Source organism: Hemitrygon akajei, chromosome 10 (assembly GCF_048418815.1).
Source record: "Hemitrygon akajei chromosome 10, sHemAka1.3, whole genome shotgun sequence".
NCBI classification, from domain to species: Eukaryota; Metazoa; Chordata; class Chondrichthyes; order Myliobatiformes; family Dasyatidae; genus Hemitrygon; species Hemitrygon akajei.
Window position 1 is genome coordinate 117504997 of NC_133133.1, and position 66729 is coordinate 117571725.

At 42.8% G+C, this 66729-nt stretch overlaps 1 protein-coding gene across 1 annotated transcript; it reads left to right on the plus strand.

The window, feature by feature from the left end:
• The first annotated feature begins 16199 nt into the window (after positions 1-16199).
• Positions 16200-59038, plus strand: LOC140734606 (nuclear transcription factor Y subunit beta-like). The gene is made up of 7 exons (XM_073058812.1): positions 16200-16319; positions 37592-37685; positions 41668-41801; positions 48399-48596; positions 48685-48769; positions 53849-53928; positions 58508-59038. Exons 2-7 carry the CDS (start codon positions 37592-37594, stop codon positions 58538-58540), a joined length of 624 nt encoding a protein of 207 aa, XP_072914913.1. The 5' UTR covers positions 16200-16319; the 3' UTR covers positions 58541-59038.
• Positions 59039-66729: the final 7691 nt, after the last annotated feature.

The window sequence follows — 66729 nt, forward strand, 5'->3', positions numbered from 1 at the left end:
GGTGTTTCAAGGACTTTGTTTCTTTGTGTAGTCATGCTCAGAGATAGGACCACTCCAGCCTGTTTGTGTATGAGGCCATTATACCTGTTCTGTAATTTGTCTCAGCAATAGATAAGCCTGACTCCAGCTTAGTATGTGTGGGGGTATCTGAACGACTATATCCATTTTGTAAGGCGAATTGTGAGTTAGTTGGCAGACTGGGCAGGAACAGTCACAGACTGTTCTTATTTGAATGACTAAGTAAGCCCCGGATGCTTTGAATGAAGAGTTTGCACTTATACGGTCGCTGAGTGACTTTATCCAGATTCAACTTCCACACGTGAAGAGGGTCCACTAAGGATGGTATTGAGAGCCTGGAGTCCATGCATCAGGAGCCCACAGAAGCCTACATAAGTGAGCCGAAGCAGGTCACCACCTCACAAACTTTCCACAACATGAAGTCTGACACCACCAGGTTCAAGACCAGCTACTTCCCTTTAGCCAGTCGCTTCCTGACACCTGGCAAAACCCTAATCACCACATTTTAGCAACACTATACTTTGATCACTTTGCACTACAATGTATGTTGTGGGTTTTCTTTGTTCTAATTGTTTTTTTCTTGTAAAACTGGTGTAAAATTGATGTTTTTTCTGTGAATACTGTGATGCGGCTGTGATGCTTCATCAAGATTGTTCACTGCACCTGTGTAGACATCTGCACATGACAATAAACTCAAATTTGACATTGAATATTGTCTAGATGTTGTTCCAAGCACCATTGTTGACTATAAATGCAGCCCCTCGGTCCTTAGGCTTTGGAGTTCCCTTACTGAACTGGTCCACCTCACACCTCATTTTCCTTCTTTAAGATGCACCTTAAAATACAACTCTTTGACAAATTGCTTAATTGTTTGCCCCAATGGTGTTGTTTTAAAAAACAGAAACCTAGAAAAACCTACAGCACAATACAGGCCCTTCAGCCCACAAAGCTCTGCCGAACATGCCCTTACCTTAGAAATTACCTAGCGTTACCCATAACCCTCTATTTTTCTGAGCTCCATGTACCTGTCCAGGAGTCTCTTAAAAGACCCTGTCATATCCACCTCCACCACCGTTGCCAGCAGCCCATTCCACACACTCACCACTCTGCATAAAAAACTTACCCCTGACATCTCCTCTGTATCTACTTCCAAGCACCTTAAAACTAAGTCCTCTTGTGCTAGCCATTTCAGCCCTGGGAAAAAGCCTCTGACTATCCACACGATCAAAGCCTCTTATTATCTTATACACCTCTATCAGGTCACCTGATATCTATCATCCTCCATCACTCCAAGGGAAAAAGGCCAAGTTTACATAACCCATTCTCATAAGGCGTGCTCCCCAATCTAGGCAACATCCTTGTAAATCTCCTCTGCACCCTTTCTATGGTTTCCACATACTTCCTATAGTGAGGTGACCAGAACTGAGCACAGTACTCCAAGAGGGGTCTGACCAAGGTCCTATATAGCTGCAACATTACCTCTCAGCTCCTAAACTCAATCCCATGATTGATGAAGGCCAATGCATCATATGCTTTCTTAAACACAGAGTCAATCTGCGCAGCAACTTTGAGTGTCCTATGGACTCGGAACCCAAGATCCCTCTGATCCTCCACACTGCCAAGAGTCTTACCATTAATACTATATTCTGTCATCATATTTGACCTACCAAAATAAACCACCTCACACTTATCTGGGTTAAACTCCATCTGCCACTTCTCAGCCCAGTTTTGCATCCTATCAATGTCCCACTGTAACCGCTGACAGCCCTCCACACTATCCACAACACCTCTAACCTTTGTGTCATCAGCAAATTTACTAACCCATCCCTCCACTTCTTCATCCAGGTCATTTATAAAAATCACGAAGAGTAGGGATCCCAAAACAGATCACCGAGGCACACCACTGATCACCAGCCTCCATGCAGAATATGATCAGACTACAACCACTCTTTGCCTTCTGTGGGCAAGCCAGTTCTGGATCCACAAAGCAATGTCGCCTTGGATCCCATGCCTCCTTACTTTCTCAATAAGCCTTGCAAGGGGTAACTTGTCAAACGCCTTGCTGAAATCCATATACACTACATCTACGTGTTTAGTCACATCCTCAAAAAATTCAATCAGGCTCGTAAGGCATAACCTGCCTCTAACAAAGCTATACTGACTATTCCTAATCATATTATGCCTCTCCAAACGTTCATCAATCCTGCCTCTCAGGATCTTTTCCATCAACTTACCAACCACTGAAGTAAGACTCACTGGTCTATAATTTCCTGAGCTATCTCTACTCTCTTTCTTGAATAATGGAACATCGACAACCCTCCAATCCTCCAGAACCTCTTCCACCCCCATTGATGATGCAAAGATCATCACCAGAGGCTCAGCAATCTCCTCCTTTGCTTCCCACGATAGCTTAGGGTACATCTTGTCTAGTCCCGGTGACTTATCCAACGATGCTTTCCAAAAGCTCCAGCAAATCCTCTTTCTTAATATCTACATGCTCAAGCTTTTCAGTCTGCTGTAAGTTATCCCTGCAATCACCAAGATCTGTAGTGAATACTGAAACAAAGTATACATTAAGTATCTCTGCTATTTCCTCCTGTTCCATACACACTTTTCCACTGTCACCATTGATTGGTCCTATTCTCTCACGTCTTATCCTCTTGCTCTTCACATACTTGTAGAATGCCTTGGGGTTTTTCTTAATCCTGTCCACCAAGGCCTTCTCATGGCCCCTTCTGGCTCTCCTAATTTCTTTCTTAAGCTCCTTCCTGCTAGCCTTATAATCTTCTAGATCTCTATCATTACCTAGTTTTTGAACCTTTCGTAAGCTCTTCTTTTCTTCTTGACTAGATTTACAACAGTCTTTGTACACCATGGTTCCTGTACCCTACCACCCTTTCTCTGTCTCATTGAAACGCACCTATGCAGAACTCCACACAAATAACCCCTGAACATTTGCCACTTTTCTTCTGTATATTTCCCTGAGAACATCTGTTCCCAATTTATGCTTCCAAGTTCCTGCCTGATAGCTTCATTTTCCCCCTTACTCCAATTAACCGCTTTCCTAACTTGTCTGTTCCTATCCCTCTCTAAAGGAGATAGAATTGTGATCACTACCTCCAAAATGCTCTCTCACTGAGAGATCTGACACCTGACCAGGTTCATTTCCCAATACCAGATCAAGTACAGCCTCTCCTCTTGTAGGCTTATCTACATATTGTGTCAAGAAACCTTCTTGAACACACCTAACAAACTCCACCCCATCTAAACCCCTCACTCTAGGGACATGCCAATCGATATTTGGGAAATTAAAATCTCCCACCACAACAACCCTGTTATTATTACACCTTTCTTGAATCTGTCTCCCTATCTGCTCCTCGATATCCCTGTTACCATTGGGTGGTCTATAAAAAACACCCAGCAGAGTTATTAACCCCTTCCTGTTCCTAACCTCCACCCACAGAGACTCCGTAGACAATCCCTCCATGTCTTCCTCCTTTTCAGCAGCCATGACACTATCTCTGATCAAAAGTGCCATGCCCCCACCTCTTTTGCCTCCCTCCCTGTCCTTTCTGAAACATCTAAAGTCTGGCACTCGAAGTAACCATCCCTGCCCCTGAGCCATTCAAGTCTCTGTAATAGCCACAAAATCATAGCACCAAGTACTGATCCATGCTCTAAGCTCATCCGCTTTGTTCATAATACTCCTTACATTAAAATAGACACATCTCAAACCATCAGTCTGTGCACATCCCTTGTCTATTAACTGCCTATCCTCCCTCTCGCAATGTCTCCAAGCTTTCTCTGTTTGTGAGCCAACCGCCTCTTCAGTTTGGTTCCCACCCCCCAGTAATCATAGTTTAAACTCTCCCCAATAGCCTTAGCAAACCTCCCTGCCAGGATATTGGTCCCCTTGAGATTCAAGTGCAACCCGTCCTTTTTGTACAGGTCACCTCTGCCCCAAAAGAGGACCCAACGATCCAGAAATATGAAACCCTGCCCTCTGCTCCAATCCCTTAGCCATGCACTTATCCTCCACCTCATTCTATTCCTATACTCACTGCTGCATGGTACAGGCAGTAATTCCAAGATGACTACCTTTGTGGTCCTGCTTCTCAACTTCCTTCCTAACTCCCTGTAGTCTGCTTTCAGGACCTCCTCCCTTTTCCTACCTATGTCATTGGTATCAATATGTACCACAACCTCTGGCTGTTTTCCTTCCCATTTCAGGATATCATGGACGTGCTCAGAAACATCCCAGACCCTGGCACCTGGGAGGCAAACTACCATCCGTGCTTCTTTCCTGCGTCCACAGAATTGCCTGTCTGACCCCCTAACTATAGAGACCCCTATCACTGCTGCCATCCTCTTCCTTTCCCTACCCTTCTGAGCCACAGGGCCAGAGTCTGTGCCAGAGGCCCAGCCACTGTTGCTTTCCCCAGGTAGGCTGTCCCCCCCCCCCAACAGTACTCAAACAGGAGTACTTATTGTCAATGGGTACAGCCACAGGGATGCTCTCTAGCCTCTGATTCCTGCCCTTCCCTCTCCTGACTGTTACCCACTTATCTGTCTCCCCAGGCCCCTGTGTGACTACCTACCTATAACTCCTATCTATCATCTCCTCACTCGCCCTGGCCAGACGAAGGTCATTAAACTGCATCTCCAGTTCCCTAAACACGGTCCCTAAGAAGCTGCAGCTTGACACACCTGGCACAGATGCGGTCGTGCAGGAAGCTGGGAATCTTCCGGACTTCCCACATCTGACACCAAGCACAGAATACCGGCCTCACACATATTCTTCCTGTCTGTATTGTTTTCTTTAAAGGGCCTTGGGATATTTTACTCAGTTTTTTGGTTAAGTATGACTGAACAGGTTGGCAATGCTAATTCTCCCAGTAACCTTGCCCCTTTGCCCAGTTAGTCACTCCTCCTCATTCACCTTTTACCTTTCAACTGGTGACCCTTGTTGGGCACGCTTATCCACTCCTGATAGTGAGGGGTGACAGACAGTGGCAGTGGTGGTGGTCTTTTATTCACCTGGAAAAAAACAAATGCTGCCCAAAAGTTGTGAAGGAAAAAATATTTACAAATAGACAAATGAAAACAAATATGCACGTACAAAAATTTACAGAGGCTTTCTCCACGACACACTTTGTCTTTACCTTTCCAATAAACATTTACCAACCACCAACTCCAACTTCCACACTTCTCTAGCAAAGCCAAACTGAGGGTTTAAATCTGCCTCTGCCTAGACTAGAGGGACCAGGAAATTCTACTGTTGGTCTGGGGTGGGGAGGGGGGGGGGGGTAGAATAATCATGTGACAAGACACAGAATTATTTCAGATGCAGAATTAGTACATTTTAAACAGGGATTCTAACATCCTACCATTTTATTCCACAACAAATGCCTTAGTTAAACCCATAGATCAGTGTCCATGTGCTCAGATGAATATAAAAGAATAATGCCTCCTCACCAGTGGTGTTGCCTGCGTAGGGTGTGGTGCGCCTGATCCTACTAACCCAGGCATTATTTTAGGACGCCCCAAACTGTCCCTCATGTCTTTTGGGGCCATTTTGCTTTCTACAAACCGATATAACAGTGTTAGTGAATAAATGAAACTGTTTGGAATCCTTACTTTTATGAGTTATAAAGCAGTAAAGCACGTTAACTGAAGGGATTGTTTTGATCAGCCAAGCTAGTGATTGTTTTACTGTTGGGGTGTGTAAATGGTGAACTCCCAAAAAGATGGGACAGCCAGGTGTGTGAACTACTGGGGAAACTAGACCAGGGACAGAACAAGGAGTGACTAACTGGGCAAAGTTAGTGGGACATTTAGCATTGCAAACTTGTTCCGTCAGTTAGTTCATTATTACCAAGATACTGTGAAAAGCTTATCTTGTATATGGATTGAAATCATTACACGGTGCATTGAGGTAGATCAAGGTAAATCAATAACAATGTAGAATAAAGTGTAACAGCTACAGAGAAGGTGCAGTGCAGGTGAACAATAAAGTGCAAGCTCATAACGAGGTAGCAAATCATTAACATAAGAGATTCTGCAGACGCTGGAAATCTTGAGCAATGCACACAAAATGCTGGAGGAACTCAGCATATCCATCTGGGTAGCCTCCAACCTGATGGCATAAATATCAATTTCTCCAATTTCCCCTCTCTCCTGTTTTTCATTACCCATTCTGGTTCTCCTCTCACCCCTTCTCTTCTCCTCACCTGCCCATTACCTTCCTCTAGTTCCCCTCTTCCTTCCCATAGCCCACTCTTCTCCCATTATTCCTTTTTCTTCAGCCCAATTCCACCAATCACCTCCTAGTTTCTTATTCTTCCTTCTTTCCCCCACCCACCTGCCTTCCCCCTCAACTGGCTTCACCTATCGCCTGCTAGCTTGTACTCTTTCCCCCCTTCGTATTCTGGCTTCTGCCCCCTTCCTTTCCAGTCCAAATCATTGACTGTTTATTCCCCCTATAGAGGTTATCTGAATTGCTGAGTTCCTCCAGTATTTTGTGTATGTTGTATAGCAAATTTGGCTGAGTGGTATAATAATAACAACCTCGCACTCAATGTCAATATGACTAAGGAACTGATTGTAGACTTCAGGAGAAGGAAACCAGAGGTCCATGAGCCAGTCCTCATTGGAGGATCAGTAACTTGAAATTCCAGGGTGTCTCTATCTCAGAGGACCTGCCCTGGACCCATCATATAAATGTAATTGCAAAGAAAGCACAACAGTGCCTCTACTTCCTCAAGTCTGCAGAGATTTGGCATGTAATCAAAAACCTTGGCAAGCTTCTCTAGATGTGTGGTGGAGTGTGTGCTGACTGGCTGCATTACGGCCTGGTATGGAAACACCAATGCCTTTGAGCAGAAAATCTTACAGAAAGGCAGTGGATTCAGCCCAATACATCATGGGCAAATCCCTCCCAAACATTGAGCAGATCTACATGAAACATTACCATAGAGAAGGAGCATCCATCATCAAAGATCCTCACTCTTTTCTCACTGCTGCCATCAGGTAGAAGGCACAGGTGCCTCAGGACTTGCACTGCTGGGTTCAAGAACAGTTACTACCCCTCAACCATTAGGCTCTTGAACAAAAGGAGATAACTACACTCATTCTATTTCCAGTGTTCCCACAACTGATGGTCGATTTAAGGACTCTCTATCTTGTTATTTCATGTTTGTTATTTATTGCTATTTATTTGTATTTGCATTTGCATTTGCACAGTTTGTTGTTCATTGATCCTGTTTACAGCTACTGTTCTATAGATTTGCTAAGTATGCCTGCAGGAAAAAGTATCCTGGCAATATGTATGTACTTTGATAATAAGTTTTACTTTGACTTTAGAGGTATCTGTGTGAGCTGAAGAGTCCGTCCTATCATACAAGAAGACCATTCAAGAGACTGGTGACAGTGGGGTAGAAGCTGTCCTTGAGTCTGGTTAAGGCTTACTCTCAAGCCCGAAGGGAGAGGGAAGAAGAGAGAATGTTCCAGAGTGGGTGGGGTCTTTGATTATGTTGGCTACTTTGCTGAGGTTACCAAAGTAACGTAACTTGATGCTGTTAAGTAGAGAAACCGGAGAGGCTATAATTATTACTGGAGCAAAGAAGGTTGAGGGGATACTTAAAAGATTTTCAAACATTATTTGGGTTTTTGATTGAATAAATAGCAAAAGGAAAGTAGCTATTTTCAAAATAAAAATGAGTTAATTAAAGAAGCCCATAGGCAAAGACCATATGACATACAGTAGGAGCAGAATTAGGCCTTTTGACCCATTGAGTCTGCTCCACCATTCCATCACGATGGATTCATTGTCTCTCTCAACCCCACTCTCCTGCCTTGTCCCATTAACCTTTGATGCCCTTACTAATTAAGAACCTATCAACCTCTGCTTTCAATATATCCAATGATGGTCTCCACAGTTGCCTGTGGCAATGAATTCCACAGATTCATCACCCTCTGGCTAAAGAAATTCTTCGTCAATTCAGTTCTAAAAGGGAAATCCTTCTATTCTGAGGCTGTACCCTCCAATCCTAGACTCTCTCACTATTGGAAACATCCTCTGCACATCCACTCTACATACTGTAGGCCTTTCAATATCTGATAGGTTTCAATGAGATCTCCTCTAATTCTTCTAAACTCCAGCGAGCACAAGCCCAGATCCATCAAATGCACCTCATCCATTAACCCTTTCATTCTTGGGCTCATTCTCTGGACCCCCTCCAACGCCAGCACACACTAAGTGGCATTCTTTTTAAAAGTGAACAGTTATGTGTAAAGCTAGTGTGACCATCAAAGATAGCTCTTCTAGGGAATTGAATGTCGTCATCGTCGTTAGGCCGCATCTGGAAATTCCAGCTGGTGGATGATTTCCCTCCACGCCGCTCTGACGTATTGGGAAATCAGGTACTCGGCAGGTTACAGCAGTGGTTTGCCTTTGCCTACGGCCAGGCGAGTTTAAAGAGATCCCCACCTCTTGCAGTGGATGACCAGGACATCTAAGTGCCTTGTCGTGCTCTTAGCGTTCCACAAATGCCTGCTGGCCTGTCTTCTCGAATGTTGGACCATTAATCGGTCTCCTCCGCTCATTCTGCCAGGGCCAGACTGCACACGCTGGGATTGGCAAATCCCCTACCTCATCGAAGGTCAAAGACCCGTCGGCTACCCTCACCTGGTTTGGCCTGTCTGCCGAGACGGTTTACCAGGGTGTGGCTGCTGTGTGTGCTACAGCTTCTTGGAGCCACAGGTAAGAGCTGAGCGCCAGGTGGTGACCAAAAGTGAACGAGCTGTCCTGAAAAACGGCACGGCGTACCCCCCCCCCACCAGAAGTGCTACCCCTCCCTCGACACCTCATACACCCCAAATTGAATGTACATATATTTATTAAAAATTCAGTAATAAGGGGCTCAGTAGTAGAATGCTAAACTAATTGGTAGCTCCATCAAAACAGATGATAAACACAGGAGGCCCCCTTTGATGCCCTATAGTTACGATTCCATGAACTTAATCTTTCCTTTATCCAAGACCATAGCTTACTTTTCTTTAGTGGGAGGGTAGGAAGATATTCATTAGTGCCAAGAATCTTGGCCATTCTAATCCTTGTTAAAGAAACAGGTGTCTATATACTCTCTAAATTAACACACCAACTAATTCTGGATGAAGTTTTGTCTCTGCTATTAAATTATTGATCTTAAAATAACAAAAATTGTTGAGTTTTCATTTTGATTGTTAAGATTCCATAATCAAAACAGGAGGAAAACTTATGAAACCCTGGATGTCAAATAATCTTAAAGAGCCCAAATTAAATACATCCTGATGCAGGGAATGGACTTGAAATGTTGATCATCCCTTTGTCTCCACAGATGCTGCTCAACCACTCAGTATCTGCAGTCTTCCTTTCTTTTTAAATCTCTTTATTGATTTTAAACAAATATAAATGAAACATTGAGTACAAAGAGCTTGAGAGTACATAATTATTAGATTACGGTATAAATACAAATAGATGATAATCCATACATAATAACCTCCCAAACTCATAGTGGTTACAAAAAATGGAGAAAATAAGAACCCCCCCCCCCAAAAAAAAGAAAAACCTAACCAACATGGGCCATTGCATTATATCAAATATACACAGTAGCGTCAATAACTCCGCACCTCCATCCAAATAATTAAAGATGATAAGAATAAGGTTTAGGAAAAGTCAGTTTAGCTCATATGAAAATATTGAATAAATGGTCTCCAAGTTTCTTCAAATTTAACTGAAGGGTCGAAGACAACACTTCTAATTTTTTCTAAACTCAAACAAGAAATAATTTGAGAAAACCACAGAAATATAGTTGGAGGATTACTTTCTTTCCAGTTCAATAGGATAGATCTTCTAGCCATTAATGTAACAAATGCAATCATCCGCTGGGCTGAGGGGGATAAACAACTATTATCCATCATTGGTAAACCAAAATTGCAGTAACTGGATGTAGTTGCAATTTGATGTTCAGAACTGTTGAAATAATACCAAAAATATCTTTCCAATAATTTTGCAAACAGGGGCAAGACCAAAAACATGTGGGTCAATGAAGTGACTTCAGAATGACATCTGTCACAGGTTGGATTAACATGAGAATAAAATCGAGCGAGTTTGTCCTTGGACATATGAGCCCTATGTACAACCTTAAATTGTATTAGGGTGTAGCAATGTACTACATACAGAGCTAGAGACGACACGCAGTCGGTAAGTCGTTTCGAGACTAGTTTATTCAAACTTCGCGGCGCTGGCATTTAATCCCTAGCGCCCGCCCTCTCCGGGTGGAAATGACGTCAGAGGTGCATTACCAAAATCTCCCCCCGCGCACTGGCTATTTGTGAGCTGGTTCGCCTGCGCAGAAAGTGGGTTGCCACATAACCCTCCCCCCCCCAGAACCGGTGATACACCCCCCAATATCCACAGTCTGGATCAGCCTGTGTTTGGGAGGTCTGCCTCTGCGCCACGGTGCCTGAACCTCAACCGGCTGTGCCAAGTCCACATGGGCTGGTTTGAGTTGGTCCACCGTGAAAACCTCCTCTCTCCTCCCAATGTCCAGAACGTATGTGGACCCATTGTTGTTGATCACCTTGAACGGCCCCTCGTACAAACACAAACTTACAGTTCTGCAGGTCTTTGGGTACATGGGTCGGGGTCTGTCCGTGCTGTGAAGTTGGTACGGGGGCCAGGTTGCCGAGCCTTTCACGTAGCCTGTCCAGGACTGCTGCGGGTTCTTCCTCTTGCCCCCTTGGGGCTGGTATGAACTCTCCTGGGACGGCCAGGGGCGCGCCGTACACCAACTCGGCCAACGAGGCATGCAGATCCTCTTTGGGCGCTGTGCGAATTCCAAGCAGGACCCAGGGAAGCTCGTCCACCCAGTTAGGTCCTCTCAGGCGGGCCATGAGAGCCAACTTCAAGTGACGGTGGAAGCGTTCCACTAGTCCGTTCGACTGTGGGTGGTAGGCAGTTGTGTGGTGTAGCTGCGTTCCCAACAGGCTGGCCACAGGCTGGAGGTGAACTGAGCGCCTCTGTCGGAGGTAATGTGGGCTGGTACCCCGAAGCATGCTACCCAGGTTGCAATCAGTGCTCGGGCGCAGGAATCGGCAGATGTGTCGGTGAGCGGGACCGCCGCTGGCCACCTCATGAACCGGTCTACCATAGTTAGGAGGTACCGCGCTCCTCGGGACACTGGTAGGGGGCCCATGATATCCACATAAATGTGGTCAAACCTCCGGTGGGTGGGTTTGAACTGCTGTAGCGGGGCTTTAGTGTGCCGCTGCACCTTGGCTGTTTGGCACTGCGCGCACGTTCTGGCCCATTCACTGACCTGCTTGCGAAGTCCGTGCCACGCGAACTTGCTGGAGACCAGCCGGACGGTTGTCCTGATAGATGGGTGCGCCAAACCGTGTATGGAGTCGAAAACTCGCCACCTCCAGGCTGCGGGGACAATGGGGTGAGGTTGGCCGGTAGCCACGTCGCACAGGAGGGTCCTCTCACCTGAGCCTACAAGAAAGTCCTGCAGCTGCAAACCCGAGACTGAGGTCCTGTAGCTGGGCATCTCGTCATCTGCCTGCTGCGCCTCCACCAGTGCTGCATAGTCCATCCCCAGGGACAGGGCCGGGACAGCTGGTCTGGAGGGTGCGTCCGCCACGACGTTGTCCTTTCCCGAGACATGCTGGATGTCCGTCGTGTATTCGGAAATGTAGGACAGATGTCGCTGCCGACCAGGGATCAGACACCTTCGTGAACGCAAAGGTCAACGGTTTGTGGTCCGTGAACGCGGTGAACGGCCTGCCTTCTAAGAAGTACCTGAAATGCCGGATTGCCAGATACAGTGCTAACAGCTCCCGGTCGAAAGCACTGTACTTGAGTTCGGGTGGTCGTAGGTGCTTGCTGAAGAACGCCAGGGGTTGCCAGCGCCCCTCGATGAGCTGCTCCAGCTCCCCACCGACTACTGTGTCGGATGCGTCCACCGTGAGGGGTCGGAACGTCCGTTCTGGGGTGCACCAGCATCGCGGCATCTGCCAAGGCTTCCTTGGCTTTAACGAAAGCGGCCGTGGCCTCCTCGTCCCAAGTAATGTCCTTGCCTTTACTCGACATCAGGGTGTACAAAGGGCACATGATACGGGCTGCTGAGGGGAGTAAACGGTGGTTGAAGTGCACCATACCAACGAACTCCTGTAGGCCTTTGACCGTGTTGGGCCGGGCAAAGTGGCGGATCGCGTCTACCTTGACGGGCAGAGGTGTTGCCCCGTCTTTGGTAATCCTGTGGCCCAGGAAGTCGATGGTATCGAGACCGAACTGGCATTTGGCCGGGTTGATCGTGAGGCCGAAATCACTCAGGCGGGAGTAGAGCTGGCGGAGGTGGGACAGATGCTCCTGACGACAACTGCTGGCTATAAGGATGTCGTCCAAATAGATGAACGCAAAGTCCAGGTTGTGTCCCACCGCATCCATTAGCCGCTGGAACGTCTGTGCGGCATTCTTCAGGCCAAACGGCATTCGTAGGAACTCAAACAGACCGAACGGGGTGATAAGTGCTGTTTTGGGGATGTCTTCAGGGTGCAGCGGGATTTGATGGTATCCCCGGACGAGGTCTACTTTGGAAAAGATTCTTGCCCTGTGCAGGTTTGCCGCAAAGTCCTGTATGTGCGGCACGGGGTAGCGGTCTGGAGTGGTAGCCTCGTTCAGTCTGCGGTAGTCGTCGCACGGTCTCCAACCCCCGGCTGCTTTGGGCACCATGTGCAGGGGGGAGGCCCATGGGCTGTCAGACCTCTGTACGATCCCCAATTCCTCCATCCTCTTGAACTCCTCCTTCGCCAGGCGAAGCTTTTCCAGGGAAAGCCTTCGAGCACGGGCTTGGAGGGGTGGTCCCTTGATCGGAATGTGGTGCTGAACCCCGTGTCTGGGCATGGCTGCCGTGAACTGTGGTGCCAGAATCGATGGAAAGTCCGCCAGGATTCTGGTGAATTCGTTGTCCGACAGCGTGATGGAGTCCAGGTGTGGGGCCAGCAACTTGGCTTCACCCAGGGAGAACGTCTGGAAAGTCTCGGCATGTACCAGTCTTTTCCCTTGCAAGTCGACCAGCAGGCTGTGAGCTCGCAAGAAGTCCGCCCCCAGGAGTGGTTGGGCCACGGCGGCCAGTGTGAAGTCCCACGTGAACCGGCTGGCGCTGAACTGCAGCTGCACTGTGCGGGTGCCGTAGGTCCGTATGGTGCTGCCGTTTATGGCCCTCAGGGTGGGTCCTGGTTCCTGTTGCGGGTGTCGTACCCCATCGGGGGCAAGACGCTGATTTCCGCTCCGGTGTCGACCAAGAAGCGGCATCCCGACTGTTTGTCCCAGACGTACAAGAGGCTAACCTGGTGGCCAGCCGCCATAGCCATTTGCGGCAGCTGGCCCTGGCCCTAGCAGGGTGGGAGACAACGGCGTGCTTCTGTGTCCCACCGCTGGTGGTAGAAACACCACTGTTCACTGGCCTCCTCATTCCTGCCTCTGTGTTGTGTGCGCCCCCCTGCCGGGCCTGGTCTGGTCTGCTGTTGGGCGCCTGGCCTGGTAATCTGACCGACAGATGCCACGCTCTCCCTGTTGGCTTTCCACAGCACGTCTGCCCGGGCCGCCACTTTCTGGGGGTCACTGAAATCTGCATCGGCCAGCAGCAGATGTATGTCCTCGGGCAGTTGCTCTAGGAACGCTTGCTCGAACATGAGGCAGGGCTTGTGTCCGTCAGCCAGGGCCAGCATCTCGTTCATCAATGCTGACGGCAGTCTGTCTCCCAAACCGTCCAGGTGAAGCAGGCGGGCACCCCGCTCATGCCGTGAGAGGACAAAGGTCCCAATGAGCAGCGCTTTGAATGCTTCATATTTGCCTTCTTCAGGGGGTGACTGTATGAAATCCGCAACCTGGGCGGCCGTCTCCTGGTCAAGGGCACTCACCACGTGGTAGTAACGCGTGGAATCAGAGGATATCTGCCGAATCTGGAACTGGGCTTCTGCTTGGCTAAACCACACGCGTGGTCGCAGCGTCCAGAAAGTCGGCAGTTTTAGCGAAACTGCGTGAACAGATGAAGAGTCGATCACCTTTGGTCCAAATCCCGTTTAGACCATCGGGGTCACCAATGTAGCAATGTACTACACACAGCGCTGAAATAACGACACGCAGTCGGTAAGTCGTTTCGAGACTAGTTTATTCAAACTTCATGGCGCTGGCATTTAATCCCTAGCGCCCGCCCTCTCCGGGTGGAAATGACGTCAGAGGTGCATTACCAAAGTCTCCCCCCGCGCGCTGGCTATTTGTGAGCCGGTTCGCCTGCGCAGAAAGTGGGTCGCCACAAGGGCATGTTTAGCACAAATAGAAGAAGAATTAACTATTTACAGAAAATATTTACAGAAGCCTAAGAAGGAAGGTGGTTGCCAAACCTAAGATTTTACTACTGGGCAGTTGATATTCGATATTTAATATTTTGGACACAAGAATCGATTATAGTACCTTGCCCACAATGGGTAAATTTGGAGTGTAAATCTGTACAAGACTTCTCATTGCTTTCTATTTTAGGATCTTCGCTTCCTTTTGCTTTATCTAAATTGAATAAACAAATAACTAATCCAATAGTTAAACATACATTACAAAAATGGTTTCAATTTCATAAATTCTTCGGCTTGAATAAGTTTATCTTATCAAGCCCTATTATATCTAACATTTTTTTCAGCCCTCTTTTATGGACCAAGCCTTTGTGTTATGAAAAAAAGGTATAACATGTTTTCGTGATCTATTTTTAGATAACAGTTTTATGTCCTTTGAACAGCTGTCCAATAAATATAATTTGCCTAAAACTCATTTTTTTAGATACATGCAAGTTAGAAATTTCTTGAATATTATGTTAGTCTTTTCCGAAATTATGTCCAATGGATATTACGGAAATTTTTTTAGCTCTGAATCCTTGCCAGAGGGTTTAGTAGCCATCATTTATAATATGATCATGAAAATACAGCCAGGAGTATCAGAAAAAATTAAGAAGGAATGGGAAAAAGAACTTCACTGTCTTATACCCACAGAGCAGTGGGAGAAAAATTTACAGTATCTGTAGTCTTATATGTCTCTAAATTAAATATCACTTATTTTCCACATTTAAAAGCATTGCTTCTTCAGAGTGTAAATCTCTGCTGAGTTCAGTGACAAAATAGAATGACAAGGGGAAAACAGAGGAATCAAACAGACACAAGAGAAGGGTTGTAGGAAGATCTCAGAAGTGTAACTTTGTACTTCTGGTGTGGAGTGTGAGAGGGATAGGAGCAAGGCCCTGGAAGTGCTGGGGCATTACAGATGATCTCGTGGCTCCACGATGCGGGCAAGTTTAAAGTGGGATACTCAAAAATTGCAGCTTGCAATTAAGATATGGAATGAACAGGAAAGCAGAGTAATTCTGGAAGTGCGGCTTGTGCTGGGGACATAGACCAAGCGAGACAAAGAAGTGGGAGTAAGGGGTCTTTCTGGTCGAGATAGAGAATGAAGTAAGTGGCTTACTGTAGGATCCTGGAGGTGCAGCTCTATGATGGCAGCTCCGAGATGGGGACACGGCAAAGGCGGGGAGGGGCTCGTGCAGCTGCAGCAGCACCGTGCTGGGGACATAACGAGAACTAATGAACCCTAAAGGGAGGGGTTTCGGCCCGAAACGTCAAATGTTCGTTCCTCTCTTTAGTCGCTGCCTAACCTACTGAATTCCTCCAACATTTTTGTGTTACTCACGATTGAGAGCATCTGCTGAATCGCGTGTTTGTGAACCGATGGGGGTCCTGGAGCTGCAACTCCGTGCTGGGTACACACTGAAAGCTGAGTGTGGGGTGACGGGGCGCTGGAGCTGCTGCAATGCTGTGCTGGGGATGTAACGGGAGTCGGAGACCCACCGGGGTTGGTGGGGGGAGGAAGACGAGGTGCTGAACCTGTAGCTCCAGGATGTGGGGGTGGAGGAGTTGTGGGAGACGGGGAGGGGGGCGGTGAAACAATGGCGATATGCTTCTGACGGGGAGGGAGTAGAATCAGCCGGCGGGTGGGGCCTGTGGGGAGCCGGGGAGGAAGAGAGATCGGCAGCGTTGGAGTTAGGGTGGTGACCGCCGGGGAGGAGGGGCGTACGGCGGCCGGGGGAGGGAGGGCGGGCCGGGCCGTGTCCCGGACGTGCAGCTCCGCGCTGGGACTGGCTCCTCCGCAGCCATTTTGTCCAACCACAGGCGACTCTGCGACCAACCAACCAGGGCTCCGGCTGCGCTTCAATAAGGTTTGTCGCCGCTCGGCCAATGATCGCTACCGGTGGCTCCGGGCTCGGCGCTTGAACCTGGCGGCCGTCTCCTGTCAGCTGAGCGGACGGCGGCAGCGCGGCTTGAGGCGCCGCTCCTTCTCCCCTTTCCCCCGCTTCAGTTTTACCAGAGCCCCGGGCCTCGTTCGCTCTCGCCTTTCCGACCGCCCCCCCTCCAAATGTTCGCTTCCCGCTGCTCGGCCACCCGCCGCAACTCGAGCCCGAGGTTTGGGTGGGCCCTACACCAGTCGACTTCGACCGCATGCCACCCCCGGGGCTCCAGCACCCACATCTCCCCTCACCGATCCCCGGACTGTGAGGAGAGGGGGGCAGGCCCGAGGGGACAGGCCGGGCGCGACACTGTGGAGGCGGGAAGGAGAGACCGTGGTGCATAGGCCCGGAGCTGGGGCTTTGGACTGAGAGCAGGGGTTTAGATTGAGGCGATGCCTGTATGAGAAGGCGTGAAGTGAGGGGTAAGGATCCCCTGATGGGTAGGGAAAGAAGAGGATGGAGATCCCGTGTTGGGAGAGTGGAAGAGACGGATAGGGGGTCGTTGGAGCGGGTGGGAAGAGAAGTAGCAAGCGAGAGGAGGGTTGTGAGTGGATGATAGGGAGCCGATGTGGGGGTTGGGCACAAAGGATAGGGAGTACGTGTACGTACTTGTGTGTGTTTGGGAGAAAGGGGTGAGAGGGAACCTCTCTGGGGTGGAAAGAGGAGGATGGAGAGCCCATTGAGGTGGGATTGAGAGGAGGATGGGAAGCCCATGGGGACTGGGGTGGGATAGAAACAGTGGACCTGCAGAGGTTGGGGAGGTAGTGGTGGTGGGTGGTGTGCGAGCCATTTGGAGGAGGGAAAAGTGAAGGTAGAACCTTTTGGTTGTTATGCAGGAAGAGCCAGTCAGTGTGGATTGTGAGGGGTGGAAGTGCGTCCTAATTGGGAAAGTGGGGCTGCAAGGTAAATGGAGGGTGGGAATCATGGGGAGATATGGTTATGTTATATGAATAGGGAAACACTGGGGAAAGAAGGTGTGCAGGGAAGTGGGCAATCTGGGGAAGGAGGGATGGAAGATGAAGATTGAAGCTCACACTATTTGGGCAGATTGAATTGACTTTATTACTTAAATCCTTCATGTACATGAGTGAAAACAGGACAGTCAACTTAACATAGAAATACAGTTGTGTCAGCATGAATTAATCAGTTGATGGCCTGGTGGAAGAAGCTGTCCCAGAGCTTGGTAGTCCTGGCTTTTTTGCTACGGTACCTTTTTCCCAGATGGTAGCATCTGAAACAGTTTGTGGTTGGGGTGACTCAGGTCCCCAATGATCCTTCAGGCTCCTTTTACACACCTGTCTTTGTGAATGTCCTGAATAGTGGGAAGTTCACATCTACAGATGCGCTGGGCTTTCCGCACCACTCTCTGCGGAGTCCTGTAATTGGGGGAAGTGCTTTTCCATACCAGGCGGTGATACACCGTCAGAATGTTTTGTTTTATTGCAGTTTGTAAGGTTTCCCTTTTGTTCCAAGCCAAATGAGAATGAGGTGGTAGAGTTAACCCACATGATTTCCCTTTGGACTGAGTGAACATCTCTAGCTCATTAGGGAGGTAACCATGCCTTCAGCAGGCTCTAAGTTCTTATGCTCTGGCATTTTTATTCTGCCATTGCTTTGTGGTATCTACCTCTTTGCACCCTTACTAGTTTCAAATTGACAGATGTGTGAATTTTCAAGCTGAGTATGTACTTTACCTCACTGCTCACTCAAATGTGAAGGAGCAGGTGCAAATCGTGTTGCTATTTTGTGATTAAAACTGACAATCTTGTTAGGTCAGCTGTCAAAGTTGCCCCTGAAGAAAGTTTTTTTTAAAAAGTAAAGCCCTGAATTTGTACATTCCCTTTGAGGATGTCACAAAATACAAGCAATGAATAGCTACTGAATGTCAAAGTTGTGTGAGTCAAGTTCCAAAAGATAAATTCATTGATGTTGGTCATAGCTTCTGTTTTCTCTTTGTAACATAGCAATTTAAAACTTATGCTAACACTTGTGTGAATGTTTAAATTGTGTGTGTGTGCGCACGTGCAGAAGAATCAACGAATCAACCTACTGTACTTGAATTTTCTTTAATTAGGGCAATTGACATTGCTGCTTTTTTGGTCTTTTTATTACCAGGCGCTGTTTTCAGCTTGCAAATGGCTGCCTGTGTCCAATTTAAATGAAGTAGCGATAAACTGAATGCTAAGGATGGAAATGAGCAGTTTATTTCATATCAAATACAAAATAAAAATAATTTGATTAGCTTCTGTTGAGCAAATATACATGGGCAATCTAGGAAAGATGACAACTATATCGTGGATGTCATTTTCCTCGGTAGCATTCAACCATGAATTAACACTTGCTACAACAGCAGTACATCATTGGGGTTTTGGCATCCACTGATCAATAATACTGAAAGTGTCAGTTACAACAAACAGGCCCAGTGACACATAACACCCTGAGTGGTGAATGCCTTGTAGGTGCTTGATAAGAGTCTAAATTATCTGCATAACTCCATGTTGGGTATGTTTTGTGTGAGATTCATGCAGTACCTACCCTTTCTACAATGACAGCTGTGTTACTCAGCACATTTACATGTGGGAAAATCTCCAGTGTTTTGCAGGTGCCTAAGGAAGGGTGGAAAAATTGCTTTTAAAAAGAAATGAAAAAAAAAGTTCCATTACTGTAATGAGAATCAAGTTTAATATCACTGGCATATGTCATGAAGTTTGGTTTTGTGACAGCAATCCAGTGCAATTAAAAACTCATAAACATAGTGAGGTAGTGTTCCTGGGATGGTTCCTTGTTTGTTCAGAAATCTGATGGCGCAGGGGAGGAAACTGTTCCTAAGTTGTTTAGAGTTTGCTTCTTCGGGCTCCTGTACCTCCTCTTTGATGGTAGTAATGAGGAGAGGACATGTCCTGGGTGATGGGGTTCTTTAATGATGGATGCCGCTTTTTTGAGGCATTGCCTCTTGAAGATGCCCTCGGTGGGGAGGCTAGTGCCCATGATGGCACTGGCTGAGTTCACAAACCTTTGCAGCTTTTCCCAAACCTGTGCATTTGCACCTCCAAACCAGACGGTGATGCAACCAGTTGTAGAAATTTGCTAGAGTCTTTGTTGACATACCAAAACTCTTAAAACTCCTAATGAAATATAGCCACTGTTGTAACTTTTTGCTATTTCAGAATATCCCAAAGTTCTTACAGTTATTACAATTTTTTTTAACATTTCGTCACTCTAGTGAAGCCAGTATGGTTTATCCTGTGGTTCAAGAATAGGGCAACAAATTGTGTAGCCCAGTGTCTACTTTTCAGAAACTTTGAATTTGTTTCTGCCTCTAAGCATATTGTAGACCTTTGTGAATTGCATAGGCTAGATTGAACTGTGCCCTGCACAGTGTGGAAGACTCAACTCCAATTTGCATATGAGAAGTGCATCTGTTCTGGGGTTCATTTCAAGCAATGTTCATTGTGTTCTGGGTAGGGCTGAATGGGGTGTCTCTGTGAATGTGTTTGTTTTGTTCCCACTGTTTTCCTACAACAACTAATCTGCGCGTAGTGTGGTCCCACCCACATGAGTGAAATCTGCCTGGTGATGACAATGGTGACAAACACGAGTCTGCAGATGGTGCAGTCTAGAGCAACAAACAATCTGAACAACTTCCTGGAGGGCCTCACTAGGTCAAGCAGCATCTGTGGAGGGGGTTGGTGGTGGTGGAAGGAATTAAGGAATTGATGTTTTGAGTTGAAACCCGGCATCAGGATGAATATGGAGGGTGGGGGAGGGGGGGGTAGATATCCAGTGTAAATCAGTGGGAGGGGTGAAACAGGGACCTGTAGATAATGAGTGGACTGAGGAGGGTGAAAGATTATGAGCAGATAGGGGAGGAGGATTGGAGTTGGGAGACACAGTCAAGTGAACCTCACCTCCATGTACCTGGCTCCCTCTGCCTTTCATTTCTTGGACTGCATCCACCTGTCTCTGCCTCCCAATCCACAAACTGTCTTCATTTGCCCGTTATCTTCAGTTCACCAATCACCTCTGGCTTTTGTCTCTATACTGATTATCCTCCTCTCCACAATTAGTTCTGTTGGAGGATTTCATCCGAAAGTCAACATTTCCTTCCCCCCCCCCCCCCCCCCCACAGGTATTGTTCGACTGCTGACTTCCTCCAGCACGTTATTTACTGCCTGCTTTAACATGTCTTCCTCTGAACTACACAGTGCTCCATCTCTCAACCATGCAGACCTTTCTTTGTAGGACACGGGAGTTTAACCTAACCTTTGTGTTCTGATCTCTACTGTGGCGCTTTAACTCACATTTTCTCAACTTGACAAAAATAATTCCACACGGGGCCACAACTGGAGAGCAGGAGAAAAGTTGATGTATAATGTGATGGCCACTGGCGATCCTGAAACATTGGATAAGCGTGTAAAAAGCCAGAACTGGAAGAATAAATGTGGAGCCATTCATGATTGTTAATTTACGTTTTTTAATGAGCCCGTGTTGTTGAGACTAAGCTGCGACTGAAAACAGAACTTCCTCTGAAGTAGCACGTTTTACATACTCCAGATGGCCTGATATGCTTTAATTACTTCTGAAATGTTTGATACAACTGTGCAAGAGCAGAGCAAAGACAATAGGAAGGAAAATTTGTTTGGTGATATCATTTGAGCAATTGAGGGGAACTGGGAGATTTCTGCCTACTTAAAGCCAGGGGAACTTTAGCATTTCCCAGGTCATCTGAATGTTTGTTGGTTCAGTGACTCAATAGCTGTTTCTGGACAGTTTGTAAACATGATCTTTGGATTGTGCCATTTGTAAAAGAGAGTCACAAATGCACAGAAAAGGAATTTTGGGAGAAACTTTGCCAAGGGAATGTGGAACCTGGATGAGCACATGTAAGAAAGAATAGGTCAGCATTCCTGGTAGGTCAGGTTGAAAAGGGTGAGAGGAAACTCAAGTTTGACTTGCCTACTGCTCTGGCCAATTAAGCAGGGTAGCTTGTGCTTGCTCTGCATGCTTTATGTAGATAATTTTGATGCACCTGCTGTAACAGCTCAGTGTGGAGACTGAGGAGAACAGCTGGCCGGAAGTCCCTAAATATGTCAGCAAGCTTAGATAGTTGAAGAAGACAGGCACCTATAGACTGTTTTGGAATAATATTTCAGCAAATTTTTCCAGATAATAGTTTTGAAGGTTTCAATCTTTATTAGAGATTAACCTTATTTGTCGAATGTACATCAAAGTGTACAGTGAAGTGTGTCGTTTACATCAAATCAGCAAGGATTGCACAGGGCAGCCTTGTTCCAGTGTTAAAATAGCATCTTCCCCCACCCCCGCACCCAACTCTCTAACCTTAACTATGTCTTTGTAACGTGGAAGAAAACCGGAGCACCCGGAGGAAACCTACAAAACCACGGGGGAAATATATAGACAGCGGCAGGAATTAAACCCTGATCCTATAGCTGGCATTGTAAAGGGTTACGCTAACAGCTGTGCTGCTGCGCTGCACCATATAGCACAGTATGAATCGTAGTTTGTAGTTCAGATGTTGTTTTAGATTTACTAAATAAGAAAATATTCAGTGTGAATTGAATTTGGTGGTATTCATTCCTAAACAGTGAATTGTTAGCACAGCTGAGTTTTATTTTAGTATTGCGGAGGAGAAAGAATGTTCTGGAAAGTAACACAGTAAAGATTGTTTGTCACTTTTGGTTGGTTGGAATATGGGCTTTCCTTCTCTGCAATCTGTATTGAATTGGGTTATCCTTCCATATTTTGCTGTGGCATAGAATTCCACATATGTGACAATTATAATTACCTGCTAATGAACCTTGTGGTAAAGCATGAATGAGAAATGGAGGGCTATGTGGAGGGAAGGGTTAGATTGATCTTAGAGTAGGGTATAAGATCGACAACACATTGTGGGCTGAAGGGTCGGTACTGTACTGTTCTACGTTTAAAGTATTTTATGGGACAGAATTGAGCTGTGTTAATGTACAGCCTCTTTTTGCCAGCATGTTTGAGATTCTGAATTTTTATCCGAGCCACTATTTCATTTAAAAGATCCCCTTCAAAGTGGAAAAGAATTTTAAGTTAGTATTGCTCACATTGGTTAATTTTGTTTTCTTGTAGAAGCTTGACTTGTTTGCCTCACTTTGAAGTCAAATTTTTCCATTTGAAGTCTAAATCACGGAATCTGGTTTTTATTCTAATTTCTTAATCATTTTAGTTGTAGTATGAAGTTTCAGGTAAAGTTTTCCAATCACTGAGGTAGTTATCAGTAAGCTAAAGTAGAAAATATTGGAAACATATGTCAGGTTTGTGAACATCAGTCTCTTGTTCTGAAAAGCAATCATCTTGAAAATATTTCATTGGTGTTGAAATTTGAACTGAATAGGATCCATAGTCTCAGTGGCCACTTTATTAGGTACACCTGTATACCCTGTTAATGCAAATATCTAATCAAACAATCATGTGGCAGTAACTTAGTGCATAAAAGCATGTAGTCATGGTCAAGTGTTTCAATTGTTCTTAAGACCAAACATCAGAATGGTGAAGAAATGTGATCTAAGTGGCTTTGACCATGAAATGATTTTTGGTGCAAGATGGGGTTGTTTGAGTATCTCAGAAATTGCTGATTTCCTGGGATATTAAACCACTCATCCTATCAGGTCTGCTCCGCCATTTCATCATGACTGATCCATTTTCCCTTTCAACTCCATTCTCCTGCCTTCTCTGGGTAACCTTTGACGCTCTGACTAATCAAGAAACTATCAACTTCTACCTTAAATACACATATTGACCTGGCCTCCACAGCTGCCTGTGGCAACAATTTTCACATATTCCCTACCCTCTGACTCTATGCCTTTTAGCATTCAATAGGTTTCAATGAGATTCCCCCTCATTCTAGCGAGCAGGCCCAGAGCTATCAAATGCTCTTCATACAATAACCCTCGAATTCCCCTATCATTTTTGTGAACCTCCTCTGAACCCGCTTCGATGTCAGCACATCCTTTCTTAGGTAAAGGGCCCAAAATTGCTCACAGTACTCCAAATGAGGCCTCACCTATGCCATATAAAGCCTCAGCATTACATCCTTACTTTTATATTCTAGTCCTCTTGAAATGAATGCTAACATTGCATTTGCCTTCCTCAACATCAAGTCAACCGGCAAGTTAACATTTAGCGATCCTGTACGAGTCTCTTTGCATGTAGGATTTTGAAATTTTCTGCCCATTTAGAAAATGATCTACATTTTTGTTCCTTCTACCAAAGTGCATAACCATACAGTTCCTGACACGGTATTCCATCTACCATTTCTGTGCCCATTCTGCTAATTTATCTAAGTCCTTCTGCAGCCTCAAAACTCTCTGCCCCTCCACTTATGTTCATAACATCCACAAAGCCATCAGTTCTGTCATTTAAATCATTGACATATGATGTAAAAAGAAGTGGTCCCAAGACTGTCCCCTGTGGAACACCGTTAAGACACCGACAGCTAACCAGAAAAGACTCCTTTTATTCCCACTTTGCCTCCTGCTAATCAACTAATGTTATATCCGTGCTAATATCTTTCCTGTAATACCATGGGCTCTCAACTTGTTCAGCAGCCCCTTGTAGCACCTTGTCTATCATGCTTGTTATTTCCTCAAAAGAATTTTCTAATGGACTTGTCAGGCAAAATTTTCCATTAAAGAAACCATGATAACTTTGGCCTATTTTGTCATGTGTCTCCAAGTACCTGAGACAGTCAACTCCAACATCTTTCCAACCATTGACGTCAGACTAATTCTGCTCTTGTGTCTTATGGTCTTATAGGATATGGCAAGAAGCCAGGTGTATGGGGTTGAGTGGGATCCAGGATTGGCCATGATGGAATGGCGAACCAGACTTGATGGGCTGAATGGGCTAATTCTCCTATGTCTTCTGGTCTTGTAGACTAACTGACCTATGATTTCCTTTCTGCTGCCTCCCTCCTTGAAGAGTTGAAGTAACATTGGCAATTTTCCAGTCCTCCGGAACCAAGCTAGTATCTAGTAATGCTTGAAAGATCACTACCAATGCTTCCACAACTCCCAGCCACCACTTTCAGAACCCTGTGGTGTAGGCCATCTGGTCCAGGTGGCTTATCCATCTTCAGACCTTTCAGCTTCCCAAACACTTTCCCCCTAGTAATAGCAATTACTTTCACTTCTCTGACACTCTTGAACTTCCAGTACGCTGTTAGTGTCTTCCACAGTGAAGGCAGATGCAAATTACTTGTACAGTTTGTACGTTATTTCCTTGTTCCATATTACTACCTCTCCATTTAACAGTGGTCTGATCTACTCTTGTCTTCTTTACTCTATATATACTGTATATGAAAAATCTTTTGGCATCCTCTTTGATATTGTTAGCTAGCTTACCTTCATGTTTCCCCTTTTCACTCCTTATGGCTTTCTTTTCTGTTGCCTTCTGATGGTTTTTAAAAGTTTCAAATCCTGTAACTTCCCACTGATTATTGCTCTATTATATGCCATTTCTTTGCTTTTATGTTGCTTTTGACTCCCTTTGTCAGCTTTAAATTGTTATCTTTCCTGCGCCTTAGGAATTTCAGACTTTAGCTTCTCCCTCTCAAATTGCAGGGTGAAGTCGGTCATTATGATCACCACCTCCAGAGGGTTCTTTTACCTTAAACTCCCTAATCAGATCCGATTCATTACACAATACCCAGTCCAAAATAGACTTTCCCCTAGTGGGCTCAACGACAAGCTGTTCTAAAAAGCCATCTCGTAGCCATTCTACAAATTTCTCCTCTTGGGATCCAGCACCAATCTGCCTGCATATTCAAATCCCCCATGACAGTCGTAACATAGCCCTTTTGTCATGCATTTTCTATCTTTCACTGTAATTTGTGGCCAACATCCTGTCTAATGTTCAGAAGCCTGTATAATACAACTCTCTTCAGGGTGTTTTTACCCTTGTAGCTTCTTAACTGTGCTCACAAGGCTTCTACATTTTCCAATCCTATGTAATCTCTTTCTGATTTCAATTTTTACCCCCTCTGCCAACCTGCCAGTCTTTTTGATGCAATGTGTATTCTTGGATATTAAGCTCCCAATGATGATCTTCTTTCAGCCATGACTCAGTGATGCCCACAATGTCATGCCTACCAACGTCTAACTGTGCTACAAGATCATCTACCTTATTCCGTGTACTGCATACACTTTTAGTCATCACCCTTTTCGATTTTACTCCCATGTTACACTGCAACTCATTCCAGTGATTGTTTCCACAAACAACAATCTCTAGTGTTTACAGAGAATGGTGCGAAAAGCAAAACATCCTGTGAGTGGCAGTTCTGTGGGAAAAAACGCCATGTCAATGAGAGGTCAAAGGAGAATGGCCAGACTGGTTCAAGCCAACAGGAAAGGGACAGTAACTTAAAATAATCATGCATTACAACAGTGATGTGCAGAAGAGCATCTCTGAATGCACAACACGTCGAAACTTCAAGTGGTAGCATAAGGCCTCGAGCATACACTCAGTGACCACTTTACTAAGTACAGGAGGTACCTAATAAAGTGACCACTCAGTGTATATTCAGTTCTGACCTGAAACTCAAATTTGTTTCTTTACAGCTATTTTGAATTTTCTGGGATGCTTTTCACCCTGTGTTACATTTTTTTTATAGAGTTGTATAGATGTGAATAGGTATGGAGTATTGTGGGAAAGGCTGATGAGCTGAGGGTGTGGATTGACACGTGGAACCACCCAGTTGTCAGTGAGAATTGGAGGAGCAAATCTGCAGAGAGATAGCAGACAACTGCAGGAAACAAAGTTGTGATAGTAGGGGATTTTTATTTTACACATGTTGATTGGGACTCCCATACTGTTAAAGGTCTAGATGGGTTAGAGTTTGTAAACTCAGGAAAGTTTTCTAAATCAATATATAGAGCTACTGACTAGAGAGGATGCAATATTGGATCTACTATTAGGAAACGAGTTAGGACAGGTGACAGAAGTGTTTGTAGGGGAACACTTTGGTTCCAGTGATCATAACACCATTAGTTTCAACTTGATCATGGATAAAGATAGATCTGGTCCTCGGGATGAGGTTCTAAACTGGAAAAAGGCCAAATTTGAAGAAATGAGAAAGGATCTAAAAAATGTGGATTGGGACAGGTTGTTCTCTGGCAAGGATGTGATTGGTAGGTGGGAGGCCTTCAAAGGAGAAATTTTGAGAGTGCAGAGTTTGTATGTTCCTGTCAGGATTAAAGGCAAAGTGAATAAGAATAAGGAACCTTGGTTCTCTAGGGATATTGAAACTCTGATGAAGAACAGAGATGTATGACATGTATAGGAAACAGAGCAAATAAGGTGCTTGAGTATAAAAAGTGCAAAAAATATACTTAAGAAAGAAATCAGGAGGGCTAAAAGAAGACATGAGGTTTCTTTGGCAGTCAAGGTGAAGGATAATCCAAAGAGCTTCTACAGGTATATTAAGAGCAAAAGGATAGGAAGGGATAAAATTGGTCCTCTTGAAGATCAGAGTGGTTGGCTATGTGTGGAGCCAAAAGAAATGGGGGAGATCTTAAATGGGCTTTTTGTGTCTGTATTTACTAAGGAAACTGGCATGGAGTCAATGGAAATAAGGCAAACAGAAGTGAGGTCATGGAACATATACAGATTGAAGAGGAGGAGGTGCTTGCTATCTTGAGGCAAATCGGAGTAGATAAATCCCTAGGACCTGACAGGGTATTCTCTCGGACCTTGAAGGAGACTAGTGTTGAAATTGCAGGGGCCCTGGCAGATATATTTAAAATTTTGGTATCTATGGGTGAGGTGCTGGAGGATTGGAGGATAACTCATGTTGTTATTTTTTTTAAAAGGCTCTAAAAGTAATCTGGGAAATTGTAGGCTGGTAAGTTTGACGTTGGTAGTAGGTAAATTATTGGAAGGAGTACTAAGAGATAGGATCTACAAGTATTTGGATAGACAGGGACTTATTAGGGAGAGTCGACACGGCTTTGTGCGTGCTAGGTCATGTTTAAGAAATTTATTTGAGTTTTTCGAGGAGGGTCCATTGTTATTTGTCATCTATATGACAAATCTTTATGTTCCTGTTAAGTTGAAAGGAAAGGTTAAACGTTTGAGAGAGCCATGGTTTTCAAGGGATATTGGAAACTTGGTTCGGAAAAAGAGAGAGAGTTAAATATAGGCAGCATGGAGTAAATGAGGTGCTCGAGGAATATAAAGAATGTAAAAAGAATCTTAAAGAAATTAGAAAAGCTAGAAGAAGATGTGAGGTTGCTTTGGCAAATAAGGTGAAAATAAATCCAAAGGGTTTCTACAGTTATATTAATAGCAAAAGGATAGTGAGGGATAAAATTGGTCCCTTAGAGAATCAGAGTGGACAGCTATGTGTGGAGCCAAAAGAGATGGGGAGATTTTGAACAATTTCTTTTCTACGGTATTCACTAAGGAGAAGGATATTGTGTAAGGTAAGGGAAACAAATAGGGTAGTTATGGAAACTATGATGATTAAAGAAAGGGAAGTACTAGAGCTTTTAAAGAATATAAAAGTGGGTAAGTCTCCGGGTCCTGACAGGATATTCCCTAGGACCTTGAGGGAAGTTAGTGTAGAAATAGCAGGGGCTCTGACAGAGATATTTCAAATGTCATTAGAAACGGGGATGGTGCCGGAGGATTGGCGTATTGCTCAAGTGGTTCCATTGTTTAAAAAGGGTTCTAAGAGTAAACCTAGCAATTATCAGCCTGTAAGTTTGACGTCAGTGGTGGGTAAATTAATGGAAAGTATTCTTAGAGATGGTATATATAATTATCTGGATAGACAGGGTCCGACTAGGAGCAGTCAACATGGATTTGTGCGTGGAAGGTCATGTTTGACCAATCTTATTGAATTTTTTGAAGAGGTTACTAGGAAAGTTGACGAGGGTAAAGCAGTGGATGTTGTCTATATGGACTTCAGTAAGGCCGTTGACAAGGTTCCACACGGAAGGTTAGTTAAGAAGGTTCAATCATTAGGTATTAATATTGAAGTAGTAAATTGGATTCAACAGTGGCTGGATGGGAGGTGCCAGAGAGTAGTGGTGGATAACTGTTTGTCAGGTTGGAGGCCAGTGACTAATGATGTGCCTCAGGGATCTGTACTGGGTCCAATGTTGTTTGTCATATACATTAATGATCTGGATGATGGGGTGGTAAATTGGATTAGTAAGTATGCAGATGATATTAAGATAGGTGGCGTTGTGGATAATGAAGTCGGTTTTCAAAGCTTGCAGATAAATTTAGGCCAGTTAGAAGAGTGGGCTGAAAGATGGCAGATGGAGTTTAATGCTGGTAAGTGTAAGGTGCTACATTTTGGTCGGAATAATCAAAATAGGACATACATGGTAAATGGTAGGGCATTGAGGAATGCAGTAGAGCAGAGTGATCTAGGAATAATGGTGCATAGTTCCCTGAAGGTGGAATCTCATGTGGATAGGGTGGTGAAGAAAGCTTTTGGTATGCTGGCCTTTATAAATCAGAGCATTGAGTATAGGAGTTGGGATGTAATGTTAAAATTGTACAAGGCATTGGTGAGGCCAAATTTGGAGTATTGTGTACAGTTCTGGTCACTGAGTTATAGGAAAGATGTCAATAGACAATAGGTGCAGAAGTAGACCATTCGGCCCTTCGAGCCTGCACCGCCATTTTGAGATCATGGCTGATCAATTACTATCAATACCCGGTTCCTGCCTTGTCCCCGTATCCCTTGATTCCCCTATCCATAAGATACCTATCTAGCTCCTTCTTGAAAGCATCCAGAGAATTGGCCTCCACTACCTTCCGAGGCAGTGCATTCCAGACCCCCACAACTCTCTGGAAGAAGAAGTTTTTCCTTAACTCTGTCCTAAATGACCTACCCCTTATTCTCAAACCATGCCCTCTGGTACTGGACTCTCCCAGCATCTGGAACATATTTCCTGCCTCTATCTTGTCCAATCCCTTAATAATCTTATATGTTTCAATCAGATCCCCTCTCAATCTCCTTAATTCCAGCGTGTACAAGCCCAGTCTCTCTAACCTCTCTGCGTAAGACAGTCCAGACATCCCAGGAATTAACCTCGTGAATCTACGCTGCACTTCCTCTACAGCCAGGATGTCCTTCCTTAACCCTGGAGACCAAAACTGTACACAATACTCCAGGTGTGGTCTCACCAGGGCTCTGTACAAATGCAAGAGGATTTCCTTGCTCTTGTACTCAATTCCCTTTGTAATAAAGGCCAACATTCCATTAGCCTTCTTCACTGCCTGCTGCACTTGCTCATTCACCTTCAGTGACTGATGAACAAGGACTCCGTGATCTCTTTGTATTTCTCCCTTACCCAACTCTACACCGTTCAGATAATAATCTGCTTTCCTGTTCTTACTCCCAAAGTGGATAACCTCACACTTATTCACATTAAACGCCATCTGCCAAGTATCTGCCCACTCACCCAGCCTATCCAAGTCACCCTGAATTCTCCTAACATCCTCATCACATGTCACACTGCCACCCAGCTTAGTATCATCAGCAAATTTGCTAATGTTATTTTCTATGCCTTCATCCAAATCGTTAACGTAAATGGTAAACAGCTGTGGTCCCAATACCGAGCCCTGTGGCACCCCACTAGTCTCCACCTGCCATTCCGAGAAACACCCATTCACCGCTACCCTTTGCTTTCTATCTGCCAACCAGTTTTCTATCCATGTCAATGCCTTCCCCCCCGATGCCCTGAGCTTTGATTTTACCCACCAATCTTCTATGTGGGACCTTATCAAATGCCTTCTGAAAATCGAGGTCAACAAATTAGAGAGAGTACAGAGGAGATTTACTAGAATGTTACCTGGTTGTCAGCACCTAGGTTACAGAGAAAGGTTGAATAAGTTAGGTCTTTATTCTTTGGAGCGTAGAAGGTTGAGGGGGGACTTGATAGAGGTATTTAAAATTATGAGGGGATTAGATGGAGTTGACATGGATAGGTTTTTTCCATTGAGAGTAGGGGAGATTCAAATAAGAGGACATGAGTTGAGAGTTAAGGGGCAAAAGTTTAGGGGTAACATGAGGGGGAGCTTCTTTACTCAGAGAGTGGTTGCTGTGTGGAACAAGTTTCCAGTAGAAGTGGTCGAGGCAGGTTTGATATTGTCATTTAAAGTAAAATTGGATAGGTATATGGAAAGGAATGGAGGGTTTTGGGCTGAGTGCAGGTCAGTGGGACTAGGTGAGAGTAAGCGTTTGGCATGGACTAGAAGGGCTGAGATGGCCTGTTTCTTTGCTGTAGTTGTTATATCAATGATCTGGATGATAATGGTGGTAAATTGGATCAGCAAATTTGCTGATGATACAAAGATTGGAGCTGTAGTGGACAGTGAGGAAGGTTTTCAAAGCTTGCAGAGGGATCTGGACTAGCTGGAAAAATGGCAGATGGAGCTTAATATAGACAAGTGTGAGGTATTGCACTTTGGAAGGAAAAACCAAGGTAGAACATATAAGGTAAATGGCAGGATACTGAGGAGTGCAGTAGAACAGAGGGATCTAGGAATACAGATAGAAAATTCCGTAAAAGTGGCGTCATAGGTAGATAGGGAGTAAAGAGAGCTTTTGGTACATTGGCCTTTATAAATCAAAGTATTGAGTATAAGAGTTGGAATGTTATGGTGAGGTTGTATAAAGCATTGGTGAGGCCGAATTTGGAGTATTGTGTGCAGTTTTGGTCACCGAATTACAGGAAGGATATTAATAAGGTTGAAAGAGTGCTGATGAGTGCAGAGAAGGTTTACAAGGATGTTGCCGGGACTTGAGAAACTGAGTTACAGAGAAAGGTTGAATAGGTTAGGACTTTATTCCCTGGAGCCTAGAAGAATGAGGGGAGATTTGATGTAGGTATATAAAATTATGATGGGTATAGATAGAGTGATTACAAACAGGCTTTTTCCACTGAGGCTAGGGGAGTAAAAAACCAGAGAACGTGGGTTAAAGATGAAGGGGAAAAAGTTTAAAGGGAATTTTTTTGGGGGGGGGATCTTCTTCACACAGAGAGTGGTGGGAGTGTGGAATGAGCTGCCAGATGAAGTGGTAAATGCAGGCTCACTTTTAACATTTAAGAAAAACCTGGACAGGTACGTGGATGAGAGGGGTATGGAGGGATATGGTCCAGGTGCAGGTCAGTGGGACTAGGCAGAAAAATGGTTTGGCACAGCCAAGAAGAGCCAAAAGGCCTGTTTCTGTGCTGTAATGTTCTATGGAAGATCACACAGGCATAGGAAAGCATGTATTCTTTTTCCCAGGAAGGGTGTTTTATAAACAGGAGGTCATAGGTTTAAACTGAGGTGAGAGATTTAAAAGGGTCATTGGGGCAGCTTCTTTATGCAGAGGGTGATGCATATTTGAAATGAGCTGTCAGAAATGATGGTTGAGGTGGGCACATTATTACCATTTAGAAGTCCCTTAGATAAGTGATTGGATAGAAGAGGTTCAGAGAGCTATGGGTCAAATGCAACCAGATGAGACTAGTTCACTGGGCATGGATGATTTTGGGTGAAGGTCCTGTTTCTATGCTATACAGTTGATTGTGTTATACAGTAGATTTCACAAGGCCTGTTTTTCTTTGTGAAGGTACTTATAAAATTTTTTATTAAAATAAATGATATGAAATTAGAATTCACTGTAGGTTTTAAGCTTGGGTATAGCTTTTGGCATGATGCTATTATAGCTCGGGGTGTTGGAGTTCAGTGTCTGATTCTGGTGTCCTACAATGAGTCTGTGCATCATCCCTGTAAATGTATGAGTTTCCTCCGGATGCTCTGGTTTCCTCGCACAGACAGACAGACATACATTATTGATCCCGAGGGAAATTGGGTTTCATTACAGCCGCACCAAGAATAGTGAAGAAATATAGCAATATAAAACCATAAATAATTATATAATAGTAAGTTAATCATGCCAAGTGGAACTAAGTCCAGGACCGGCGTATTGGCTCAGGGTGTCTGACACTGCGAGGGAGGAGTTGTAAAGTTTGATGGCCACAGGTAGGAATGACTTCCTATGCTGCTCAGTGTTACATCTCAGTGGAATGAGTCTCTGGCTGAATGTACTCCTGTGCCTAACCAGTACATTATGGAGTGGATGGGGTCATTGTCCACGATGGCATGCAAGTTGGACAGCATCCTCTTTTCAGACACCACCGTCAAAGAGTCCAGTTCCACCCCCACAATATCACTGGCTTTATGAATGAGTTTGTTGATTCTGTTGGTGTCTGCTACCCTCAGCCTGCTGCCCCAGCACACAACAGCAAACATGATAGCACTGGCCACCACAGACTCGTAGAGCATCCTCAGCATCGTCCGGAAGATGTTGAAGGACCTCAGTCTCCTCAGGAAATAGAGACGGCTCTGCCCCTTCTTGTAGACAGCCTCAGTGTTCTTTGACCAGTTCAGTTTATTGTCAGTTCGTATCCTCAGGTATTTGTAATCCTCCACCATGTCCACACTGACCGCTTGGATGGAAACAGGGGTCACCGGTACCTTAGCCTTCCTCAGGTCCACCACCAGCTCCTTAGTCTTTTTCACATTAAGCTGCAGATGATTCTGCTTGCACCATGTGACAAAGTTTCCCACCGTAGCCCTGTACTCAGCCTCATCTCCCTTGCTGATGCATCCAACTATGGCAGAGTCATCAGAAAACTTCTGAAGATGACAAGACTCTGTGTCGTAGTTGAAGTCCGAAGTGTAGATGGTGAAGAGAAAGGGAGACAGGACAGTCCCCTGTGGAGCCCCAGTGCTGCTGACCACTCTGTCTGACACACGGTGTTGTAAGCGCATGTACTGTGGTCTGCCAGTCAGGTAATCAATAATCCATAACACCAGGGAAGCATCCACCTGCATCACTGTCAGCTTCTCACCAGCAGAGCAGGGTCCAAAGATGTACCGGATAGGTTAATTGGTTATTGTAAATTTTCTTGTGATTAGATTGGGGTTTAATCAGTGGGTTGCTGGCGGTGAGGCTCAAAGGTCCAGAGGGTCTAATCTGTGCTGTATCTCTAAATAAGTAAATTATAGTTTTTTAATAAAATCATTCAACCATTGAGCATCATCACACCTCTGAAGATTATCTTAACAATTCGCAACAAGTCAGTGTAACATGTGAATAAAAACAAATGCTGAAAACATGTAGCTTGGTCGACGTCCAAAAAAACAATGCTTTGAATTTGTCGTCGTTATCACAACTTAGATTTTAATTTAAATAGTTTGCTAACGCATAAACTTTAAAGGAATAAAGGACCTTCAACACATGGTAGTATTTGAGTGGCCATCCTTTGCCACAACAGATTGTACAAATTAGTTGACCATTTTACAGAGCTGTTCAGTGATTAAAATGTTTCCTGCAAACTTGTTGGATGTCAACAGAATAATGAAAATTAGTGTAGGCTTTGATTATGAAACAAATTTTACATCTTCAGCATACTCAAAGGAAAGGTTTATATGGGTCAAACATGAACATAGCTCAGGTGGGTATCTTGGTCAACATAGCTGAGTTAGGCCAAATAGCCTATATCCATGCATTATGAGTCTATGGCATAGTTTTAAAATAAAACCATTAGTGTTTATGTATGAGGAGTGTTACATGGCTCTGGGCCTGTACTCAGTGGAGTTTAGTAGAATGAGGGGGGATCTCATTGAAACCTATTGAATATTGAAAGGCCTAGATAGAGTGGATACAGAGAGGTGATTTCCAAAAGTGGGTGAGACTACTACCAGAGGGCACAGCCTCAGAATAGATGAACAATGTGGAGAAATTTATTAAGCCAGAAGGTGGAGAATCTATGGAATTCATTGTCACAGACGGCTTTGGAGGCCAACTCAATCGGTATATTTAAAGCAGAAGTTGATAGGTTCTTGATTAGTCAGGACATCAAAGGTTACAAGGAGAATGGGATTGAGAGGGATGTTAAATTAGCCATGATGGAATGGCAGAGCAAACTCCATGGACTGAATTCTGATCCTATGGAATATTTTGTTCTAAAGTACTTCAAGCAGATCATGTGAATTTTGATCAACTGTATCTAATTCATACATTTTGGTTATTGATCTAGTTGCTGATCCTCATTTCAATGTAAGGAAGTACAACACACGAGTACGCCATGTTTATGGCTAGCTGTTTTGTAAACTTAGTTTCCAATGTTTTAGTACTTTTGTTTTTAGGACTAGGTATGGAAAAGGAAAAATATCCAGGACAAGAAAATGCAGAAGAAAATTCTCAGCTGCTTGGAACTCTCCAGAAATATTAAATTTGCATAACAAGCATGTTAAATCTTGCATTTAAGGATTAAGATTGCTTAAGTATTTATGTTCTTAAGTATTTAAACTGAAGTTGCACAATTTTTTTTTGAGCATAGGAGTTTTGCAGTTGAATGAAGTAGTTTATAGAGACTAAGACTGGACTGCAGCAATTCCTCGGAGGTGACGTACTTCCAAAGAGATATTAAACAAAGCACAGTCTTTTCTGTTAGGAGTACATCCTATTGGGTGTGGTACTGTCTGTGTGAATCTATTATGTACTTGAATTAGTAACTGAATATGATTTCATTGTCAAAGCAGGCTAGGATGTGCTATTTAATTCTCTTGGTAACAACAGAAGTATAGACTAGGTTTGGATTCAGATTTATTTATTGCATGTATATCAAAACTTGCATATGTTATTTGTGTTAACAACCAACATGCTCAAGGACATGCTGGGGGCAGCCTGCAAGGGTCATCACACATTCCAGCGCTAACATACCATGCCCACGATGTTTAGCAGACCATCACAAGCAGCAACAATACAAGATAACAACAGAAAAACAGGCCCCTTCCCCTTCCTCCCACCCACTCACACACACAGGCAAGCTTCCAACTCCAGGACAGTCCGCCTCTGGGCCTCCAGTCCTTGGAGTAGCCCATATGTTCCCCCAAAGCCTGCTTCACCAATCAGAAAGTTTGTGGTTGATTTAGATCACAGACACTCCTTAATTTTTTTTTCTCTCCTAATCCCTTTCATTACTGAAACTGTTTATATCAGCCTTGAGTTTGATTAATGACTCAGTTCTCTAGGGTAGAGAATTCTAAACATTTGAAACTTTCCTTCTGATGGCCATATTTATTGAGTACCTTGCTTTCCACCCAATATGGTGGCATGGTGGCTTAGTGGTTGGTGTAATGCTATTATAGCGCCAGTGACCCAGGTTCAATTCTGGCGCAGTCTGTAAGGAGTTTGTACATTCTCCCCAAGGCCATGTAGCATTCCTCCGGGTACTCCACTTTCCTCCCATATTCCAAAGATGGTACAGGTTAGTAGGTTAATTGGTCACAGCTGTAATTGGGCAGCGTGGGCTTGTTGGGCTGGAAGGGCAAGGTACCATGCTATGTCTCTAAATAAATAAATAAAATAGTAATCTATTGTAAGTACAAGTCATATCTCTCCTAGCCTGGCCTCGTTTCAAGTTGTTTAGAGGAAAGTATTGCATATGTTACATCCTGGTCAAGATTTTTATGCTATCGGTATTCCATTTTAATAGTTCTGTAAGAGCAGTCTGTTCTGCTTTCAACATGTTTGGGTTTGAGCTATAGATAGGGGGTTATGTTGTTCAGCTTGGGAATGTTGTTTCAGCCAATCAGGATGGTGGAATTAGGAGAAGATTCTAGACGACACTGGGCAGAGAGGTTTTTGTGATGGATACTGGTGTGGGTCGAGGTCTTTTTGCTGGGAGCTGGGAGAAGACAGGAGGAAAATTGGCTGAGGATGCCGTCCCTGTTGCACGAGGTGCTTTGTGCAGATGAATGGGTTCAAGGAGGAAGGACCAATACTCTGAGATGGATTTCGAGTGACATTCGGATGGTGGTGTGTGCTTTCACGCAGACCGTAGGTCCAGCATGGGAGTTAAAGACAGCTTCAAGATGAGCTGCAACTTGTGTGCACATTTGGACTGAGTAAACGTAACGGACCCTTTTTATTTATTTATTTTTTTCCTACAGTCTGATAAAGCTGATATATGTAAACATGTTTTCTCTATAATATGCAGTGTACGGTCTGTTATTTCTTGCCAACAGCTAATTGCATGGGGACAGTATTAGAATAGATCGGGGTTTGGGTGATTGAGACATTCCATCTTCCTGGCTTTGGTGGGATCCAAGTCATACCTACCATAGACATATGGAGTTTGAGAAAGGTGATTTTCTCACTGCTGAGTCCAGTGGTTATTAGCAAGGGGCTGACAAGCAACATCTACAGAGATGCCCGGTAAAAATGGGTTTCACATATGAATCACTTAAATCTCATGGTTCAGTTACTGAAGCTGATTTTCTGATTTGCATCTTGCCTAGAAAAAGACTTGCACTTCCATAGCACCTTTTGCGTGCTTCCAGCATCTTAAATTTTATGTAAAGTGCGCCAGTATTTTTGAACAATGTTTATTGGCGTGATGCAGGAGTTGCTATATATTACACGTGCATTACAAGCTTTCCACAAATATCAATGTGCTAATAACAAGATGATTTTTTTTGTGATAGTGATTCAGAGAGGAGTAATGGCGAGGTTACCTCAGGTAATTTTCCCATTCCTCTTCAGGACAGCACTATATATAGGATGTTTTACATTCACATCAAAAAGCAGGAAGGACCTTAGTTTAAGGTGTCATTGGGGAGATGAGTCAGCTTCAGTACAGTATTGATGTAGCAGCCTTGATCATTGTACTAATGTTTCTGTAGTGGGACTAGAACCTATAATCTTCAGAAGCAGGGTCAAGGCAGCTAACAGCTGAGTCCCAACTGATGCTTAGTGAGCACAATGTTTAAATTTGAAGATAAATAATACATACCAATATTTTTGGATCATAATTGGTCCATAACTTGCATACAGCTATATAGTTGATTTAGAACATTCAAAACATAGTAAAGCACTGGAACAGGTCCTATAGCCCATGATGTTGTATTGAACTAATTCACAAGTATTTAATGCCTAACTAAATTAATCCCTTCTGCCTGCATAATGTACATACTCTTCCATTTTCTGAGCAGAAATGTTATAGAAATCTCTATAGGCAGAGGTTTGCAGAAATAACATGCATTTGGATGTAGTTTCAGCGTATAGGTACACTTTCCTTACAGAAAGCAGGGGTTAGATTATTGTATCTGACCTTTCTTCTCCAATATTACAGATGGATGGTGACAGTTCCACCACAGATGCTACCCAGTTAGGAATTGCAGGTGATTACATTAGTGGAAGCCACTATGTGCTACAATCTCATGAAGGTAAGAAGTTACTACAATTAGAAACACAACTAAAATTTGTGACTTTCCTCCAAAGTATATCTAGCAGAGGGTCACAATGCATGTTGCCATATAAACTTCTGTATTGTGGTGCTGGTTTGGGGGGATTTGAGATGGGGCGGGGAATGAGCTGACACTGTTTTACTACTTTGAGCTCATTGATATTTTTCTCATCACGATTACCACCTAGCAGAGACTAAGCAAGCTTACCATAGTTGTCAAGGCACTGTTATCCATCACTGTTTGGACAGGTTGAAGGATTCAGTGCAGGGTTTTTTTTAACCTTGTGACTTCCCCTATATTTAAGAATAAAGACCTGATTAAAAATTTGCTTTTCATTGCACCAGCATGTCAAGGTTCCTGTGGTAGTTTAGTGGTTAGTGCAATGCTATAACAGCTCAGGAGTTCAATTTTAGTGTCCTCTGTAAGAAAGCTTGTATGTTCTTTCCATGAGCATGTGGACCCACAGTCCAAGGGTGTACTAGTTAGTAGGTTAATTGGTCATGGTAAATTGGACTGTAGTTAAGCTAAGGTTAAATGGGTGAGTTATTGAACAGTTGCGGCTCTTTGGGTCAGAAGGGCCCATTCTGCACTGCATGTTTAAAATATAATTATGAGGTATAGTCATCACTGTAGTGCAGGAAATCCTGCAGCCAGTATCATACAAATGGTAACACAATGACCATTTAGTTTGGTACTGATGACTGAGGGATAAAGATTGCCTTAGGAAAAGGCGGCAGGTAAGTATTTTAGTGATGCTAATACAAAAAAAGTCGCAATGTTGATGAAAATAACTGTTTTTGCCCAAAAAGAGAAATGGAATCTTTTGCAGGTATGTGAAAAATAAAAGGTATAAAGACTTTTAATTTAATATCTCCTTGGGAAAACAGTGTCCTCATCAATACAATATACCTCAATACAACATGATGATCAGCCCTGATTCCTGAATTCAGATGAAGCTCTAACAAATGCTGTTGTCATAGTAGCGCAGAGAAAATAAATTCTATGGTATCATAAACTATTCAAAAGGGACCTGCTTCTGTCTCGTCATTCTTAATATGAAGTAAGTTTACAATAGTGATATGATATCTGGGACCAAATCAGCACCCCATTGACTAAGTATTTATAAATTCCAATGTGAGCTATGAATTTGAGAGCCAGGGCAAGTGGGAAATGTTCAAGAGAATATAACCACATGTTCCATCAGAAGTTTTATTTGTTACTTGCGTTTTGTTTAGTTAATATCTTTAAAAACAAAAAAAGTTTGGTTATTAGATGAGGAAATCTGCTGATGCTGGAAATTCAAGCAAGACACACAAAATGCTGGTGGAACGCAGCAGGACTAACTGAAAGGAAAGATAGTAAGAGATTTGAAAGTAGGAGGGGGAGGGGGAAATGCGAAATGATAGGAGAAGACCAGAGGGGGTGGGGTGAAGCTAAGAGCTGGAAAGGTGATTGGCAAAAGGGATGCAGAGCTGGAGAAGGGAAAGGATCATGGGACGGCAGGCCTAGGGAGAAAGAAAGGGGGAGGGGAGCACACTTTTTAATTCCACGTCCCATTCCCATTCTGATATGTCTATCCATGGCCTCTACTGTCAAGATGAAGCCACACTCAGGTTGGAGAAACAACACCTTATATACCAACTGGGTAGCCTCCAACCTGATGGCATGAACACTGACTTCTCTAACTTCCGTTAATGCCCCTCCTCCCCTTCTTACCCCATCCCTGATATATTTTTTTTTTACCCTCTCCCCTTTTTTCTCTCTCTCTCTGCCCATCACTCTGCCTGTTCTCCATCTCCCTTTGGTGCTCCCCTCCCCCTTTCTTTCTCCCTAGGCCTCCCATCCCATGATCCTTTCCTTTCTCCAGGTGTATCCCTTTTGCCAATCACCTTTCCAGCTCTTAGCTTCACCCCACCCCCTCTGGTCTTCTATCATTTCACATTTCCCCCTCCCCCTCCTGCTTTGAAACCTCTTACTACCTTTCCTATCAGTTAGTCCTGACGAAGGATCTCAGCCCAAAACATCGATTGTGCTTCTTCCTATAAATGCTGCCTGGCCTGCTGCATTCCACCAGCATTTTGTGTGTGTTGCTTGGTTATTAGATGTGGCTGGTTTAACTGTTTGAAAACCACTTTTAAAAAATGCTAATGCTTGAAATGTCCAGAAAAGGCTAATTGGTATAGAGGATGAATGATACTGACATTTCAGCATTACTACCTGTATTGACTCCAACTCAAACAATGGGATTGAAAAGTCTGTCTTGTGACTGCTTGGAATCGACATAAAGGACATCAAGCATTTCAGCACAGTATAGGTCCTTCAGCTCACAATGTTGTGAAAGCCTTTAAACCTACCCTATGATTAATCTAAACCTTCCCTCCCACATAGTCCTGTATTTTTCTATCTAAGACTCATTTAAATGCCCTTAATGTATTTGCCTCTACCACCAACCCTGGCATTGTGTTCCACACACCCACCACTCTCTGTGTAAAGAAAAAAGGTAAAATACCTCTGACATTGTCCCTATACTTTCCTCCTCTCCCTGTTCACTCTCTCTATGCTTCTTATCGTGTTATATACCTCACTACAGGTAGCTGTCATCCTCCTTTCCTCCAAAGAGAAAAACCCTAGCATGCTCAACCTATCCTCATAAGGTATACTCTCTAATCCAGACAACATTCTGGTAAATCTCCTTACACCCTCTCTAAAGCTTCCACATCCTTCCTATAATGAGGTTACCAGAACAGAACACAATACTCCAAGTTTGGTCCAACTAGAGTTTTATGGACCTGCAACATTACCCCATGGCTCTTGAACTCAATCTCCCAGCTAATGAAGGCCATAATGAACACACCATACACCTTCTTAACCACCCAATCAACTTGCATAAAATGAGCTTGGCTATCTTCACTTAGTTGACAGTGATTAAACAGCTTTATGTTGACTTGGATAGGTAGTTAGGTGGCAAAGTAACTTTTTAAGATTTAAAGTAAGACGTACAAAAAGGCTGGATGAACTCAGCAGGTCGTTGAAAGGAGCAGTCAACGTTTCGGGCTGAGACCCCACGAAAGGAGCAGTCAACGTTTATACAGCTCTTGTATAGGCAACATTGATCATCATGTGTTCTTCACAATGAAATTAGCCATCCTGTATGGAATGAGAAGAGGAACTCGTGGAGTCATACAGCATGAAAACAGGTCCTTCAGCCGACCAGGTCTGTGCTGACATGTGCCCTAATTGTACAGTAATCCAATATTACTCTCCCAGGTTTCTACCAAGATCTCCCTAGATTCTACTATTCCACACACATGAGGGCCAATCTACAGTGATCAGTTAACCCAACACCAAGGACATCCTTTGGATGTGGGAGGAAACCAGGATCCCCAGGGGAAACCTCTGCAGCCACACAGACAGCACCAGAGGTCAGGATTGAACCTAGGTCACTGGTGCTGTAAAACAGTAGCTGTGTCATTATGCCTCCTCATGCGTAGAACTTTTGTCAAAGCCTCAGAATGATAACTGAAATAATGTATCTCTCGTGATAGGCTACAAATATTTCAAAAGTGTAGGCAATGCAGTGATAGTTCTTTGAGAAGAAAGCGTTACTAGGGGAATCTTTTAATATAGGATTTCACCATATGACGTTGACACAGTGGAAGTACCATCCCAGGAGAGCAAGTAACTCGAGACACATTGATTTTAATTGGTCAAAGGAGGGAATGAGGATTTTTCGAGATAATGGATAGGAATGTAACTACCTGAAGAAGTAGTGAAAGCAAATTTAATTATAACTTTCTCAAAATGCAGCTTAACATGAAAAGATTTGCATGATGAGGAAGGAACCTGACTTTGGGGACAGCTCTTGTATAGGCAACATGAACTGGATAATTCAGATTTCTGCTGAACCCTGAACCTTTGAGATGTTGAAGAATTGTTTGTCAGCTGAGTGGCTTTGTTTCAGGGGACGCAGATGAGGCACTCGTAGAACACGACGACACGAATGGCTCCAAGGAGTCTTACAGGGAGCAGGATATCTATCTTCCGATTGCCAACGTCGCTCGGATAATGAAATCAGCAGTTCCTGCAACAGGGAAGGTAGCGTATAATTTTACCTCTTAACAAATTTATAACAAGCCCTCCACTAAGAGGAATTATACTTCTCATTTCGTTTCAACTACTGGAATTGTTTAGGTCAAAGTAAATGAGTGGCAATTCAGTATAGAAGAACAGGTAATTAATTCACTATGGTGAGAAGAGCTCAAAACATTGAGATTTTTTATTCATTTCATGATTGATTTCTTCTTTGATTATATAGTAATTTGTTTTTCGTATAGCCACATTAAGATATTTGCAACTGACTTCAGTGCCAGCCAAGCTAGTTACATTTGCCTGTGTTTCCTATCCATATTGTGAGCCCCTTATCTAAGGAATACTGTGCTGATATTGTAGTAGGTCCAGTGGAGATTCACAAGAATGATCCCAGGAATAAAAGAGTATTAGGAGCATTTGATGGATCTGGGCCTGTACTCACTAGAGATTAGAGAAGAATGAGGGGACTTCATTGAAGCCAGTCGGATATAGAAACGGCTAGATAGAGTGGATATCGAGAGGATATATACTGGGGGAAATCTAGGACTAGGGAACACAGCCTAGGAATAGAAAGACAGCCCTTTAGAACAGAAATGAAGAGGAATTTCTTTAGTCAGAGGGTGGGGATTCTGTGGAATTTATTGTCACAGATGGCTGTGGAGGCTATCATTGGGTATATTTAAGGTGGATATTGATAGGTTCTTGATTAGTAAGGGTGTCAAAGTTTATGGGGAGAAGCCAGGAGAATAGGGTTGAGAGGGATAATAAATCAGCCATAATGGAGTGGCAGAGCAGATTCAAAGGGCCAAATGGCCTAATTCTGCTCCTATGTCTTATACTCTTATGTCTTACTCCTGTCCAAACATCTTTTAAATGTACCTCTTCCTCTATCAGCTCTGTGGGAAAAAGATGTGCCTTCTTTAAATCTTTCCCCACTTGCTAACCTATGCCCTCTAGTTTTAGACTACCCTACCCTAAGAAAATTAGATAAAGAGGATTGATTCTTGTTGGATGTATGGTTGTGAACCAGAAGAAACAGATTGGTCAAAGAACTAATGGTGACATGAGGGTGTTTTATTTCCCATACCAGACCTGGCTGATGTCTCAATTCACTAGAAAGAAGATATATAGATAGATAGATAGATACTTTATTCATCCCCATGGGGAAATTCAACATTTTTTCCAATGTCCCATACACTTATTGTAGCAAAACTAATTACATACAATACTTAACTCAGTAAAAATATGATATGCATCTAAAAACACCCTCTCAAAAAGCATTAATAATAGCTTTTAAAAAGTTCTTAAGTAGTTTACTTAAATACATTGAGTCCTAACCCCGGCACTTTAACATATCTTACTCCTGGCGGTTGAATTGTAAAGCCGAATGGCATTGGGGAGTATTGATCTCTTCATCCTGTCTGAGGAGCATTGCATCGATAGCAACCTGTCGCTGAAACTGCTTCTCTGTCTCTGGATGGTGCTATGTAGAGGATGTTCAGGGTTTTCCATAATTGACCGTAGCCTACTCAGCGCCCTTCGCTCTGCTACCGATGTTATACTCCCCAGTACTTTGCCCACGACAGAGCCCGCCTTCCTTACCAGCTTATTAAGACATGAGGCGTCCCTCTTCTTAATGCTGCCTCCCCAACACGCCACCACAAAGAAGAGGGCGCTCTCCACAACTGACCTATAGAACATCTTCAGCATCTCACTACAAACATTGAATGACGCCAACCTTCTAAGGAAGTACAGTCGACTCTGTTCCTTCCTGCACAAGGCATCTGTGTTGGCAGTCCAGTCTAGCTTCTCGTCTAACTGTACTCCCAGATACTTGTAGGTCTTAACCTGCTCCACACATTCTCCATTAATGATCACCGGCTCCATATGAGGCCTAGATCTCCTAAAGTCCACCACCATCTCCTTGGTCTTGGTGATATTGAGACGCAGGTAGTTTGAGTTGCACCATATCACAAAGTCCTGTATCAGTTTCCTATACTCTTCCTCCTGACCATTCCTTACACACCCCACTATGGCCGTGTCATCAGCGAACTTCTGCACATGGCAGTACTCCGAGTTATATTGGAAGTCTGATGTGTACAGGGTGAACAGGACCGGAGAGAGCACGGTCCCTTGCAGCGCTCCTGTGCTGCTGACCACCGTGTCAGACCTACAGTCTCCCAACTGCACATACTGAGGTCTATCTGTCAAGTAGTCCACTATCCAATCCACCATGTGAGAGTCTACTCCCATCTCCGTTAGTTTGTGCCTTAAGATCTTGGGCTGGATGGTGTTAAAGGCACTAGAGAAGTCCAGGAATGTAATCCTCACAGCACCACTGACCCCATCCAGGTGAGAGAGGGATTTGTGCAGCAAATTCATGATAGCATCCTCCACTCCCACCTTCTCCTTATACGCAAACTGAAGAGGATCTCGGGCGTGCCTGGTTTGTGGCCTCAGATTCTGTAACTATTCTGTAACTTCAGTGCTGGTAGCAGATCTATAGCCTCTGATATTCATTTCTTTACTGCCACTATTTCCTTTTTAAAATCACATTCTACGTTTAGCAACAGCTTTCACACATACCAAATGTTTTAAGAACAGCTCCTACCCCTCTGCCATCAGATTTCTGAATGGACAATGAGCCAATTCTTGAATGCTACCTCTAATTTTGCTCTCTTTTTGCACTACTTATTTAATTAATTTATATATTTTCTTTGTGTAATTTTTCTTATTTTTATGTTTTGCACTGTAGTGCTGCCACAAAACCAAGTTTCATGACATCTCAGTGATATTAAATCTGATTCTGAAAATCTTTTCAACCCTAACATCTGTTTCTCAAGCGTTCAGTTATCCCTCCAAACTTCTTCCATTCAGGTTTTATTCAATCTGTTTTCATCATATATATTTGTGAAGCTCCATGTAGCATTCTCAGGATTAATAAGGGGACTGAAAAAAATGTTACTGCATATTGCAAGATATTTTCAAATTCATCTTTTTGTGATGCTAAGAACAGTGCATTTAATTAGGAAATTTCACCTGTTACAGTAAGAATCTGGCCCACTTTATGTTTGATGTGAGTGATACGTTATCTTTTTGGTTTTATAGTAAATTCTGAGGAAAAATCTGAATTCAAACAAATTGTGCTAGATTCCCTGCAGTTTGTCTGCAACATTACATGTAGGTCTTCAACTTTCAAACCAAAGAAGGACAATCAGTGCATTTTAACTTGAGTATGAACACAGGCAAGATGGAAGTCCGTCTTCAAAGGTCAAAGTAAATTTATTATCAAAATACATATATTATCAATATATACAACCCTGAGATTCATTGTCTTGTGGGCATTCACAGTAAATACAAAGAAACATAAAATCAATGAAAGGCCTCATACAATAAGATGGACAAACAAACTGCAAATACAAAAAAAAACTATCAAAATAATAACAATAAATATCAAGAACATGAGGTGAAGAGTCCTGGAAAGTGAGTCCATAGGTTGTGGGAACAGTTCAGCATTGAGGTGAGTGAACTTGTCCTCACTGATTTAGGATCCTGAAGGTTGAGGGTAGTAACTGTTCCTGATCTTGCATATGAACTGACTATTTGTACAGTTCCTGATTATGAAAGAATCTTTTAAGAAAACATGGTTTAAGTGCATTAAGACATAAAACATAGAACAATAAAGAACAAGAACAGGTCTTTCAGCCCATAATGCTGGTGAAGTAATTCAGCTAATGATATCTAATTAAAGTAATCCCTTTTGCCGGCACACAGTCCATATCCATGAATTCTCTGCATTGTCTTTTTATTCCCAATTTTGAGTGCAGTAAATATTTTTGAAGTGCAGTCACTATTATGTAGACAAACTACTTCAGATGTTCTGTAGAGACAGTTCATCTCCAAAGAACAAATGGCTAAGCAGATAATCGCTTTTTGATGGTACTGGCAGGGGCTGAATGTTGGGAAGGAAGCTGGAAATTTCCATATTCCTCCTCAAGTATTGTCATGCAAGATTTTAATTTAAATTGAATCAACCCAGTTCCCTGACCAGTTTGACTTGGCACATTATGATGTAAATGCACCGTACCAAAATGATATTGATGCAAAATGTGAAATAAAGTCAAAATGCTGGAAACACTCAACACATCAGGCAGTAACTGTGGAGGGAAAAACAAATACACCTCAAAGTTCAAAGTAAATTTATTAGCAGCTCACCTATATGTACGATATACTGCTTTGAGATTCATTTTCTTGCAGGCATTCACAGTAAAACAAAAAATACAACAGAATCAACGCAAAATTACACACAAGGACTGACATATAACCAATGTGCAAAAGAAAACAAACTGTGCTGAGGACATGAGTTATAGAGTACTTGGAAAAGAGTCTGTAGATTGTGGAATCAGTTCAGAGTTGTCGTTAGCCATATTGGTTCAGAAACCTGATGGTTCCTGAACTTGTTGCTGTGTGACCTAAGGCTCCTGTACCTCCTTCGGGATGGCAGCAACAAGAAGAGAACATGGCCTGGGTGGTGAAGGTAGACGCAATTTTGCTCAATGAGCATTTGTTGCAAGTGATTTTTTTTAATATACAAAATGTAACTGCTGTTGTCATACATTCTATAAGTACTGCCAGAAACATACTGGAATCCCCAGAATTAGCAGAATAGATGAGGATGTGGTATATTTGGATGTGCAAAAGGTCTTTGTCATGCAAGAGACAAAATTAGTTCATAATTATGAGGGGGTATGGTGGTAATGCTTATAATACAATGGACTGATGGTTGGTCAGAAAACAGGAAGGAGGAGGTATTAATTCTTTTTTTTTAGGGATATGAGGTTGAGACTAGCAGGGTGCTGCAGAATTATTTCTAGGGTTAAGTGGTGGATCTCTCATTTTGGAGACCGTGACCACAACTCCCTGACCTTTGCCATTGCCTTGAACGGGGTTAAGAGCAGACAATGTGGGAAAGGATCTAGTTAGGGTAGGGGGAATTATGATGCTCCAACTGATTGTTTATTGCTCCGGATTCCAGTAGCTGCGGTTTCCTACGTCTCCGTAGTCTCAAAATAAGTTAACCATTTGATAAGGAGATTGTAGAATCTTTGGAAGGGGTGCAGAGCTCATTCACTTTCAGGGGGTTTTAGGTAGGTTTGTTCCATTGCAGTAGGGAAAGGATAGTAGGATGGGAGGAAAAAAGTTAGATTGATCTTTGAGTAGGCTGTGAGGTCAGCCTAACATCATGGGCCAAAGGTCTGAACTGTTCTGTGTTCTATGTTCACCATCTCAGATGAAGAGATCGAATGTCAGATATCTCAGCTGGGTGATAGTGTGGGCTGTGGGAAGGATGCTGAGAGGCTTCAGGATTAGCTGAATGGGTGAGAGATAATCTGGAAAAATAAGATCATTAACTTTGGTCGAAAATGTGGAAAGGACAACTATTTATTAGATGGTGAGAAACAGAAAGGTGTTAGCATTTAGAGGGGTCAGAGCTTCATTGCTGAAAGTTAATGTGCTAATAGAGCAAATCAGGAAGGCAAATAGCACGGTGAACTTCACTATAAGAGAATACAAATCCAAGAAATGCCTCTGCAATTATATAGTGTCCCAGTGTATACAGCTGTAATATTGTGGACAAGTCTGGTCTCCCTACCTTAGGAAGGATGTACTTGAGAAAGAGAATGTAGCTGTTCACCAGATTGATTCCTGGTAGTGTTTGTTGGATGAGGAGAGATTAAGCAGATTGGGCCTATGTATAAAATTCATATGGCATTTGATAAGAAAGACTGGAAGATGCTTACAGTTTGTCAATAGCTATTAACTGAGGGTGGATGTGGGGATAATATTTCCACTGGCCAGAGTGTTTACATCCAGCGAATATAGTTTTTACATAACGTAACTGTCCTGAAAAGTTGACAGTTCCATTAGATGCTACTCAACCTGCTGAGTTTCTCCAGCAGTTAGTTTGTTGCTCCAGAATCTAGTATCTCAAAGTTCAAAATAAATTTATTATCAAAGTACATATATGTCACCATGTACTACCTTGAGATTCATTTTCTTTCAGGCATTCACAGTAAAATAAAATACAACAGAATATCAAAACTACACACAACCAATGAAGACAAACTGTGCAAAATAAATAAATAATACTGAGAACATGAGTTGTAGAGTCCTTGAAAGTGTGTCCATGGCTGTGGAATCAGTTCAGAGCTGGTGGGATGTAAGCCCTGTCCTTTCTGATGGCAGTAGTGAGAAGATAGCATGGCCTGGATGGTCAAGGTCCATAATGATGGATGCTGCTTTCTTGTGGCAGTGTTCCTTATAGATATACTCAGTAGTGCATCTGCAGTCTTTGAGTCTCCACAGTCTCAAAATGAGTCAGCCATTCAGTGCAGAGGTTTTGGAATTATTTTGAAGAGAATCAGAGCTCCACACTGAGCGTATTCAAGGCAGGGATTGGACTTTTGAATATTAAGGGAGTAATCGACAGTTATGGACTAAATGCAGAAGAGTGGTACTGAGGTGAAGCATCAGCCACAGGTTCAGAGCAATTGGTCAACTGGTGCTGTTTATGTCCTAACAGTTACCTTTCTCTGCTATTAGATTGCTAAAGATGCGAAGGAATGTGTCCAAGAGTGTGTAAGTGAATTTATCAGCTTTATCACATCCGAGGCCAGTGAGCGATGCCATCAAGAAAAACGCAAAACCATCAATGGAGAAGACATCCTTTTTGCTATGTCCACACTAGGCTTTGACAGCTATGTGGAGCCACTGAAACTCTACCTGCAGAAGTTCAGAGAGGTGAAGCTGTTGTCACTTTTTTAAAAAATAAATGTTTAAGTTGCCTTATTATTTAAAAAGAATTAAAAGACTAACTTGAATTGTACAGGCAATGAAAGGGGAGAAAGGATTGAACGCATCAACAGGTGGAGGCACAGATGGCCTTGGCGAAGAGCTCACAGATGAAACTTTTTGTAAGTGCTGCTTGAAACCTTCTTCATTCAGAGGCTGGTGAATCTCTGGAATTTATTGTCACTGTGGCTGTGGCGACCAAGTCATTTGGTGTATTTATAGTGGAGGTTGATAGATTCTTGATTAATAGGGGCATCACGGTTATGAGGAGAAGGCAGGATAATGGTGCTGAAAAGAATAATAAATCAACCATGATCGAATGGCAGAGCAAACTCAATGGGCTGAATAGTCTAATTCTGCTCCTGTGTCTTATATCTAAATTATTAAAACAAAAATACTCTGTCATAGCGCGATATAGCATGAAAACAGGCTCTTCAGCCCAACTCATCCATATTGATTCTGATGACCACTAATCTAGTCCTATTTGCTTGCATTTGGCCCATTTCCCTCTAACTTTAGTACTTAGGGTGGTGAATCTGTGGAATTAATTGCCACAGATGGTTGTGGAGGCTAAGTTAATAAGTGTATTTTGTTACGTACCCCGTAACTGGGTCACTTACCAGCAAAGATAGAGAGGTCCGTTGAAGTCTGATGGTACTATTTTTAACAGTATTTATTGATAAAAATACACAAAAATAATATCAATGCAACCATACAGATAATATACGTCATCAATACTAAATCTAAAAGCGCGGGTATAATAATAATCAATAAGAAATAACTCTATCGTTGTCTAGGGGATAATGTATTGTCCGATGGAAATATAAAAGTCACTCAAGTTCATTCAAGCTGCAGCTTTTGGTTAGAGAGAGAGACGGAGTTTAAACTTGCCCATTGCTTTTATGATGTCAATCCTTCGAGAGTCGTTAGGGCTGATTTCTCCTTTGTGTTAGCTAAAGCCGTTCTTCTGTGGCAAGGCCCACCAATTCTGAGGCAAATGGAAAAGGACGCACGTGGACTTTCCACCGGCTTTCGCTATTTCGCTGTTACAGGATTTCTAGCGTTTCTTCTGGTGCGTCTCAAGGGGCCATTCCCCAGACCCTCTTTTATCCCCACTCACGGGGTCTCAGATGTCAATCAGGGTGGAATGATGCCATCCCCCAACCAGCCCACGTTGCCTGAGGGCTTCCACGAAGCACAGTACTCAATACACAATTCCGTCTCCAAGAGACAATGGCCGCTTCCCGTTGCTTTGTATTGCTGAGGGCCAGGACATTTCAAACCCCTTTGTGGATTCTGCATGTCTTTCTCTCATTTCTTGGGTCTCCTGACCCGAATCAATAGCGATCTTGTGATTCTCAAAAAGGAGGGGGCTACTTTGGGACCCTTCAACCCCTCAGAGTTGGGCACAGGCGTAACAATTTAAAGTGGAGATTGGTAAGTTCTTAATTAGTAAGGGCGTTAAAGGTTATGGGGAGAAGGTAGGAGAATGGGCTTGAGAGGGAAATTCTGCCATGATTGAATGGCAGATCAGACTGAATGGCCTAATTCTGCTCCAATGTCTTATGCAACTCCCTCACCGTGGTTCGTGACAAATTAAGCTCGTTAGCTATCTCTGGCTAACAGCCATGTAACTGGGCAATGCATGGGTAACAGTGAGACTACCATCTCCAATAAGATTGGTATGATCATCTAGGATCGGTATGATTCGGGTTCAACCAAACAGGAAAGTTGGAATGTTCCGTTGAGAGGATGAAAGTTATGGTGAATGCTGCATCTATATTGCCCCATATAAAAGTTATTCGCCAGGAAATAACGGAACTTACACTAGCACAAACTTAAAGTGGAGCTATATTTACAGATATTTCAACTACAACAGTTAATAGAAAAAGGGCCCATTACAGCTAAACAGTCTATAATGTGCACATAAACATTGGAGTTCATTGCTGGGTAGTTGGATGCTTCACTTTACTCACAGCGCTGAACCCACGTCCTGTGTGAAAGACACCAGTCACAATTCAAATTTCCCTTGAAGTCTGTTACATACTAACAGGCTAACTTAGAATTATTGGCACTTCCACCTTTGTAATGTTGGTTCATGGGCCTAGCAAGTGAGACAGACAGCACTAACTTCGAATAAGTATATTAATCATTTATTAACAAACAGTAAAAATTCAACCAAACGTTCTTGTTCTGCAAGTTACAGACGCTGCAAAGCTGAATATTCAACAAACATACTTAGTTCAAAGCACATGCAGAGCATACCTTCCCAATGGCTATGTGCACCACTTGCCTTAAACAAAGGGAGTGAGAGAGAACCTCCCACACATGCTGTCTATATACCCAGGATATTTGAAACTGGACACCAGGCAGCTATCCAATGGGAAAAGCAGCTGTAGTTTCTAAACTAACCAATCACAACAGAAGTGACTTTGGACAATCAGAATACTCCACCCCCCACCAAAGGACATCTGTGGTACCATTTGCCTGCACAAAGAACATCTTATAATGGTTTTTAAGATGTTGGAAAAGATTTATAAATTGCAAATTTAAACCCAACAGTGCAAGATGAAATGGACTGGAAAAATTGTTGGTGCACTGTCAATTCCAATGGGTTTGCAAATAGCTGGAGCTAGTTTAATATCTGAAGTGATGAAAATTCCTGCAAAGCTATCTTGGGCATTAGAACACCTTTTAATGTTACAGATAAGGGCCTGGTAGATCAACACTGTATCAGTAGGACTTGCTAAATCTCATAGAGAAAAAATAACTTAGCAGAACTGTGAAGTGGATAGACTGGTGGGATCCATTGAGGCAAAATAGGGGAACAATGAATAAGTGACCAGCAAGGACTAGTCAGAATGAATGGTCTTCTTCTCTTCTGTAACTTCTTAATGATATATTTTTGACAAGAATGTTCCACTGCTTATCAAGTCAAACATCATCAAACCTCATAAAATCTGAGCAAATCTTTTAAAACACTTGGCCATTATGGAAACACATCATTCACAATAAACGTTTTTCTGAAGTTTGTTTAGTGGGAATTACATAGACCCAGGCATAATTTGGTCTGAAGTTCAAAGTAAAGTTATTATCAAAGTACATATGTGTCACCATACACAATCCTGAGATATATTTTCTCAATAAATCCATAATAGAAAATTAAGCATAACAGAATTAATGAAAGACCCCATCAACTTGGGTGTTCAGCCAGTGTGCAGAAGACAAAAAGCTGTGCAAAGACGATAAGAAAGAAAGAAAGAAATAAGCAATATCAGGAACATGAGATGAAGAGACCATGAAAATAAGTCCATAGGTTGTGGGAACATTTCTATGATGGAGCAAGTGAAGCTGACTGAAGTTTATCTCCTTTGGTTCAAGAGCCTGATGGTTGAGGGGTAGGTAATAACTGTTCCTTAAGGCACTTGTACCTTCCTCCTGATGGCAGGAGTGAGAAGAGAGCATGACCTGGGTGGTGGAGGGGGTCCCTAATGATGGATGCTACTTTCCTGTGGCAATGTTTCTATTGTACAATAGTTTTGGTTTTGCTGCGACAAAAATACAGTGGCATGCAAAAGTTTGGGCACCCCGGTCAAAATTTCTGTTACTGTGAATAGCTAAGTGAGTAAAAGATTACCTGTTTTCCAAAAGGCATAAAATTAAAGATGACATTTCTTTAATATTTTAAGCAAGATTACTTGTTGGGCACCCAAAAATTTTGGGCAAAAGTTTGGGCACCCTGCTTGGTAAGTACTTAGTAACACCCCCTTTGGCAAGTATCACAGCTGGTAAACACTTTCTGTAACCAGCTAAATGTCTTTCAATTCTTGTTTGGGGGATTTTCGCCCATTCTTCCTTGCAAAGGCTTCTAGTTCTGTGAGATCTTTGGGCCATTTTACATGCACTGCTTTTTAAGGTCTGTCCACAGATTTTCGATGATGTTTAGGTCAGGGAACTGTGAGGGCCATGGTAAAACCTTCAGCTTGCGCCTCTTGAGATAATCAATTGTGGATTTTGAGGTGTGTTTAGGATCATTATCCTGTTGTAGAAGCTGTCCTCTTTTCATCTTCAGCTTTTTTTTACAGACGGTGTGATGTTTGCTTCCAGAATTTGCTGGTATTTCATTGAATTCATTCTTCCCTCCACCAGTGAAATGTTCCCCATGCCACTGGCTGCAACACAAACACAAAGAACGATCGATCCACCGCCATGCTTAACGGTTGGAGAGATGTTCTTTTCATGAAATTCTGCACCCTTTTTTCCCCAAACATACCTTTACTTATTGTGGCCAAAAAGTTCTATTTTAACTTCATCAGTCCACGGGACTTATTTCCAAAATGCATCAGGCTTGTTTAGATGTTCTTTTGCAAACTTCTGACACTGAATTTTGTAGTGAGGACACAGGAAAGGTTTTCTTCTGATGACTCTTCCATGAAGGTCATATTTGTGCAGGTGTCACTGCACAGTAGAACAGTGCACCACCACTCCAGAGTCTGCTAAATATTCCTGAAGGTCTTTTGCAATCAAATGGGGGTTTTGATTTGCCTTTCTAGCAATCCTACAAGCAATTTCCTTGGAAAGTTTTCTTGGTCTTCCAGACCTCAACTTAACCTCCACCGTTCCTGTTAACTGCTTTCTTAATTACGTTATGAACTGAGGAAATGGTTACCTGAAAATGCTTTGCTATCTTCTTATAACCTTCTTCTGTTTTGTGGGCATCATTTATTTTAATTTTCAGAGTGTTAGGCAGCTGCTTAGAGGAGCCCATGGCTGCTTATTGTTGGGACAAGGTTTGAGGAGTCAGGGTTTTTATAAAGTTTTGAAATTTGCATCACATGGCCTCTCTTAATGATGACTGTGAACTAACCATAGCCCTAACAAGCTAATTAAGGTCTGAGACCTTGGTAAAAGTTATCTGAGAGCTCAGATCTCTTGGGGTGCCCAAACTTTTGCATGGTGCTCCTTTCCTTTTTTTCACTCTAAAATACCGGTAGTACAAAACAAAAATAATACACTAATCTTGCTTAAAATGTTGAAAAGAATGTTTCACCTTTAACTTTGACTTTTGGAGATCAGTTTATCTTCTACTCACTTAACTATTCACAGTAAGAGAAATTTTGACCAGGGGTGCACAAACTTTTGCATGCCACTGTAACTCTGTGCCATTCAAAAGCTTAATAACACTTTTTTTCCATCTACAGCTAACCAATTGACAACAGGCTTGATCACCGCTGATGGCCAACCACAGAACGTCATGGTGTATACAACATCTTACCAACAGGTGAGCAATGTCTTTTAAAGATTTATCATCTTGTGCAATGGAAATACAGTTTACCCTTAGTGCCTTAATGAAGGTAATAGAGGAAATATGGTATTTCTCACCCGAGCCTCCTATAGCAGTCAATTAGATGACACGTAATCTTTTACAATGACCTCATTCCTTGATACACCTGATGCTCAAAACTCTCCTAGTATTGGCATTATTATTTGTTTATTATTGTCACGTGTGCCAAGCTACAGTGAAAAACTTTGTTTTGCATGCCATCCTTTCATTACCACAATGCATCGGGCAGTACAAGGCAAAACAGAAACGGAATAAAGTATTACAATCACAGAGAACAGGCAGGCAGTAAGGAGTAACACCGTAGCAAGGCAGGTTGAGGTCAAGAGACAATCTTATTGTACTTGGGACTGTAGTCTTATTTATATCATCTGAGCATTCTCAGAGCAAGGATATAATGTTAACACTTTATAAGGCATTGGTCAGACTGCGTTCCGGAATCGTTGTGAGCAATTTTGGGCCCGGTATGTAGGGAAAGGTGTGCTGGCCCTGGAAAATGTCCAGAAGAGATTCACAAGAATGGTCCCAGGAATGAAAAACTTAACCTGTGATATTTCTGGGCCTGTACTTGATGGAGTTCAGAGGGATCGGGGGTTGGGGGGGGAGTCTCATTGAAACCTACGGGAAACTGAAAGGCCTAGGAGGAGTGGATGTGCAGAGGAGGTTTTCATCAGTAGGAGAGTCTAAGATCCAAGGGCACAGTCTCTGAATAAAGGGATGTCCTTTTAAAACTGAGATGAGGTGGAGTTTATTCAGCCAGAGGGTGGTGAATCTGTGGACTTGGTTGCCACAGAGGTAAGTGGAAGACAAGTCATTGGGTTTACTTAAGGCAGAGATTGATAGGTTTTTGAATGGTACGGGGGGGGGTGAAGGGTTGTGAGGAGAAATTGGGGTGGGATTGCTGAAGAGTTGGAGAGTTAGCTGAAAATTTTGGATAATTTTGTGTAAGTTTAGGAATGTGGTAGAGTAGGTATGCAGGTGAAATAAAAACAGAAAATTGTGGAAACACTCAGCAGGTGATGGATCTTCTGGAAGAGAAGCGGTTCATATTTCAGGACTTTCATCAGTTCTGCACAGAATTTTCTAGCATTTTATTTCAGATTTCCTGCATTTGCAGGCTTTTGCTCAGCTACAGGCAAGCAAAGAGCTGACAGAATGGTGGAACAATTTTACAGAGCAAAAATGCCCTTGGAAATGCTGGCAAATGAGACTAGCTTAGATGGGCATGGACTACTTGGGCCAAAGAGTTCCTTTCCTTATTGTATTACTCTGAATCTTTAGTAATCCCTAATGGTAATTCTTCCACCTACATAGAACAATACAGCTGAACAGAACTTACTCAAAAGTCAGTCTATTCCCTCCCTTCCACATTAGGAAGAGGGAAATACTAGAACCATGGGCCAAAGGTGTTTGAAATAAAATTCTGTGTGTTACTATTGTTACCCAAACTTTAACATATAGTCCCTTATCCTGTGACAGTTTTTTGAGCATAATTTAGTCGATTTCAATGACATTTTGAAAACCATTAGTTGCATAGATCGAGATCACAGATTTCCAGAGGAGATTGACAAGAATTATCCCAGGTATGAAAGGGTTAATGTATAGGGAACGTTAGATGGCTCTGGGTCTGTACTTGCTGTAGTTTAGAGAATGGAGAATTTATATTCAAGTTAAAATATAGAAACTGGAATTTCAAAAGCTACCATCAACGTAGTACTACGAGATCCCAATGATTTTGCAATCCAAACATCCTTCAGAAGTCAAGAACGAAGCATAAAACTTATTACTAACAATTTCATTAAGTGTTACTTGAACAACGAACAAAAAAAGGAAAAAGTAGTCATGGTCATCTCGTACTCAGACTAGAGATTTTGTAAGGCTTCGATAGAGTGGATGTGGAGAGGATGTTTCCTATAGTGGGGAAGTCTAGAACCAGAGGACACACTCAGAATAAAAGGATGTCCTTTTAGAACAGAAATAAAGAGGATTTCTTTAGCCACAGGGTGGTGAACCTATGGAATTTATCACCACAGACAGCTGTGGAGGCCAAGTCATTGGGTATATTTAAAGCAGAGGTTGATAGGTGCTTGATTAGTAATAAATCAGCCATGATGGAATGGTGGAGCAGATTTGATCGGCTATGTTTCCTAATTCTGCTTCTACATCTTATGGGCTTATATCTGCAGTTTTCTGGAGGTGTGACTGGATCAGTAATTTGTTCAGTGCTCTGAAAGTTTTTATACATCAAGATTGGGGAAAAAGTGAATTAGTAACAAAAATCAAGTTCCTCTCCTATTTCCTTATTTGAAATAAATCAATTAACATGAAACCAGCTCTCTTTTAAAATACCTCAGATGTACCTCTGTGATGTTTCTTGGCAATATATTAATGATATTGATGTTGAAATTAGTCACAAGTAGTGTTGATGTCTATAAAGAGAAAAATGTTAGTAATCCCATCCCACATCACCAGAGCTAACCGTGAGAAAGTTGTCCAATTTGTGTTTCAATGCATTTTCAGTTTTAATTTCTGGCAGATCTTTTGCTTTTCATTTACTGAGTGCAAACTCAGCTCTGCATTTGATGGTGAGTTTTAAATAAACTGGGGTCACTGTATCCACACTTCAGACATGAGGGGAGCTGCTGCCTCACGGCATAAGCGACCCAGATTCAATCCTGACCTTGGGTGCTGTCTGTGTGGAATTTGCATGTTCACCCTGTGGCTATGAGGGTTTCCCTGGATGCTCCAGTTTCATCCCACATCCCAAAGACATGCAGGTTGGTGGGTTATTTGGTCATTGGGTACCAGAATAAGACTTGCATAGTGAATAGTAGGGCAGTGAGGAGTGTGGTAGAATAGAAGTGGCATATGGAGTTCAGCCTACATAAATGTGAAGTGGTTCATTTCGGTAGACCATTTTTGAAGACTCTTGGCAATGTGGAGGATCAGTGAGGTCTTGGGGTCTATATCCGTAGGACACTCAAAGCTGTTGCTCAAGTTGACAATGTTGTTAAGGTGTATGGTGTGATGGCCTTCATCAGCTGGGATTGAGTTCAAGAGCCATGAGATGATGTTAAAATTATATAAGACCTTAGTTAGACCCCACTTGGAGTACCGTGTTCAGTTCTGGTCACCTCACTACAGGAGGGATGTGGATACTACAGAGAGAGTGCAGAGGAGATTTACAAGGGTGTTGTCTGGATTGGAGAGCATACCGTATGAGAATAGGTTGAGTGAACTTGGCCTTTTCTCTTTGGAGTGACAGAGGATGAGAGGTGACCTGATAGAGGTGTATAAGATGATGAGGGGCATTGATCGTGAGGATAGCCAGAGACTTTTTCCCAGGGCTGAAATGGCTGGCACAAGGAGGCATGGATTTAAGGTGCTTAGAAGTAGGTACAAGGGGGATGTCAGAGGTAAGTTTTTAACACAGAGAAGGGTGGGTGCATGGAATGCACTGCCAATGACAATGGTAGAGGCGGATACAATAGGGTCTTTTAAGAGACTCTTAGATAGGCACATGGAGCTTAGAAAAATAGAGGGCTATGTGGTAGGGTAATTCTAGGCAGCTTCTAGAGTAGGTTATGTGGTTGGCACAACATTGTGGGCTGAAGAGCCTGTAATATGCTGTAGATTTTTATGATTCTATAGAGATAACTAGTAATACAGATCCATAATTTCTTGAAAGTGGTGTCACAGGTAAATAGGGTCAAAGAGAGCTTTTGGCACAGCACATTGACCTTCATAAATCAGAGTATTTATTACACAAGATGGGATGTTATGTTGAAATTGTATAAGGCATTGGTGAAGCCTAATTTGGAATATTGTGTGCAATTTTTGGTACAAGAAGGATGTCAATAAGATTGAAAGAGTCCAGAGAAAATTAAGAAGGATGTTGCTGGGACTTGAGGACCTGAGTTGTAGGGAAAAGTTGAATAGGTTAGGAGTTTATTCCCTGTAGCATAGGAGAATTAGATTTATTTTGATAGAGGTATTCAAAATTATGAGGTATCTAGTTAGGGTTAATGCAAGCAGGCATGTCCACTGAAGTTAAGTGAAACTAGAAGTAGATGTCATGGGCAAAAAGTGAAATGTTTAAGGGAAACATGGAGGAAACTTCACACAGAGGGTGGTGCGAGTGTGGAAGGAAGTGGTGGATGTGGGTTCAATTTCAACATTGAAGAGAAGTTTGGATAATTACATGGATGGGAGAGGTATAGGGTGCTATGATCCAGGTACAGGTTGATGGGACCAGGCTGCACAGTTCAGCATGAACTAGATCGGCCAAAGGGCCTGTTTCTGTGCTGAATGCTTATCTATTGTGTAGATGAGTGGTAGAATGTGGGAAAGGTTGATGGGAATGTGGGGAGATCAAAAATGAGATTAATGTCGGATTAGAGGGATGGTTGATTGTTGGTGTGGACTCGATGGGCCATCATCTGTGTCTCTCTGATTTTCACTATCTGTACATATTGTTTCTAGACTAACCAACTGACTCTGTCCTCCTTGACCCTGGCAGATTTCAGGTGTACAGCCCATTCAATTCTCCTGATAGAAGCCATTCAGACTTGGAAACGCATTAAACCCTACAGTAAATGAAATGGAATCGGAAAGAAGACAAGAGCAGTTGAATGGTCAACAGACCTGCAGAGGATGATCTTTACCTGCTCTTGAATTATATTCTTCTGGATAGTTGTAGATGCTTTGACAGGTTCCTGGGGTCTGACTGAAAAATCCTGTTTCTGAACCCCTCACCTGAAGGATCATTTCTTATTTACCAGTTTTAAAACAAAAACTGAACCTTTATAATGTATCACAGTTGCAAAGTACTTTTGTTTTGTACAAGAGTTGGGTTTTGTGTGAACACATACAGGAAGCTGATGTCATTGGCCGCTGTGTGTCCAATTTACTACTGTCGGAACTTACTGGGCAGTGTCTTACTTTTCATATTGAATCATGTTGCTCCTTTTGTAATTCAAATAAGTAATTTCACTAGATGTACCCTTTTAATAAAACAGGTGTAAAATAAATTGTTTTTGAGAGTACAAAACTTGTGTTTTTGTCCGTCTGTCTCGCAATTTCAGCAACCACATTGGTTAGGAGCTTCTGGTCAAGATGACGCCAAGCTGCAGTCTCTGAGGTCATAGCTCAGATTTAGATGCTTGTGGGGGAGTTAGAGGTCAGGCTAGAGTCTTGGCGCTAGCACTGTAATAGTGTTATGCTCCGCTATACTACTGTGCCGCCCAGTAATGATGTGTCAGTAAGGAAGTCATGATTGAGTCTTTGAAACGTTTCCTCTGTCTTTGAAGAAACTACTAGCCATGTTGGAACTTGCAGTACAGTACATGCTTCAGGTCTCTGGTGTTCTGGCCACTGGAGCTGCACTGGATACGATTAGAACTTTGATACTTCAGATCCTGGGCGAGCAGAAGTTGCAGACATTTTCTGCAATGTCAAAGGGTACTTCATTGCACACCCTGACACGCAGTAGTTATGTAAGGTACATTACGAAACCAAGACTTTAGTGACAATTTTTAGATGTAAATATTTAATGTCATGCAGCCATAATCAAACATGTTTTCAAAGGAGTTGTGATATTTCAGCTGCATTTGCTAATGTGGAAATTCAAATCAGACAGATGTTATTAATTTAAACCAATGGTTCCCAAAGTGGCTGATATCACCATCCCCCCCCCGCCCCACCCAGGGGCTGTGGGAGTTTCTAAGGGTCGATAAAGATAAGGGGGGGGGTAAAGGGGGCAGTAGGGAGTGGTGCTCGGTAGTGAGGGTGGTAGCTGAGGGATAACAAACTTAATTTAAGAAATGAATTACGTAAGCATTTGATCCTCATACCTCCTAATGCTTTATGTAATCACCTCATCTCTTGCTAACTCACTGTTCTAGGCTTTGCTCGAAAGGCATAATTGTTGAAAAGTAGTGTTAGCTAGTAGGATTCCCATACTTTAATCACACTGTGACACAATTCCTGTGAATTAGGGTATGACATTCAAGTTCAGAATCTGCCCTTTCAAATAGTCTTGATCACATTTCTCTAGCCTACAGCTCAACCGAGATCGGTGCCCCACTTTATGTATCTTCACCCAGAGTCAAGTTTTGCGTGACCTATGATACATCATAACTTTCCCCTTTATTGATCGCAACACTTGAGGCTGGACATAAAGAATAGGTGATTGATCATGTTGCTAATCCATAACGAAAATGGCAGAAGCCAACCAAACAAAAAAGGAGTGTGGACAGTATAGAGTGGAGTATCTGAAATATGGATTTATAACCAGCTCCAATCAGCCAACAGCAGCCAATGCGTCTGTTGTGTGAAAGTTTTTATTCAAATGAGGTGATGAACCTGTCCGGGCTCCTTGAGCATTTGAAGAAAATACACTTTGATAAAGCAAACAAGAACTTAGCTTATTTTCAGTCATATCATGAAAACTATCACAAATGGAAAATACTCCAAAACATGTTTGCCAGCACTTCACAACAAAACAGTGATGGTTTGTGTGCTTCATATATCTTATATAACCATATAACAATCACAGCACGGAAACAGGCCATTCCGGCCCTCCTAGTCCGTGCCGAACTCTTAATCTCACCTAGTCCCACCTACCCGCACTCAGCCCATAACCCTCCACTCCTTTCCTGTCCATATACCTATCCAATTTTACCTTAAATGACACAACTGAGCTGGCCTCTACTACTTCTGCAGGAAGCTCATTCCACACAGCTATCACTCTCTGAGTAAAGAAATACCCCCTCGTGTTTCCCTTAAACTTTTGCCCCCTAACTCTCAAATCATGTCCTCTTGTTTGAATCTCCCCTACTCTCAATGGAAACAGTCTATTCACGTCAACTCTATCTATCCCTCTCAACATTTTAAATACCTCGATCAAATCCCCCCTCAACCTTCTACGCTCCAATGAATAGAGACCTAACTTGTTCAACCTTTCTCTGTAACTTAAGTGCTGAAACCCAGGTAACATCCTAGTAAATCATCTCTGCACTCTCTCTAATTTATTGATATCTTTCCTATAATTCGGTGACCAGAACTGTACACAATATTCCAAATTTGGCCTTACCAATGCCTTGTACAATTTTAACATTACATCCCAACTTCTGTACTCAATGCTCTGATTTATAAAGGCCAGCGTTCCAAAAGCCTTCTTCACCACCCTATCTACATGAGACTCCACCTTCAGGGAACTATGCACTGTTATTCCTAGATCTCTCTGTTCCACTGCATTCCTCAATGCCCTACCATTTACCCTGTATGTTCTATTTGGATTATTCCTGCCAAAATGTAGAACCTCACACTTCTCAGCATTAAACTCCATCTGCCAACGTTCAGCCCATTCTTCTAACCGGCATAAATCTCCCTGCAAGCTTTGAAAACCCACCTCATTATCCACAACACCTCCTACCTTAGTATCATCAGCATACTTACTAATCCAATTTACCACCCCATCATCCAGATCATTTATGTATATTACAAACAACATTGGGCCCAAAACAGATCCCTGAGGCACCCCGCTAGTCACCGGCCTCCATCCTGATAAACAATTATCCACCACTACTCTCTGGCATCTCCCATCTAGCCACTGTTGAATCCATTTTATTACTCCAGCATTAATACCTAACGACTGAACCTTCTTAACTAACCTTCCATGTGGAACTTTGTCAAAGGCCTTGCTGAAGTCCATATAGACTACATCCACTGCCTTACCCTCGTCAACATTCCTCGTAACTACTTCAAAAAATTCAATAAGGTTTGTCAAACATGACCTTCCACGCACAAATCCATGCTGGCTACTCCTAATCAGATCCTGTCTATCCAGATAATTATAAATACTATCTCTAAGAATACTTTCCATTAATTTACCCACCACTGATGTCAAACTGACAGGTCTATAATTGCCAGGCTTACTTCTAGAACCCTTTTTAAACAATGGAACCACATGAGCAATACGCCAATCCTCCGGCACAATCCCCGTTTCTAATGACATCTGAAAGATCTCCGTCAGAGCTCCTGCTATCTCTACACAAACTTCCCTCAAGGTCCTGGGGATTATCTGGTCAGGACCCGGAGATTTATCCACTTTTAAATTTCTTAAAAGCACCAGTACTTCCACCTCTTTAATTGTCATAGGTTCCATAACTTCCTTACCTGTTTCCCACACCTTACACCATTCAATATCCTTCTCCTTAGTGAATACCGAAGAGAAGAAATCGTTCAAAATCTCTCCCATCTCCCTCGGCTCCACACATAGCTGACCACCCTGATTCTCTAAGGGACCAATTTTATCTTTTCATTGCTTTTTGCTAAATTTGGAAAGCCCCATACAATTGGGGAAGACCTGATTATGGCAGTAGAAAGGAAGGTTCTAAGTCTGATTTTGCCTAAGTCACCAGCCCAAATAATTAAAGCAATTCGACTCAGCACCAACTCTGTTCAAAGGTGAATAGTTGAAATGTCTGAGAATGTGGAAGACACATTGTGCAACATACTTAGGACAACAGAATTTGCTCAGCAGTTGGATGAGTCAACTTTGCCAGATCTTTGCTTCTTGGTTATGTTTGCCTCGTATGATTAAAGCAAGTTGTTGTTTGCAAGGGGACTAGAAACAGATATGAAGAGAGAGTCAAAGTTTTGAGTTGTTGAGCAATTTTCCAAAGAGAAGGACATTCCACTTACTAACATTTTTGCTTGTACAACAGATGGGGCACTATCAATGACAGGACGTCACCTTAGGGTTATTACTTTCTTGAAAAGGCTGTATCTAACGTATTTACCATTCTCTGTGTAATTCACAAACAATATTTTGTCACAAAAATGTAAGTGATGGACTTCACAAATCATTTAAATGCTGTTATTACAGCAGTAAATAAAATCAAGTCTGATGCTCTCAATTCTCAACTATTTTGACAGCTGTGTATTGAGAATGATCAACAATTTGAACACTAGCTGTTGCACACAGAAGTCAGATGTCTCTCAGAAGGAAACTGCCTGAAGTGCTTCTGTGTGTTTTTTGAAACTGTGATAAAATTCTTTGAAGACGCAAATGCTTCATTCAGTAACCAACTCAGGAATATTAGGCATTACAGGTTAGAACAATGGACACTGCAGCACAGTACATGCCCTTCGGCCCATAATGTTGTGCCAACATTTTAAACCTACTTCCCTCCTGCGTAGCCCTCCATCTTTCTATTACCCATGTGCATGTCTAAGAATCTCTTAAATGTCCCTAACATATCTAACTCTACCTTTACCATCATCCCCGGCAGCATATTCCATGCATCAACCACCTTATGTGTGAAAAAACAACCTCTGACATCCCCACTATACTTTCCTCCTTTCACTTTAAAATTATGCCTCCTCATATTACCGTAGTCATTTATGCCCTGGGAAAAGTCTCTGGCTATCCACTCAATCTGTGCCTCTTGTCATCTTGTACACCTCTATCAAGTCACCTGTCATCCTCTCTAACTCCAAAGGGAAAACCCCTAGCTCACACAACCTAGATATTACAGAAGGAGATGAGAAGGGTTTTCTCAAGGCCAGGGAGAGGGAATAAAGAAGTTGTAGTGGTGGTGGCTTAAAGGTGGGAGGGCAAGGAGGAAGTAGAAGAGGAAAAGTTAGGGATATCAGTGAGATTGAGATTAAATTATAAACAATTAGAAAAGTACACAGGCAAACAACAGATAAAGTAAACAATTACCTCACTATTAACTACAGAAGGACTTGAGACTACTCCTGTTGAAGCCATTAATGTTGCTGTTGCTGTAGCCAAGGGGTCAATAACCGTGCTAATCCCCTGGGTGGCCAGTGTTGTTACTCTAGTCAGGGCGGTGGCTGGTGTTGTGAAACTGGATGATGCAAGATTAGTTACTGCTGAGTGGGCGGCAGATACTGTAGCAGTCACAGTACCTTATTTGTCAGAATTATTCACAAAGTTTAATGAAATCAATCTTCAATTGCAAGGAAATGATGTGAAACTTATCAAAGTCAAATTAGTCGTCTCCACATTTTTGTCCAAGTTAGCACTATTTAACACTATTCTTGACTTTTTCCGATTTCTGAGCTGGAAGAGAAAGAAAGAATAGCAGATGATGATCTTCAAGTGTACTGTGCCCAGCTGGTGAGCCACATAAAGACATCAGATTTCAGGATCTTCTCTCGATCCAAATTCCAGATTGGGTAATAAATCCATTCCTGAACATCGTAATGAGGAATTAACAGGAAAGGTGGAGGGAAAACTGATCTTTGCTACAAAAATGACTTTGAACTGAAGCTGAGGTTCATAAGATCCTATGAAGACTTTTGATTGCAGAAAGAAATCTCTGAATGCTATCCGAGGCTGTGGAAAAAGGTGCAGATGTTCTTTATTGTCTTTCCCACATCCCATTTAGTGATGCGCAGTTTCAGTGCAGTTCCACAACTTCTCCAAGCAACAAAATAGACTGCAAATTATTGAACGTGAGGATCTGAGGCTCCTTCTGAGTGACATTCAGCCTGATGTTGAGAAGCTGATGTCACTGCACCAAGCCCATCCATCTCATAGAAAGGTAAGAAAGCAATGAATAGCTGAATTAATGTATGTGCTAAAATTGTTGATGAAAGATAGCCTTTACTGTAATTAAACAAAGAAATAATTTTATTTGTAGCTTTAAATAGATTTGAATAATTTTTGCAATTAGTTGTCACTGCTTTGAATTTGCAGTTCCTGTTTTCTTTCACTGTTCATCGTAAGTCAAAATTCTTTGTAGTTTATATATAATGGACGGAAAGAGAGAGGGAGGTGCTGGGGATGTGGTCTGAGAGCCATTGGGGCAATAACTCAAAAATGTTTGGGAACCATTGATTTAAAAAGATATAGGCTTCAGGCAATGGATTAGAATAACAGAATATCCTCTAAGTTCAAAGTAAGTCTATTATCCAGGTACATATTGTATATGTCACCATATACTGAGAACATCTCTGAGATTTTCTTGCAGACATACACAGTAAATACACAGAAAACACAATAGGGTCAATGAAAACCACACACAAGCCGAATAGCCAGTGTGCAAAAGACAACAAACTGTGGAAATACAAAAAAAGCAAAATAATAATGAATAATAAGCAATAAATATCAAGAGTGAAGTTACCCCACTGGTACAAGAATCTGATGGTTGAGGAGTAATAACTGTTCCTGAGCCTGGTGATGTGAGTCCTGAGGCTCCTGATCCTTCTTCCTGATGGCAGCAGTGAGAAAGGAGCATGGCCTGGGTGGTGAGGGTCCCTGATAATGGATGCTGCTTTCCTATGACAGCGCTCCATGTAGATGTGCTCAGTGATGGGGAGGACTTTACCTGTGATGGACTGCGCCATATCCACTACTTTTCCCTTTAAGAGCAATGGTGTTTCCATACCAGGCTGTGATGCAACCAATCAGTCAGTATACTCTCCAGCACACATCTATAGAAGTTTGTCAAAGTTTTAGATGACATGCTGGATCTTTGCAAACTTCTAAGAAAGTAGAGGCTCTGCCGTGCCTTCTTTGTAATGCGCTTACATGGTGAACCCAGATCCTCGGAAATGATAACACCAAGGAACTTAAAGCTGCTGACCTTCTCCACTACTGATGTCTTGATGAGGATTGGCTCATCAACCTCCACTTTCCTCTTCCTGAAGTAGAGCAGGGGGTTAAGCATACAGAACCCTGTGCTAAAGGAGATTGTGGAGGAAATGTTGTTGCCAGTTGGCCTCTCTGGGGTCTGCAAGTGATGATCCAGCTGCATAAGGAGGTATTGAGGCCAAGGTTTTAAACCATAAGACAAAGGAACAGAATTAGGCCATTTGGCCATTCAAGCCTGCCTTCTCCCCATATCCCTACATGCCCTGACCAGTCAAGAATCTATCAACCTCTGCCTTAAATATACATAAAGACCTGGCCTCCACAGTGCCTGTGGTAAAGAATTCCACAGATTCACCTCTCTCTGGCTAAAGAAATCCCTCCTCATCCCCATTCTAAAAGGATGCCCCTCTATTCTGAGGCTGTCCTCTGGTCTTAGACCCCCTCACCATAAGAAACATCCTCTCCACATACACTCTATCAAGGCTTTTCACCATTCGATAGGTTTCAATGCGGTCACCCCTCTTCTGAATTCTAGTGAACAGAGACCCAGAGCCATCAAGTGCTCTTCGTATGACAAGCCATTCAATCCTGGAATCATTTTTGTGAATCTCCTTTAAACCCATTCCAGTTTCAGCACATCCTTTCTGAGATAAGGGGCCCAAACCTGCTCATAATACTCCAAGTGAGACCTCACCAGCACTTTATAAAGGTTCAACATTATATTCTTCTTGCTTTGATATTCTAGTCTTCTTGAAATGAGTGCAGACATTGCATTTGCCTTCCTCTTTACAGAATCTACCTGCAAATTGACCTTTAGGGAATCCTGCACAAGGATTCCCAATCCCTTTGTGCCTCGGGTTTTTTGTATTTTCTTTCCATTTCCATTTTAACACTTTCATTTCTTCTGCCAAAGTGCATGACTATACACCTCCCAACACTGTATTCCAGCTGAGATTTCTTTGCCCATTCTCCTAATCTAAGTCTTCCTGTAGCCTCTCTACTTCCTCAAAACTACCTGTCCCTCCACCTGACTTTATATCATCAGCAAATTGTGCAGCAAAACCATCAATTCCATCATCCATTGACATATAACGTTAAAAGAGTCAGTCCCA

Coding starts and splice junctions, on each gene's coding strand:
- LOC140734606 (XM_073058812.1), top strand. CDS start 37,592: ATGGATGGTGACAGTTCCACCACAGATGCTACCCAGTTAGGAATTGCA. Junction 41,802..48,398: donor CAGTTCCTGCAACAGGGAAG/GTAGCGTATAAT, acceptor CTCTGCTATTAG/ATTGCTAAAGATGCGAAGGA. Junction 48,597..48,684: donor ACCTGCAGAAGTTCAGAGAG/GTGAAGCTGTTG, acceptor TGAATTGTACAG/GCAATGAAAGGGGAGAAAGG.